The sequence below is a fragment of the Nomascus leucogenys genome, chromosome 17, assembly GCF_006542625.1.
Source record: "Nomascus leucogenys isolate Asia chromosome 17, Asia_NLE_v1, whole genome shotgun sequence".
NCBI classification, from domain to species: Eukaryota; Metazoa; Chordata; class Mammalia; order Primates; family Hylobatidae; genus Nomascus; species Nomascus leucogenys.
Genome location: NC_044397.1, coordinates 47,030,633 through 47,102,721, shown reverse-complemented (window position 1 = coordinate 47,102,721; position 72,089 = coordinate 47,030,633). Strand labels below are relative to the sequence as shown.

The 72,089-nt window shown below is 45.3% G+C and overlaps 1 long non-coding RNA gene, 3 other non-coding genes and 2 pseudogenes across 4 annotated transcripts; 1 reads left to right on the top strand and 5 right to left on the bottom strand.

Annotated features, from left to right (window-relative positions):
• The first annotated feature begins 33,461 nt into the window (after nucleotides 1-33,461).
• LOC105737733 lies at nucleotides 33,462-34,026 on the top strand (annotated as a pseudogene).
• Nucleotides 34,027-40,070: 6,044 nt separating this feature from the next.
• On the bottom strand, nucleotides 40,071-44,373 carry LOC115830927. Its single transcript, XR_004026478.1, has 4 exons — nucleotides 44,256-44,373; nucleotides 43,699-43,832; nucleotides 41,253-41,322; nucleotides 40,071-40,990 (listed from the first exon to the last, which is right to left on the bottom strand). It is a non-coding gene; the product is annotated as an uncharacterized LOC115830927 (long non-coding RNA).
• Nucleotides 44,068-44,202, bottom strand: LOC115831053. The gene has a single exon (XR_004026601.1). It is a non-coding gene; the product is annotated as a small nucleolar RNA SNORA15 (small nucleolar RNA).
• A 3,445-nt stretch (nucleotides 44,374-47,818) lies between the features above and the next one.
• LOC115830818 lies at nucleotides 47,819-56,040 on the bottom strand (annotated as a pseudogene).
• On the bottom strand, nucleotides 51,455-51,588 carry LOC115831058. The gene has a single exon (XR_004026606.1). It is a non-coding gene; the product is annotated as a small nucleolar RNA SNORA22 (small nucleolar RNA).
• Nucleotides 56,041-63,529: 7,489 nt separating the features above from the next.
• Nucleotides 63,530-63,636, bottom strand: LOC115831106. The gene has a single exon (XR_004026640.1). It is a non-coding gene; the product is annotated as a U6 spliceosomal RNA (small nuclear RNA).
• Nucleotides 63,637-72,089: the final 8,453 nt, after the last annotated feature.

The window sequence follows — 72,089 nt, the reverse complement described above, 5'->3', positions numbered from 1 at the left end:
ACTGTGTGCAGAAATTTGAAAGGCACTTCTCTCCCACCCCCATCTTCCCTTACATACTTTTGCACATCAATCCATTAAGAATCTGAAGTGTAATTTATCTTATTCACTATTATCCTGTTAAATTGCTCTACAGCTGCCATGGGAGTAATTGCAGTGATCAGTGATTCAGACTTCTTGAGCAAAGGGCCTTAAGTAGGTTTCATTATTAAAACTTCCAAAGGTTTTATTATTGAAATAAACCTGAGATAGAGCAGTATGCCTCCATAGGGCAGTCATACTAATGATTCTTAAGTTAGGAAGGGATGTCAGACTCATCATCAATGTTGTGCTTGTGAGTACGACTAACTGGGAATTTATCAATGAATAAAACCAACTGGCATTCTAAGAATGAAGAAGAATAATCTCATTTTAAGTAGCATATGCAGTGCTGTGCAACCCTTTAAAAGCCTGCCTTTGGCTGGGCGCGGTGGCTCATGTCTGTAATCCTAGCACTTTGGGAGCCTGAGGCAGGCAGATCACCTGAGGTCAGCAGATGGAGACCATCCTGACTAACACGGTGAAACTCCGTTTCTACTAAAAATACAAAAAATTAGCCAGGTGTGATGGCACATGACTGTAATCCCAGCTACTCGGGAGACCAAGGCAGGAGAATCACTTGAACCCAGGAGGCGGAGGTTGTAGTGAGCCAAGATCGCGCCATTGCACTCCAGCCTGGGCAACAAAAGCAAAACTACACCTAAAAAAACAAAAACAAAAAAACCTGCCTTTGGCCAGGCACAGTGGCTCAGGCCTGTAATCCCAGCATTTTGGGAGGCCGAGGTAGGTGGATCATATTTACCTCCTAAATATCTCTCAAAACCTCACTTCCCCTTCATATTCACAGGCACCTCCTATTACAGCATTTCATCACTCATTCAACAATATTTAATGAGTATGAAGCACAGCTAGGTGTTTTTAAACACAATAAAAACAGTGTGATCTTTGTTTTCTGGTGGCTCAACATCTAGTTATTTCTTTTTTCTTTTTTTTCCAAGACAGAGTCTTGTTCTGTCACCCAGGCTGGAGTACAGTGGTGCGATCTCGGCTCACTGCAACTTCCGCCTCCTGGATTCAAGCAATTCTTCTGCTTCAGCCTCCCAAGGAACTGGGAATACAGGTGTGCACCACGCCCAGCTAATTTGTCTATTTTTAGTAGAGAGATGGGATTTCATCATGTTGGCCAGGCTGGTCTCCATCTCCTGACCTCGTGATCCACCCACCTCAGCCTCCCAAAGTGCTAGGATTGCAGGTGTGAGCCACCGCTCCTGGCCAACATCTAGTTATTTCTTATCTGAACTATTCAGGTGTACTCTTGTCTCTTACCATTCATTCACAGAGTAGTACCCAGTCTGGGAATGGTAAGAGACAAAAGTATACCTGGGTACACCATGCCAATAGTACCCAGAGTGTCTCCTCCTCAAAACTTAGATTTTATTCAGGGTTCAGTAAACTTTTTCTATAAAAACCAGACAGTAAATATTTTAGGCTTCTGGGCCATATGTTCTCTGTTGAAACTACTCAACTCTGCTCTTGTAACATTAAAAGCAGCCATGGACAATATGTAAACCCATGGGTGAGACTGTGTTCCAATATGGTTTATTCATAAAAAAAGGCATCAGGCCAGATTTGACCCATGGGCCATAGAGTTTGCTGACCCCTGATGTAATTGCAGTGCTTCTTATTCCATTGGAATTATCCAGATTCCTTTCCATAGCCTAGAAGGTGCTCCATCCTCATCTGAGTATTACTTGCTCCTCCAGGATCCACTATGCTCCAGCCACCCTGACCGTCTTTATGGTGCTTAAACACTGTGCCAAGTCCGTTCACATCTCAGGTCCCTGCACTTGATGTTCTACCCATCACAACCACTGTTGCCCAGATCTTCTTTGAGCTGCCTCAGCTCAAATGTCACCTCCTCAGAGAGGTCTTCACTGCCCACCCCAGTAGGTCAGTGCCCATCCCAATGCCCAAACTTTCTAACTCCCGTAACTCTATTTATTTTCTTCAAATTACTTATCACTGTCTGAAAAAATATCACATTTGTTGCATGTATATAGTCTGCTTCTCCACCACCACACCACCACTAGAACGGAAGCTCCCCGAGAATAGAGACTGTCTTACTCATTCTCCCCTAAGTTCCCAGCACCTAGATCTGTGCCTGGCACTTGGCAGGGGCTCAAAAAATATCTGTTATCGGCTGGGCGCAGTGGCTCATGCCTGTAATCCCAGCACTTTGGGAAGCTGAGGTGGGCAGATCACCTGAGGTCAGGGGTTCGAGACCAACCTGGCCAATATGGTAAAACCCCATCTCTACTTAAAAAATACAAAAATTAGCCGGGCGTGGTGGTACACACCTGTATTCCCAGCTACTCTGGAGGCTGAGGAAGGAGAATCACTTGAATCCGGGAGGCAGAGGTTGCAGTGAGCCAAGATCATGCCATTGCACTCCAGCATGGGCAACAAGAGTAAAACTCCATCTAAAAAAAAAGAAAGGAAAGAAAGAAAGAAAAGAAAGAAAAGGAAAGGAAAGAAAAGAAAAGAAAAGAAAAGAGAAAAGAAAAGAATATGAACAGTTGGCGAGATCAAGACTTCTGACCCAAAGGGCCTGCAGCTGGTCTGACCATTCATCAAAAAATCTGAATTTAAATGGAGACACATTGGACTGTCACATGCAATAAAAGAACTGAAGCAGCAAATGGTCTTGATTTGGGTTTCCTTCCACCCTACACGGCTCCAGCAAATGGAGGAGTGAGCGTGCCTGCGGTGCTCCTGACACATCTAGGGTAGTTCCTATTCACAGTGGTCAACCTTTGGGATTTTCCACACCTCACAGGATCATCGTCCATCTAGGCTAACCTAGAATGTCCAGATAAAAGCTCCTGTTTAGAGACTGGAGAGAAAATTGTCAAACCTGAAAGCCCATGAACTGTCTCAGCCAGGGGAGAACACGCGTAGCAAAGACTACAGAATCTGATGTCAGAAGCCTAATTTCAGATTGACCTGTACAGCTTTACGATTGTGAGTAATTAACTTACTTTCGCTAGGCTCTGTTATTCTCACATCAATAATGAGAAAGTGAACCGAATAGTCTCCCAAATCCCTTCCAATTTTAACATCCTCTGACTTTATGATTAAAGAGTGATACTAATAAGGCTAAAACTGTGGCTTAACCCCAATAGGAGCCTGCTGGGATTATGCTAAGCAAAACTATTCCACACAGACAGAGCCATTCTGACCACGTCCCTCCCTACACCAGCTAACATACAGATATGCACCACTGGTATGAGAAGTCCCTCCTACAGAGGACATTGACTGATTCAATAATAGGCTGATTTAGTCAATCAACCAACAAATATTTACTGAGCACCTTCTAGGTATTTAGGGATACAACAGAACAAAACAGACAAAATCCCTTTCCTTATGGAGCTTACGTTTTAGTGAAGAAGAGTGGGGGAGTCAGACATCAAATAGGAAATGAGTTGAGGATATATTTTACGCAGAGCACTCTGGAGGCACTTTTGATAAGGTGATTTTTGAGCCTCAATCCAAAGCAGTGAGACAGTGAGCCACGCAGACACTAGGGGAAGAATGTTCCAGGCAGAGGGAACAGCAAGGCCCAGAGACAGGACAGGGTCAAGCATGCCTGGCATGTTAAAGGAAACACCATGAGCTCAGTGTTTATACAGAGGAGTGAGAGCAGGTGAATAGCAGGAAGCACAGTGAGACAGGTAGTAGGGGGCAAGATCATGCAGAAAACAGAAAGCCACTGGAGAGTTTGAACAGAGGGGTAAACATGTCTAAATTCCACTGAAAAAGGACTGTTCTAGCTGTTGTATTGAGAGTAGACAGGCTGGGTGCGGTGGCTCACCTGTAATCCCAACGCTTTGGGAGGCCGAGGCAGGCGGATCACTCGAGGCCAGGAGTTCCAGACCAGCCTGGCCAACATGGTGAAACCCTGTCTCTACTGAAAATACAAAAAAATTAGCTGGGCATGGTGGTTCGTGCCTGTAATCCCTGCTACTAGGGAGGCTGAGGCAGGAGAATCGCTTGAACCTGGGAGGCGGAGGTTACAGTGAGCAGAGATCACAGCATTGTACTCCAGCCTTGGCAAGAGAGCAAGACTCTGTCTCAAAAAAAAAGAAAAAAAAAAAAGAAAAGACAGAATAGACTGAAGGAGGCAAGGAGGCAAGCATGGAAACAAGAAAAGCAGTTAGGAGACTGAGATAAACCAGGTGAGAGATGATGGCAGATGGGTCCAGGGTGGCAGCAGTGAGGAATGAAGAGGGACAGACTCTGGGATATATTCTGAAGTTGAATCAACAGACACTGGAGGACAGGATGATCTTGGAAAATCTTGGGACTACTACAGAATTGAATGAAGCTAAATGGCACTAAATTCCAACATCCACTGTGAAATCCTGAGATCAGGGATTTGTTCATCTCTGTCACCTAGTGTCCCACCCAGTACTTGGCACATAATGAAGATATAAAAAGTCCTCAATTCTTGAATAAATCTGGAACTGAATATATTACAAAGCCAAAAAACCTGCAGTTTGATAGGTCATTAGGAGACCAAAAAGCATCTGGTACTAGACATATTTTACTAACGGAGTCTTGCTCTGTCGCCCAGGCTGGCAATGGCGTGATGTCAGCTCACTGCAACCTCTGCCTCCCAGGCTCAAGCAATTCTCATGCCTCAGCCTCCCCAGTAGCTGGGACTACACCCACCACCATGCCCAGCTAATTTTTTTGTTTTGTTTTGTTTTTTGTATTTTAGTAGAGATGGGGTTTCACCATGTTGCCGAGGGTGGTCTCAAACTCCTGAGCTCAGGCAATCCACCCACCTTGGCCTCCCAAAGTGCTAGGATTACAGGTGTGAGCCACTGCGCTCAGCCTAAATCTGTTTCTTTTTATAAAAAATTTCCCTTACTATGGCCGGACGTGGTGGCTCACGCCTGTAATCCCAACACTTTGGGAGGCCAAAGTGGGCATATCATGAGGTCAGGAGATCGAGACCATCCTAGCTAATATGGTGAAACCCCATCTCTACTAAAAATAAAAATAAAAAATAAAAATTTCCCTTTATAACTCATCTCACAGTAGTAACCAATGAAGCTGACAAACAACTTCACATACAGGTGAGATGTGAACAACTTGGTCATTTCCCTGAGAGGCCAGATGTAGTCACCAAACCTCAGCAACTCCCATCTAAAATACAGGGGTAAGTGTTACACAAGTAGGAAGCCCATGTTCTTATAAATAGTAAATCATGGGCTGGGCACGGTGGCTCACGCCTGTAATCCCAGCACTTTGGGAGGCTGAGGCGGGTGGATCATGAGGTCAAGAGTTCAAGACCAGCCTGGCCAACATGGTGAAACCCCGTCTCTACTAAAAATACAAAAATTAGCCAGGTATGGTGGTGGGTGCCTGTAATCCCAGCTACTCGGGAGGCTGAGGCAGACAAATGCTTGAACCCAGGAGGTGGAGGTGTCAGTAAGCCGAGATTGTGCCACTGCATTCCAGCCAGGGCAACAGAGGGCGACTCCATCTCAAAATAACTGATCAACAATACAATACAATACAATAAATACAATACGATACAATACAATACAAAATACAATACAATACAAAACACAATACAAAATACAATACAATACAATATACAATACAATACAAAACACAATACAAAATACAATACAATACAATATACAATACAATACAAAATACAATACAAAACAATACAATATACAATACAATACAAAATATAATACAATACAAAATACAATACAATACAAAATACAATACAATACAATACAAAATACAATACAACACAAAATACAATAGAATACAATACAAAATACAATACAATAAAATACAAAATACAATACAATACAATAAAAATACAATACAATATAAAATACAATACAAAATAGAATACAATACAAAACACAATACAATACACAATACAATACAATACAATACAATAGAAAATACAATACAATACAATACAATACAACACAACACAATACAAAATACAATACAATACAATACAATATAAAGATAAAGACATAAAGGATGTTACTTACACGAACAGGTGTTCAGGGCTTGTGTGGAGGAGTTGTGGATGAGGACGAAAGTTGACTTGGAGACAATGGAGTCCGACTAGAGTTACTGGATGAGGAAAGGAGAGGAAGAGAGAGAAAAGGAAAAGGGTAAGGGAAGTGGAAGATTCACCTCAGTTTGAAGGTCATCTCTGATTGCTGACAAAGGCAGTAGAAAATGTTGGAGAAAGTCTGAAAATATTGCTAAAGGTTGGTGGTTTCAGAAAATCTTGTAACATCTCCTTTACTTTAAAACTTAACATCTCAAGAGTTTTTAGTATGAGTTTTTTTTTCCCCATGGATTTCAGAGTAGTTGAACCCTTCAGCCACAGAAAATAACTCCGGTATGAACCACATTTGAATATTACCAATAAAGACATGGGACTCTCTTCCTCTGAGGTCGAGCGCGTCTATTCACTTGCTGCTCAGCCTCCTCTTCTGCCCACCCTCACCTCCTTTTCTGGCATCTGCTCCTCCCAGGGAGGACTTCACACCCTCCTCACAGAGCCAGCTGCCACCTCCCACTCTTCCGTGCCGGGCTCCACCACCTTCTCGCGTGTGACATCTACCTTTCACCAAGCTGAGGACACAGTGCACCTACGGTGTGTTTAAGGAGACAGTTCAGATGGCCACAAAATTCTTTTGTTATGTGGTCTGTGATTTGAATTGCCCTGTCCAAAGACTAATGCATGGTTCATGGTCAGGCCAAGTAAGGTTATGTTGGAATGAGAAACCACCAAGCACCTTTAATTCCTTCCAAGATCTTTTAGGAGTGGGACAAAGTCAAGTGCTGTTAGTGATGGCAAGAGAGGAGATTTTCTCTGCTGCACTCTGGTGATGATGGCAGGTCCAGCACTGCTCCAGCACCCAATCCTTGCAGTGTCTTCTATGGCGCTTGCACATTCTTTATATAATACAGGCTTTGCAGTCTCGGTTTCTGCAATCACTGTCACAACTGCCCCTAAGAAAAGCAGTGACTGCATTCCTCACAACCTTGAATTTGAGCTTTGTCTTGAGAAATGAAGGTTTCTACAGGTTTCTTCATGTTAACATTAATCCAAACTGAAGATTTACCTCCAGGAATATTTTTCTTTCTCTATTACTTCCCTTAGCAAAAAAATGTGTAACTTCCAATCTTCAATTCTTCACCAATGCTTTGATTCTTTGGCTAAATCAAAAGCATGCTGAGGGCCAGGCACAGTGGTTCACACCTGTAACCTCAGCACTTCGGGAGGCTGAGGCAGGCTGATCACAAGGTCAGGAGTTCAAGACCAGCTGGGCCAACATAGTGAAACCCCATCTCTTCTAAAAATACAAAAATTAGCCAGCATGGTGGCGTGCACCTGTAATCCCAGGTACTGGGAGGCTGAGGCAGGAGAACTGCTTGAACCCAGGAGGTGAAGGTTACAGTGAGCCAAAATCATGCCACTGCACTCCAGCCTGGGCAACAAAGCAAGACTCTGTCTCAAAAAAAAAATTAAAAAAAAGAAAGAAAGAAAAAACATGCTTAACCTATGAGTGAAACGCTGAGTTTTGTCTTCTCCACTGCAGGACTCCTGGACAGGGATTATTTTCTTACCCTACTACAGAATTTCTCAACCACTTTCCATGCCATAATCCACACAAAATCTATTTGGCACACTGACTGACCTTCACTAATTGCCCCAAGGTACTGTGAGAGCTGAAGGAGCAGTATTTTAGGACACACCCATTAACCCAACTTGAGAACATTTATTCACCGTAGTATTAATGAGAATGATTAACTGCACAAATTTGTAAACACCTAATACACACACATAATTAATACTTGATTCCCAACACTTATTTCCTGACAATACAAAACTTCATACTAAATGGGTAGCTATTGGTTCTTGGCAACTTAAGTTCCTAAGGTGGCAGATAATCTACAAATTGTGGTCACTTACTCTGACAATGCACAATGGGAAACAAAAAGATGGGAAAGAAAGAAAGCTCTAATAAAGAGCTCTAATAAAGAAAATAGGCTGGGCACGGTGGCTCACACCTGTAATCCTAACAGTTTGGGAGGCCAAGGTGGGCAGATCACCTGAGGTCAGGGGTCCGAGACTAGCCTGGCCAACATGGCGAAAACCCGCCTCTACTAAAAAAACAAAAATTAGTTAGGCATGGTGGCACATGCCTGTAATCCCAGGTATTTGGGAGGCTGAGGCAAGAGAATTGCTTGAACCCAGGAGGCAGAGGTTGCGGTGAGCCAAGATCGCCCCATTGTACTCCAGCCTGGGAAACAAGAGCAAAACTTTGGCTCAAAAAAAAAGAAAAGAAAATTATTGAACAACATTGAACAATGGGGACTTCTTAGATCTTTCCTATTAGGCTGTGATATTTGTGTGCAGGCCAGAATTACAGTATTTGCCATTTTAGGAACAGGGCTCATATGAATAAACATTAAGGTCCAAATGCGGACAGTAACTGCTATCCCTGAACAGTTGTGCGGCTACTTGAACCTGAAATATGCTGTGAGTATGAAAGACACACCAATTCGCAACAAAAAGAATATATGCAAATGAAGTAAAGAATGTGAAATACTTCATTGTGTATTTATTTATAATGATTTCAGGTTGAACTCCAAAATGTAAAATTATGTATGTGGCTTGCATTTGCAGCACACATTGTATTTCTCTTGGATACCACTGGTCAAAGTTCAAAGCTTAATGCTGGGTGCGGTGACTCACATCTGTAATCCCAGCACTTTGGGAGGCTCAGGCAGAAGGATCACCTGAGCCTAGGAGTTTGAGACCAGCCTGGCCAAAATGGTGAAACCTTGTCTCTACACAAAATACAAAACTTAGCCAGGCATGGTGGCACACGCCTGTAATCCCAGCTACTCAGGAGGCTGAGGAAGGAGAATTGCTTGAGCCTGATTGCAGTGAGCCGAGATCGTACCACTGCACTCCAGCTTGGGTGACACAGTGAGACTCTATCAAAAAAAGGAAGAAAGAAAAAAAGCTTCAGTTATCCCTACACTGCATATGTGCATATCGATAAATCAAGGACTGCCTGTATTGAGCTTCTGCAAAAGTTTTGGGAAGATGAAGGAAGGAGCAGTTCTATCACTTTAAAAGATTAATTTTTAAAAGCTTCAAGATTAATCTGTGCTTTTAAAAAGGATTTCACAACTATTTTACCTGTTGTATTTGTTCTTGGCTGAGTAACTACAGTTGTATTGTGAGTAAGAAGTTCTGGACCGTAAATACATAGTTGATACTAATATTATAATAAAGCATTTAGAAGAAATTTACAGGCCTTTCTCACACAGCTGTGTACTGCTAATTATTATTATTATTATTTGAGACAGAGTCTTGTCCTGTTGTCCAGGCTGGAGTACAGTGGTGTGATCTCGACTCACTGCAACTTCCGCCTCCCACGTTCAAGCAATTATCCTGCCTCAGCCTCCTGAGTAGCTGGAACCACAAGTGCGCGCCACCACACCTGGCTAATTTTTGTATTTTTAGTAGACACGGGGTTTTGCAATGTTGGCAAGGCTGGTCTCGAACTCCTGACCTCAGGTGATCCACCCACCTCAGCCTCCCAAAGTGCTGGGATTACAAGTGTAAGCCACTGTGCCTGGCCAATTTTTAAACATAATCCATTCTGCCTTCATTTTATAGTGAAAATAATCATTTTGGTGACTTGAATTTTGAAAATAGCAATTTTCAGACATTCAGGTGAGACCACCTGGATGTCTCCAAAGTCATCTTTTTTATAAGATAAATATGCAAAAGTCACTTTTTCCCCAAACCAGCTCAATTCTGTTTCTGAATCTTAGATGAACTGTCCCACAGCAGAGCCAGAAGCAGCTTGCTGTATCATCTTAAACCTTTCCTCTCCATATATAACTCAGTCCCAACTAATATACACAGATGCACAACCTCAATCAGTAAGCAAGACTCTACTCACTTCAACATTCCTTTCATGAGTAGAGAGGCCTTTTGTTCCTACCCCCAACACTCAAACTACCCATGTATTACTCTTCAAAATTAAGCCAGAATAACCTTTCTAAAGGACAGATCCAAATTACTTTAAGAAGGAACTGCTATGAGACCATTTAGTGACTGCCACTGCTTTTGTAGGATCTAAGGCCTTCCTCCATTTGGCCACCCAAGTCTATCTATGCAATCCCACCATGCCCACATGGCACTCCTCACTCCACACAGAATGGGTAAGGTATGTGAATATGTGAGCATATTTGACATCTCCCTGCCGTTACTCATATTTGGAACATGTTCCCTCCCTTCTGGATGCACAAATGACTGATCTGGGTATGCCATGCTTGCCTTCTCCCCTAAAAATGCTCAATAACTCTTCATTGCATTTTTCATAATATTAAGCCTCCCAAGGACAGGGTTCTTGCTAGACCCAATTTTGCATATCTGATACTTATACTAAATACATGTTTGTTCAATAAGTGAATCTAAATGTTAATTGTAAATATAAGGAAGTCATGATGATAGGGGAACAAAAGGCCCTTCCTCATCGAATTAATCTCTCCTTAGGGAAGACACTGAATTTGTTTCCGCAGATTATCATCTTACCTTTTAATAAGAAATTTAATTCGATTGCCCACTTGAATGATGTTTTCCAGCCTTGGGAATCCATACCATGAGGGACTTCTGAAAGGAATGTTTTCTTTTAGTCCTTCCACATACAGATCATTCGCATGGCCTTCAAATTTTTGGTACAGTACAGCCTTGGCTTCAGTGCTCCCCCAGGCTTCAGCTGAACACAACCAAAACAATTCAGAAGATTATGTTTGTGTTGAAATCAGATTTTAGTACAATCCAAAGCAAGGTGCAGGTCAATTTTTTTAAATTGGAAAAACTCTAGAAACATATTTACTAACTATTGAAGCAGGCTTAAAGCAAAGGCAAGTATAAATGACCCATTATTAGACAGATCAATGAGACAGAAAATTAACAAGGATATTAAAGACTTGAAGTCAGTTCTGGACCAAGCGGACTTAATAGACATCTACAGAATTCTCCACCCCAAATCCACAGAATATACATTCTTCTCAGCACCACATCACACTTATTCTAAAATTGACCACATAATTAGAAGTAAAAACACTCCTCAGCAAATGCAAAAGAATGGAAATAATAACAAACAGGCTCACACTGCATAGTGCAATTAAATTAGAACTCAAAATTAAGAAACTCACTCAAAACTGCACAACTACATGGAAACTGAACAACCTGCTCCTGAATGAGAACTGGGTAAATAACGAAATTAAGGCAGAAATAAAGATGTCCTTTGAAATCAGTGAGAACAAAGACACAACATATCAGAATCTCTGGGACACATTTAAAGCAGTGTTTAGAGGGAAATTTATAGCACTAAATGACTAATGCACTAAATGCCCACAAGAGAAAGCAGGAATAATCTAAAATATAATATTTATGCAGCTAACAAACAAGAAAAAATGCTCATCACTGGTCATTAGAGAAATGCAAATCAAAAACACAATGAGATACCATCTCATGTCAGTTAAAATGGCAAACAATAAAAAGTCAGGAAACAACAGATGCTGGAGAGGATGTGGAGAAATAAGAATGCTTTTATACTTTAGGTGGGAGTGTAAATTAGTTAAACCATTGAGGAAGACAGTGTAATGATTCCTCAAGGATCTAGAACCAGAAATAACATTTGACCCAGCAATCCCATTACTGGGTATATACCCAAAGGATTATAAATCATTCTACTATAAAGACACATGCACATGTATGTTTATTGCAGCATTATTCACAATAGCAAAAACTTGGAACCAACCTAAATGCCCATCAATGATAGACTGGATAAAGAAAATGTGGCACACATACACTATGGAATACTATGCAGACATAAAAAAGGATGAGTTCATGTCCTTTGCAGGAACATGGATGAAGCTGGAAACCATCATTCTCAGCAAACTAACACAAGAACAGAAAACCAAAAACTGCATGTTCTCACTCATAAGTGGGAGCCGAACAATGAGAACAATGGACACGGAGGGGAACATCACACACCAGGGCCTGTCGGGGGGTGCGGGGTTAGGAGAGGGACAGCATTAGGAGAAATACCTAATGTAGATGATAGGTTGATGGGTGCAGCAAACCACCATGGCACGTGTAACAAACCTGCACGTTCTGCACATGTACCCCAGAACTTAAAGTATAATAAAAAATAATAACAAAATCCTGCCCCCAATCCAAGGCCACAGATAATTTAATTAAAGCCTATACAATAGGACACACAGAAAAGTCACTCTGTTTCCTTGACTCCACAACTTGTATGTGTGGCTTATAATGCATTTACTTTATTATCAGTCTCGATAAACTCTGGGGGAGAAAGCCGGAGGTAACACACCTAATCCTTTCATGAAATGTCTAACATGGCCTTGAGTGTGTGGGATCTTTTCTCAAGCCCCCATGCCTGAGTGCCATTTGCTGATGGCCCTTCCCCATGACTGAGGAAGCTGGGTAACTAGTTGAACACTAAGTACAAGACAGCATGAGAATCATGCTTGCAGCTGCAGTTAGCTGGAGAGCTGGTAGAAGGCACTGCTCCATGATTGTATATGCTGAGTTCTGCCATCTTAATGATATCTGTATATGTTTTCTATCTTTGAAGATACTTGTATTTTTACATATCAGAATCCCAAGGCTGAGAAATAAAAGTTTTAAAAATTAAAAAATAATAATAATAAAAATAAATGACCCATCATTACCAACCAGATTTTGGCAGATTTAAGTGTCCTGATCCTAAGACAATCTTAATTAACTCTAAGATCTTAAAAGATTAAACTTTGTTTTTCAATATTCTTAGGAAGAAGAGAAAGAAAATTATAGACAATAAAGAACACAACCTGAATACTATATTTTTGTTTTTGTTTTTGTTTTGTTTTGTTTTTTTCCGAGATGGAGTCTTGCTCTGTCACCCAGGCTGGAGTGCAGTGGCATGATCTCGGTTCATTGCAAGCTCCGCCTCCTGGGTCCAAGTGATTCTCCTGCCTCAGCCTCCTGAGTAGCTAAGATTACAGGTGTCCGCCACCACGCCTGGCTAATTTCTGTACTTTTCAGTAGAGACGGGGTTTTACCATGTTGGCCAGGCTGGTCTCAAACTCCTGACCTCAAGCGATCTGCTCACCTCGACCTCCCAAAGTGCTGGGATTACAGGTGTGAGCCACCACAGCTGGCCTGCAAATACTATTTGGAAGCAGCCTTTTGCCACTATCTGCTTGTGAAATTAATAACCCTCCTCCATTGGCTGCTGCAAACAGGCGCACTTCAGGCTAAATTTTCATCCACACTGCAACCACGAGATCAGTGTTCTTTACCCCTTCAACCTCATGAGTATGCTATTTTAAAAGAAATAACTTTCCACAAATAATTCATGAAATGGGAAATAAAAATAGTAAGCAGAGGCCAGTTTAGATTAAAAGAGGCATAACAACCAAGTTAGCACATGAAGATTGTTTGGACCCAGATTTAAAGCAAAATTTTTCAGATAATGAGGAAATGAGATACTGTTCAGGTAAGAGTAAGGAAACTTGCCCAGGCACAGTGGCTCACGTCTGTAATCGCAGCACTTGGGGAGGACGAGGTGGGCAGATTACCTGAGGTCAGGAGTTCGAGACCAGCCTGGCCAACAAGGTGAAACGCTGTCTCTACTAAAAATACAAAAATTAGCTGGGCACGGTGGCATGCACCTGTAATCCCAGCTACCCAGGAGGCTGAGGCAGGAGAATTGCTGGAGCCCGGGGGGCAGAGGCTGCTGTGAGCTGAGATTGCGCCATTACACTCCAGCCTAGGGTGACACAGCAAGACTTTGTCTCAAAAAAAAAAAAAAAAAAAAAAGAGTGAAGAAACTCAACTAAGGGTTACAGATGAGTTGACACCAAAAAATCATCGTAATTTTATCAGATGTGATGAGATGGTAGCTGTGTAAGAAAACGTTAATGCTGTTCGGGGATGCACACTGAACAGATAAAATGATGTGACGACTGATTTGCTTTACAATATTCCTGCAAAGGGAGGTAAAGGAATAGAAGAACAAAATGTAGGACAATCTTAATGATCACAGAAATTGAGGAATGGGTATTTTAGTGTTCATTGTACTATTTTCTCTACTTTTGAATAGGTATAAAAACTGTAATTTAAAAATGTAAAAAAAAGGGCCAGGAGTGATGGCTCATGCCTGTAATCCCAACACTTCGGGAGGCTGAGGCAGGTGGATCACTTGGGTCAGGAGTTAAAGACCAGCCTGGCCAACATGGTGAAAGCCTGTCTCTACCAAAAAAAAAAAAAAAATCAGCCAGTTGTTGTGGCAGGCACCTATAGTCCCAGCTACTCAGAAGGCTGAGGCAAGAGAATTGCTTGAACCTGGGAGGCAGAGGCTGCAGTGAGCCAAGATCGTAACACTGCACTCCAGCCTGGGCGACAGAGTGAGAATCCACCAAAAAAAAAAAAAAAAAAGTAAAAATGAATGGACTAATCCCTGCTCTGAAGCCACATCCAAACAAAACTCTAAGAAGAAAGATTCAAGCAATTTATATCGTGCTATTTATATACAGATCTCCCTTGCACCTCTGTATGTAACATTTAAATATTTTACAACCTGATGGTTGGGAGTGGCTCAAAGCTGGGCATGGTGGCATGTGCCTGTAGCCCCAGCTACTTAGGAGACTGAGGCAGGAGGATAACTTGAGCCCAGGAGTTCTAGTCCATCCCAGACAACATAAGACCCTGTTTCTTCGTTTCTTTTCTTTTCTTTTTCTTTTTTTCTTTGTTTTTTTTTTTTGAGATGGAGTTTCACTCTTGTTGTCCAGGCTGGAGTGCAATGGTGCAGTCGCGGCTCACTGCAACCTCCGCCTCCTGGGTACAAGTGATTCTCCTGCCTCAGCCTCCCAAGTAGCTGGGATTACAGGCGCACGCCACCACGCCCAGCTAATTGAGTATTTTTAGTAGAGATGGGGTTTCTCCATTTTGGTCAGGCTGGTCTCGAACCCCCCACTTCAGCTGATCCACCTGCCTCAGCCTCCCAAAATGCTGGGATTACAGGTGTGAGCCACCACACCCAGTGGACCCTGTTTCTTTAAAAAGAAAAGTCAGGGAGCTGTCAGGGAGCTCACTGATTAATTATTTTGGTGATATCAACAATTGCTATCAAAACACAACTATAAAATCCAAAATTATAGGCCGGGCATGGTGGCTCATGCCTGTAATCCCAGCACTTTGGGAGGCCGAGGCAGGCGGATCACAAGGTCAGGAGATCGAGACCATCTTGGCTCACACGGTGAAACCCTGCCACTACTAAAAATACAAAAAAAAAATTAGCCGAGCATGGTGGTGGGCACCTGTAGTCCCAGCTACTTGGGAGGCTGAGGCAGGAGAATGGCATGAAACTGGGAGGCAGAACTTGCAGTGAGCCGAGATCACACCACTGCACTCCAGCCTGGGCGACAGAGCGAGACTCCATCTCAAAAACAAAACAAACAAACAAACAAAATCCAAAATTGTATCTATTGCCAGATCTTTCTCATTACTTCCAGACTTATTTATCCAACTGTCTCCTTCACCTCCACACCTCAACTTAAATGTCAACTTGAAATTAATTAATAATTTAATTATTTATTAATAATTAATGTCTTTGTTCTTAGATTGCCTTTCCTCTAACATCTCAAGATTTGTCTTAAATTCTTACTTCATGATATTAGCACCAAAACTGAAGGGCTCTAGTATAGGAACTCTCTGAGATCAGAAACACATGTATTTTTGAGAAACCACACAAAATGAAATAATTATCATAGCTGTAAAAAGAAATATGCCCATAAACAAATAACAGTAAAGGATTAGAGGCTTTCAGTCACACTAGAGAGTGATGTTAAATAAAATTATTCTGTTAATTCAACAAGGAAATATATAAACCTAATTCTAACAAAGTTTTTATAAAATAAAAAAGAACCAATTGGAGTTGAGAGTGAAAAGTGGAAGTTTAGAAAGAGGCAAGGCCAACCACAGAACGTGCTAATCACATATCATCAAGGCTGCCCCAATCACACCCCCTGCCTCCCCATTCCCCTTATTCCACTTAATTCTTTCCCAGACCTTATACCTTCTTACAGAGCAAATATCTCCTACTTACTACACGTTTCCCCACCAGATTGAATGCTCCAGAATGCACGGGGCAGGGCACTGTCTTCTGCACTGCCCAGTTCCTGGCACCTGACTCACAGGTGCCAAATGACTGCAGGATTATGAGGTTGGAAGTAGTAAATATTTCCTGAATACTTGCAGTGGTTCCCAGCAATGACAAATCTAAGATTTCTTCTCTCCCTTTCAGGAACCTTAAAGAAAGCAGCAATACTGTCAGAGGTGTTTGAACGAGAGCAACTCGATCTTAAATAGAAGCTGGGTAAAATGAGGCTGAGACCTACTGAGCTGCATTCCTAGATGGTTAAGGCATTCTAAGTCACAGGGTGAGAGAGGAGATCAGCACAAGATACAGGTCATAAAGACCTTGTTGATAAAATGGGTTGCAGTAAAGAATCCAGCCAAAACCCACCGAAACCAAGATGGTGACGAGAGTGACCTCTGGTCATCCTCAATGCTACACTCTCACCAACGCCATGACAGTTTACAAATACCATGGCAACATCAGGAAGTTACCCTATATGGTCTAAAAAGGGGAACCATAAAAATAACCCACTCCTGGCCAGGTGCGGTGGCTCACACCTGTAATCTCAGCATTCTGGGATGTCAAGGTAGGTGGATCACCTGAGGTCAAGAGTTTGAGACCAGCCTGGCGACGTGGTAAAACCCCGTCTCTGCTAAAAATACAAAAACAAATTAGTTGGGTGTGGTGGTACGCACCTGTGATCCCAGCTACTAGGGAGGCTGAGGCAGGAGAATTGCTTGAACCCAGGAGGCAGAGGTTGCAGTGAGCCAAGATCACACCACTGCACTCTGGCCTGGACTCCATCTCAAAAAAAAAAAAAAAATAGAGAGGCTGGGCGTGGTGGCTCACAACTGTAATCCCAGCATGTTGGGAGGCTGAGGTGGGTGGATCACCTGAGGTCAGGAATTCGAGACCAGCCTGGCCCACAAGGTGAAACTACATCTCTACTAAAAATACAAAAATTAGCTGGGCATGGTGGCAGGTGACTACTTGGGAGACTGAGGCAGGAGAATCACTTCAATCTGGGAGGCGGAGGTTTCAGTGACCCGAGACTGCGCCACTGCACTCTAGCCTGGGTAACATGAGTGAAACTCTGTCTCAAAAACAAAACAGTAAGAAAAAACTGGAGCTGAGTCCTGCTCATTATATTTACTTTCCTAAAATAAAACAACATTATAAAAAACATTACTCAGGAATATACTTTAGTTGAAAGGGGAAAAAAGAGACCAAATTTTTTTGCAGAAAAGCTGATCCACCATCTTTCTTCATTTAGTGATTCTGGCATACCATTCTTCCTTTACTGTCGAAATCACAGGAATACAAGTTTTCTCAATTTAATGGGTTTAATAGCTTGGGTTATTAAATATTATTATTATAAAATAGGCAGTATTATTTTTTCTTTTCCTGTGACTAAAATTATTTCTAAGATCCAGAATGTATTTATTACTGAAACAATGTTGACACACACTGCACAAAAAAGGAAGAACCAGACATTCATTAAAGCTGGGAAAAAGCAGAACTCAGTGTGCTCAAGAACCGCTAGCAGGCCGGGTGCAGTGGCTCACACCTGTAATCCCAGCACTTTGGGAGGCTGAAGTGGGCAGATCACCTGAGGTTGGGAGTTCAAGAACAGCCTGGCCAACATGGTGACACCCCAGCTCTACTACAAATACAAAAATTAGGCAGGTGTGGTGGCAGGTGCCTGTAATCCCAGCTACTTGGGAGCCTGAGGCAGGGAGAATTGCTTGAACCTGGGAGGTGGAGGGTGCAATGAGTTGAGATCACATCACTGCACTCCAGCGTGGGCGACAAAGCAAAACTCCATCTCAAAAAAAAAACGGCTAGCAGGTGCCATTTGCTATGGGGAGACTAGGGATATAATCTCGCTGCAATCCTTCCATTTTAGTAAATCTAAACAGTGTGATTCCATTCTGTTTTGTCCCCACTCTACTCCAGAGCCAAAACAAATAAGAAAATCAGTTATATTTCTATTTCTTTCAAAACACATCTAACAATTAAGAGATGATATGCGTGGCTCCATAATCTAAAAGGAAGCCTCTTATGTGCTGGGTTTCATGGACATTTGATGAATGTTTGCTCAGCTGTCTGGTGCAAGCTTCAATAATAACCTGTCAATGCATTATGCCAGATAAATTTTGCATCTCAAAAGTAGGAAAAATATTGTTCTTTTAGTTCTGTCTACCCATAAATGCCACATTTACATGTATTTATAATGGGTTAACAAAAATAAAATGAGTTTACTGCCCTAGAGAGTATTAGAATTTTGAAAACATGAATTCTCCTGTCCTGGCATGTAATTAAATGTTGGAGGAATATTATTTCATGTGGAAGATACCATTAAAAAATCAATGTTAAGCATTAAATAATTATTTCACATAACCTTCTAATCTGACTTAAGACTGAAGACCTATCTCCTGAAGCTGGTTTATCAAGTTGTAAATCTTCACATGTTGAATTCAAAAGTTCATGTCTGCAAGGTGAGAATAAATACCTAATATTCACTAGGCAATATTCAGCAAAGTAATATCCACTAGTACATATTTAACATTTAATCACCAAGGTGGCTTTGGAAAGAAAAGACAGGCTGGGCACGGTGGCTCACGACTGTAATCCCAACACTTTGAAAGGCTGAGGAGGCAGATCACGAGGTCAGGAGTTCAAGACCAGCCTGGCCAACACGGGAAACCCATCTCTACTAAAAATACAAAAATTAGCCAGGCATTGTGGCAGGTGCTTGTAATCCCAGCTACTCAAGAGGCTTAGCTAGGAGAATCACTTGAACTTGGGAGGCAGGGGTTACAGTGAGCCGAGATCACACCATTGCACTCCAGCATGGGTGACAAGAGTGAAACTCCAGCTGAAGAAAAAAGAAAAAGAAAAAAAGAAATATCCCATTAAGGCAATGTAGATACAGCCAGAATTTCTACAGAAATCTGAACCACATTATAAAGCCAAAACAAATACCAGCTAATATCATTTAAAACATATAGTACTAAATGGAATAGGTAATATTTTCTTTTTTTTTTTTTTTGAGACAGAGTATAAGAGTGCAATGGCACAATCTCGGCTCACTGCAACCTCTGCCTCCTGGGTTCAAGCAGTTCTCCTGTTTCAGCCTCCCGATGGGACTACAGGCGCCCACCACCATGCCTGACTAGTTTCTTTTATTTTTAGTAGAGATGGGGTTTCACCATATTGGTCAGGCTGGTCTTGAACTCCTGACCTCAGGTGATCCACCCACCTCAGCTTCCCAAAGTGCTGGGATTACAGGTGTGAGCTACCGCACCTGGCTGGAAAAGGTAATATTTTCCACACATAAACATTAGTGTAACTTTATTGGACTTAAAACAATATTTTTTTTTAGTAAGAGAATTAGAAGATTCTCCTGAACTGCATCATTTCAACTAGCATTTATTTACTCACGATTCAAATAATACAACAGATATAAAAAGTTAAGAGGTGGCCAGGTGCGGTGACTCATGCCTGTAACCCCAACACTTTGGGAGGCCAAGGCGGGTGGAGCACCTGAGGTCAGGAGTTTGAGACCAGCCTGGCCAACATGGCAAAACCCTGTCTCTACTAAAAATACAAAAATTAGCTGGGCATGGTGGCTCTCACCTGTAGTTCCAGCTACTAGGGAGGCGGAGACGGGAGGATGGCTTGAACCTGAGAGGTGAAGGTTGCAGTGAGCCATGATCACGCTGCTGCACTCCAGCCTGGGTGACAGAGCAAGACTCTGTCTCAAAGGAAAAAAAGAAAAAGTCAAGAGCATAGGGAGTATTAAAATCAGACATGGGGTGGAGCCAAGATGGCCGAATAGGAACAGCTCCGGACTACAGCTCCTAGCCTGAGCGACACAGAAGACGAGTGATTTCTGCATTTCTGTTTGAGGTACCGGTTTCATCTCACTAGGGAGTGCCAAACAGAGGGTGCAGGACAGTCGGTGAAGCGCACTGTGCACGAGCCCAAGCATTGCGAGGCACTGCCTCACTCGGGAAGTGCAACGGGTCAGGGAGTTCCCCTTCCTAGTCAAAGAAAGGGGTGACAGACCACACCTGGAAAATCGGGTCAGTCCCACCCTAATACTGCGCTTTTCCAATGGGCATGGAAAATGGCACACCAGGAGATTGTGTCCCGCACCTGGCTTGGAGGGTCCTATGCCCACGGAGTCTCGCTGATTGCTAGCACAGCAGTCTGAGATCAAACTGCAAGGCGGCAGCGAGGCTGGGGGAGGGGCGCCCGCCATTGCCCAGGCTTGCTTAGGTAAACAAAGCAGCCAGGAAGCTCGAACTGGGTGGAGCCCACCACAGCTCAAGGAGGCCTGCCTGCCTCTGTAGGCTCCACCTCTGGGGGCAGGGCACAGACAAACAAAAATACAGCAGGAACCTCTGCAGACTTAAATGTCCCGGTCTGACTGACAGCTTTGAGGAGAGTAGTGGTTCTCCCAGCAAGCAGCTGGAGATCTGAGAACGGACAGACTGCCTCCTAAAGTGGGTCCCTCACCCCTGAGCAGCCTAACTGGGAGGCACCCCCCAGTAGGGACAGACTGACACCTCACTCAGCCGGGTACTCCTCTGAGACAAAACTTCCAGAGGAACTATAAGACAGCTGAATTTGTGGTCTCATGAAAATCTGCTGTTCTGCAGCCACCGCTGCTGACACCCAGCCAAACAGGATCTGGAGTGGACCTCTAGTAAACTCCAACAGACCCGCAGCTGAGGGTCCTGTCTGGTAGAAGGAAAACTAACAAACAGAAAGGACATCCACACCAAAAACCCATCTGTACGTCACCATCATCAAAGACCAAAAGTAGATAAAACCACAAAGATGGGGAAAAAACAGAGCACAAAAACTGGAAACTCTAAAAAGCAGAGCACCTCTCCTCCTCCAAAGGAACACAGTTCCTCACCAGCAACGGAACAAAGCTGGACGGAGGAGGACTTTGACGAGTTGAGAGAAGAAGGCTTCAGACAATCAAACTACTCTGAGCTACGGGAGGAAATTCAAAACAATAGCAAAGAAGTAAAAATCTTTGAAAAAAAATTAGACGAATGGATAACTAGAATAACCAATGGAGAGAAGGGCTTAAAGGAGCTGATGGAGCTGAAAGCCAAGTATCAAGAACTACGCGAAGATTGCAGAAGCCTCGGTAGCTGATGCGATCAACTGGAAGAAAGGGTATTGCTGATGGAAGATGAAATGAATGAAATGACGTGAGAAGGGAAGTTTAGAGAAAAAAGAATAAAAAGAAACGAACAAAGCCTCCAAGAAATTTGGGACTATGTGAAAAGACCAAACCTACGTCTGATTGGTGTACCTGAAAATGATGGGGAGAATGTAACAAAGTTGGAAAACACTCTGCAAGATATTATCCAGGAGAACTTCCCCAATCTAGCAAGGCAGGCCAACATTCAGATTCAGGAAATACAGAGAACGCCAGAAAGATACTCCTTGAGAAGAGCAACTCCAAGACACATAATTGTCAGATTCACCAAAGTTGAAATGAAGGAAAAAATGTTAAGGGCAGCCAGAGAGAAAGGTTGGGCTACCCACAAAGGGAAGCCCATCAGACTAACAGCTGATCTGTCCGCAGAAACTCTACAAGCCAGAAGAGAGTGGGGGCCGATATTCAACATTCTTAAAGAAAAGAATTTTCAACCCAGAATTTCCTATCCAGCCAAACTAAGCTTCATAAGTGAAGGAGAAATAAAATCCTTTACAGACAAGCAAATGCCGAGTGATTTTGTCACCACCAGGCCTGCCCTAAAAGAGCTCCTGAAGGAAGCACTAAACATGGAAAGGAACAACCGGTACCAGCCACTGCAAAAACATGCCAAATTGTAAAGACCATCGAGGCTAGGAAGAAACTGCATCAACTAACGAGCAAAATAACGAACTAACATCATAATGACAGGATCAGATTCACACATAACAATATTAACGTTAAATGTAAATTGGCTAAATGCTCCAATTAAGACACAGACTGGCAAACTGGATAAGGAGTCAGGACCCATCAGTGTGCTGTATTCAGGAAACCCATCTCACATGCAGAGACACACATAGGCTCAAAATAAAGGGATGGAGGAAGATCTATCAAGCAAATGGAAAACAAAAAAAGGCAGGGGTTGCAATCCTAGTCTCTGATAAAATAGACTTTAAACCAACAAAGATCAAAAGAGACAAAGAAGGCCATTACATAATGGTAAACGGATCAATTCAACAAGAAGAGCTAACTATCCTAAATATATATGCACCCAACACAGGAGCACCCAGATTCATAAAGCAAGTCCTCAGTGACCTACAAAGGGACTTAAACTCCCACACAATAATAATGGGAGATTTTAACACCCCACTGTCAACATTAGACAGATCAACGAGACAGAAAGTTAACAAGGATATCCAGGAATTGAACTCAGCTCTGCACAAAGTGGACCTAATAGACATCTACAGAACTCTCCACCCCAAATCAACAGAATATACATTTTTTTCACCACCACACCACACCTATTCCATTTTGGACCTATGACCACATAGTTGGAAGTAAAGCTCTCCTCAGCAAATGTAAAAGAACAGAAATTATAACAAACTGTCTCTCAGACCACAGTGCAATCAAACTAGAACTCAGGATTAAGAAACTCACTCAAAACTGCTCAACTACATGGAAACTGAACAACCTGCTCCTGAATGACTATTGGGTACATAATGAAATGAAGGCAGAAATAAAGATGTTCTTTGAAACCAACGAGAACAAAGACACAACATACCAGAATCTCTGGGACACATTCAAAGCAGTGTGTAGAGGGAAATTTATAGCACTAAATGCCCACAAGAGAAAGCAGGAAAGATCCAAAATTGACACCCTAACATCACAATTAAAAGAACTAGAAAAGCAAGAGCAAACACATTCAAAAGCTAGCAGAAGGCTAGAAATAACTAAAATCAGAGCAGAACTGAAGGAAATAGAGACACAAAAAACCCTTCAAAAAATTAATGAATCCAGGAGCTGGTTTTTTGATAAGATCAACAAAATTGATAGACCGCTAGCAAGACTAATAAAGAAGAAAACAGAGAAGAATCAAATAGATGCAATTAAATATGAAAAAGGGGATATCACCACCGATCCCACAGAAATACAATCTACCATCAGAGAATACTACAAACACCTCTATGCAAATAAACTAGAAAATCTAGAAGAAATGGATAAATTCCTCGACAAATACACCCTCCCAAGACTAAACTAGGAAGAAGTTGAATCTCTGAATAGACCAATAACAGGTCTGAAATTGTGGCAATAATCAATAGCTTACCAACTAAAAAGAGTCCAGGACCTGATGGATTCACAGCCGAATTCTACCAGAGGTACAAGGAGGAACTTGTACCATTCCTTCTGAAACTATTCTAATCGATAGAAAAAGACGGAATCCTCCCTAACACATTTCGTAAAGCCAGCATCGTCCTGATACCAAAGCCTGGCAGAGACATAACCAAAAAAGAGAATTTCAGACCAATATCTTTGATGAACATTGATGCAAAAATCCTCAATAAAATACTGGCAAAGTGAATCCAGCAGCACATCAAAAAGCTTATACACCATGATCAAGTGGGCTTCATCCCTGGGATGCAAGACTGGTTCCACATACGCAAATCAATAAATGTAATCCAGCATATAAACAGAACCAAAGGCAAAAACCACATGATTATCTCAATAGATGCAGAAAAGGCCTTTGACAAAATTCAACAACGCTTCATGCTAAAAACTCTCAATAAATTAGGTATTGATGGGACATATCTCAAAATAATAAGAGCTATCTGTGACAAACCCACAGCCAATATCATACTGAATGGGCAAAACTGGAAGCATTCCCTTTGAAAACTGGCACAAGACAGGGATGCCCTCTCTCACTACTCCTATTCAACATAGTGCTGGAAGTTCTGGCCAGAGCAATCAGGCAGGAGAAGGAAATAAAGGGTATTCCATTAGGAAAAGAGGAAGTCAAATTGTCCCTGTTTGCAGATGACATGATTGTATATCTAGAAAACCCCACTGTCTCAGCCCAAAATCTCCTTAAGCTGATTAGCAACTTCAGCAAAGTCTCAGGATACAAAATCAATGTACAAAAATCACAAGCATTCTTGTACACCAATCACAGACAAACAGAGAGCCAAATCATGAGTGAACTCTCATTCACAATTGCTTCAAAGAGAATAAAATACCTAGGAATCCAACTTACAAGGGATGTGAAGGACCTCTTCAAGGAGAACTACAAACCACTGCTCAATGAAATAAAAGAGGATACAAACAAATGGAAGAACATTCCATGCTCATGGGTTGGAAGAATCAATATCGTGAAAATGGCCATACTGCCCAAGGTAATTTAGAGATTGAATGCCATCCCCATCAAGCTACCAATGACTTTCTTCACAGAATTGGAAAAAACTACGTTAAAGTTCATATGGAGCCAAAAAAGAGCCCACATTGCCAAGTCAATCCTAAGCCAAAAGAACAAAGCTGGAGGTATCACGCTACCTGACTTCAAACTATACTACAAGGCTACAGTAACCAAAACAGCATGGTACTGGTACCACAACAGAGACGTAGATCAATGGAACAGAACAGAGCCCTCAGAAACGATGCCGCATGTCTACAACTATCTGATCTTTGACAAACCTAACAAAAACAAGAAATGGGGAAAGGATTCTCTATTTAATAAATGGTGCTGGGAAAAATGGCTAGCCATATGTAGAAAGCTGAAACTGGATCCCTTCTTTACACCTTATACAAAAATTAATTCAAGATGGATTAAAGACTTAAATGCTAGACCTAAAACTATTAAAATCCTACAAGAAAACCTAGGCAATACCATTCAGGACATAGGCGTGGGCAAGGACTTCATGTCTAAAACACCAAAAGCAATGGCAACAAAGGGGAACATCACACTCTGGGGACTGTTGTGGGGTGGGGGGAGGAGGGAGGGATAGCATTAGGAGATAATACCTAATGCTAAATGACGAGTTAATGGGTGCAGCAAAACAACATGGCACATGGATACATATGTAACAAACCTGCACATTGTGCACATGTACCCTAAAACCTAAAGTATAATAATAAAAAAAAGAAAAATAAAAAAATAAATAAAAAATAAAATAAAATCAGACATAACCAGTGGTCTCTCATCTGAACAGCTCCATTTTTTTGCTATCATTATGTGTTAAAGTCTATTTGCTAATCATTAATATTTGTACTAAAGTTTCAAGTGTATCATATAACACATTAGTGCTGACTTAGGTTTAATGTCCTTTGCTGTACACTATACTTGAATATCATACTTATATATCACAACAAAAGTATCTTTCTCTAAGGCAATTACCATGAATATTGCTTTAAAGTTATAAAACGTGGGCCAGGCGCGGTGGCTTGCGCCTGTAATCCCAGCACTTTGGGAGGCTGAGGCAGGTAGATCACGAGGTCAAGAGATCAAGACCATCCTGGCGAACATGGTGAAACCCTGTCTCTACTAAAAGTACAAAAATTACCTGCACATGGTGGTGCACACCTGTAGTCCCAGCTACTCTGGAGGTTGAGGCAGGAGAATCGCTTGAACCTGGGAGGCAGAGGTTGCGGTGAGCCGAGATTGCGCCACTGCGCTCCAGCCAGAACAACAAAAGCAAAACTCTGTCTCAAAAACAAAAAAATATATATATATATATAAAATGTGAAGATTATTTTTATAATTTCACAACTGAATATTACTGTCTTTAAAAAATAAATCACCATCACAACAAAAGCCCCACAACATAATCTGTTTCACTTTATAAAAAGCACTGACATTAATAAAATTGTCATAGTCAATTTGTAAAACTGTAATAGCAAATTATTTTTACTCAGAATAGTACTAAATTAACAATATAATAAAAAATAGGCTGAGTGTGGTGGCTTACGCCTGTAATCCCAGCACTTTGGGAGGCTGAGGCGAATGGATCACTTGAGGTCAGGAGTTCGAGACCAGCCTGGCCAATATGGTGAAACCCTGTCTCTACAAAAATATAAAAATTAGCTGGGCGTGTTGACACATCCCTGTAATCCCAGCTACTTGGGAGGATGAGGCAGCAGAATTGCCTGTAATCCCAACTATTTGAGAGGCTGAGGCAGGAGAATCGCTTGAACCCGGGAGGTGGAGGTTTTAGTGAGCTGAGATTGCACCATTACACTGCAGTCTGGGCAACAGTGTGAGACTCTATCTCAAAAAAAAAAAAAAGATAAAGTAGAGACAATAGGGGCATCTTGGTGAATATCGAATTTAACAAAGCAGATTAAGAGAAACAATTAGTTTCAAAAAATAATATTCAATTAAATCTCTAAGATCCAGGGCTTTGCAATAAATATGTAAATAAATCCCCAATATCCATGCTGAAAGTTTAAAAGAAATGCTAAAGAAATAAAACTTTTCCTTAGTTTTGCAGTAATCTAGAAACAAAGAATGTTTCTAATATTTAGACAGAAACTACAAAGCACCTTAAAAGGAGAGACGTGTAAGGATGGCATGACTCACCAGCAGCCCTGGGCTTGTCCACAGTACCCCCACGATGAACAATAACCCCATTGTGTAAATGCTTATGAACAAAGTATTACAGGACTTTTCCAATTTAAACATACTGTATTTTCTGTCAGACAATTCTTCAACTTGTTTACACAGATTAGCGATATGATTATTCCATTTCTCTGAAAACTGAGCAAAAGCTGATTCTCAATAATATGTCCCTATGTCAGAGCAGCACTAATATATAATGACTTATTTCCTATATTTTACATACTAACAGTCCATATCATTTTACTGCTTTCGAAAACATTTTTCCCTTTTTTGGTGGTTCTTAGAATTAGTTTAATGGGAGACTATAAGAGAAGTTTTAAAGTTTAATACCTCTTTTTAGCCTTTTAATTTCTGAAAAGCAGGAGGGCAGAAGATCAATCAAATTAAACACGACAACAGGGAGGCCACAATGAGGAGGTCTCCAGAGGTCTTTTGGCAAACTTCCTAAAACATGTCTCAGCTGTGTGGGAATAAGGCTTTACAGTGGCTGGGTGCAGTCCTGCAGGCCTGTTATCCTAGCACTTTGGGAGCAGAGGTGGGCGGATCACTTTGAGCTCCGGGCAACAAAGCAAAATCCCCCCTCCCCTCCCCAACCCCCTGCCTCCGCCCCCGTCTCTACCAAAAATACAAAACTTAGCCAGACATGGTGGCAGGTGCCTGTAGTCCCAGCTACTCAGGAGGCTGAGGCAGGAGAATCACTTGAACCCAGGAGGCGGACGTTGCAGTGAGCCGAGGCTGCGCCACTGCCAGCCTGGGTGACAGAGCAAGACTCCATCTCAAAAAAAGAAAAAAAAAAAAAAGATTAAGTAAGAGGGACCCTAGACCTTAAAAATACAAGTTTAAGAGGAACCCTGACTTAGCATGGTGGCTCATGCCTGGGACTTTGGGAGGCCGAGGCGGGCGGATCACGAAGTCAAGAGATCTAGACCATCCTGGCCAACATGGTGAAACCCCATCTCTACTAAAAATACAAAAAATTAGCTAAGAGTGGTAGGCGCACACCTGTAGTCCCACCTACTCAGGAGGCTGAGGCAGGAGAATTGCATGAACCTGGCAGGCGAAGGTTGCAGTGAGCTGAGGTTGTGCCACTGCACTCCAGCCTGGGCAACACAGAAAGACTCTATTGAGGCAAAGTTCCTCATTCTCAGGTCCGAGGGGTTCAATAACTGGGCACTTAGGGAGGTGTGAGCCCCCTGAAACAATGCAAGGTTTTGTGTGGAGAGCAGGCACATGCGTTTCTGGGAAAACAGCCCACAGCTCTCATTCTCAGCAGGCTCCACACTCAAAAAAGGTTAGACTCTTGCTACAGAGCTGTGGGAGCAGCTAGGTGAGGGGCCTGCCAAGGGCACTCTGGGGACTACCTGGGCAGTCTTGAGTCCACCTGGGCAGTCCTGAGCCCACTGTCCCCTAGGCAGGCTGCGCTGCTTGGTATTTGCAGAGCTGAGGGGGTGGGGCATGCGGTGACTGTGAAATCGCCCTGAGATGGCCCACAGTCCTCAGCTGGGAAGTGAGGGGTGTGTATCCTGCAGCATCCTCCATCCCTAGGGCCATGGGGCCAGGAGAACTGGCCCTTGCAGCAAGTGAAAAGCCTATCGTTGACTCCCTCCCTGGCCATGTAGACAATGAACTAAAGGCACTCATATCAAGTAAATGCCTTGGTCTCTGTGACCGAGGTGACCAGTAGGCATTCCCAGGTAGAGGGAAGGTCCTGACACCAAGATATGCACCTGGTCGCCTGAGGAAAGAGAAAGGACTATCCAAGGGGATGGGGCTGAGCTGGGTGTGGAGTGGTCCTTGTGGGTCATGGTGAGTGGGAGGGGGAGCAGCATGAGCCAGGACTCGGGGCAGGAGGACAACCAGGAGACGGCCTGGAAAAAGTGCTGGACCCACGAGGATTCAAGGCTGGCCAGAGAGGGAGGTGGGATAGGCTGGGAAGTCCCGAAGTCTGAAGATTGGCCCTGGCAGGCAGAAACCAGCTAAGGTGGGCAGTTACCTGTACCCTGGGGGCCAGATGCATCCTTAGCCCAGAGCAGGTGTCAAGATTTCTGGCTCTGGGTGTGACCTAAGTCTGGGGAAAAGCCCCAACCCCCACCAGGACCACCTGCCCCCCAAACTATTTCAGATGCTGAGCCCAAGCCAGGAGCAGGAAGCTGGACTGATGCCTAGGGTAATCCCGACAAAGTCCCTGACTCCCCCCAGCTATGGGGCTGAAGGGGAATTACAGCCCAAACCCCAGATGCTGGCTCTCAAACTAACACTGAGCCCTCAGTGCCCAAAGGGAGACTCAATCAGCACACTTTCCAGATGGGGAAACGGGCTCAGAGAAGTGCAAGAGCCTTGCCCAGTGCCCCAGACCAGGGCTCTAGGCCCAGTGTTCTTTTGTCACTGTGTCCAGAGGGTAGCAGCTGCTCTGATATAGCCACCTGAGCCTGGCAACTTTTTCCAACTTTGGAAGCCCAGGAGCATGGCCCGTGTCCACAGATGCACCTGGCATGAGGCGCACCCAGAGGGACAGAGGCAGATGAGTTTCGCCTCCTCCACTGGATTGTGAAGGCCTCCAAGGAGACAAGGATCTGCTTGAGAAGGCAGCAGATAGTGAGCAACCTGGGGTGGTTTAACTCTGGAGGGATCCGCAGTGCCTGGATGGAACCTGGCTCAGACAGAGCTCAGTTCTGCAGGTCACCGAGGCATGGAAAGGTCACAGCTACCAAGTGTAGGAGTCTGGATTCAAAGCCAACAGCGTGACTCCAAAGTCCCTGCCCTAGCCCCTGGACCACCCACCTCTCGGAGTCACTCTTGCAAGCTCATCAGATGCTCAGGAGAGCAGCACAACCGGCCAGGGCCAGGGAAACTTGGGGAGCCTCATTCCAACCTAATCCTGGCACCCTTGCCCCTCACCATCCTTCTTCCTGCGTTAACCTCACCCCCTACACAGAGCCTGGGCCACTTAACTTGGCATCAAACAGATGCCTCAATAAATCAGAGTCTGATCTTCTTGGAAAAAAAAAAAAAAGACTTAACAGATATAGCGTTGCAAGTTAGAATGCTAAAGAACATAAACATACAACAACTTAATGTACATATAAATTCAATATGTAGCCAATCATTGTGACTATGACATAATAGAATATTAACATACTATTTTCAAAATGTGTACAAGCTTAATGATCTATTTATATTCAAAATATGAATCATCAACATAATTTGCCATTAATATCTCATTTAGTCCCTTCACAGGACACATGATCCACTGGGAGTTAACACATTAGCAGCTGGCAGGCAGTGACACACAGCAAAAACGAAAACCAAGAGGTGAAATAGTTCTGAAATAAAGAAAGTTTTAAAGCTAAGAGAAACCATTGAATTACTAAGTCATTAACACTAATTTTGAGCCAACTAATTAATATGAGATGAAACAATGTCCTATGCTTTGGTGAATTCAAACCGTGTTTAAACAATGTCTACAATGTGACTTTCAAAAAGCTCCTGGCTTTACAAAGGTGAGAGTATAACATAGTAATACATGCTAAAGCATTTCCCCCTGTAGATGAGCATGTTGTAACTTTCATCAGCCACCTTGAGAGTCCAGAAGATGAAGGAAAAGGTTGTGGATTTCACTGAGAACTTACCAGAGTTGAACTCCCTCACTTTCCGTTGCCCATCATTGGCAGGTTCCGGAACTGGTGGCTGTGGTGGTTCGTTGGTCTTTGGTCTCTTAGAAGGTGGAGAATCATCATCATGTTGAAAAAGAAAATGGTCATTACTGAAGGAACCATCTTAGGTTACAGCCACCTCCTGGTCAATTCCCAACATTCAAAAGGTGAGCAGCTTTAAAGCTATTTTGAATATGAATAATTATTCCTGTATTACGATCTTCAGCATACCTTTTTCTAGTTACATTTGAAATTTTATTTTTTTGGGATGTGCTCAAGTGAATACTGCTTTATCCTCTGTCTTGCTTCATTACTTTTTAGTTTGCTTCATTTGAATCATCATTATAAATCTCCACTTGCCCTCAAATAACTCTGAAATTGCTGCCAATAACTATATTCTGTTTTAAGGCTTTTCAGAAAAAACTTTCAACAAAGACAGTCACCTAAAATTATACAAATATAGAAGAAAGGGGATATAATAAAGCTTAGATTGGAAAAAATATTTAAGCTTATACAAAATTCAAACATACATAAACAAGGGAAGCTGGATAATTGTATGTTCAAATACTTTTAACAAGTGCAAAACGTATATGCTTAAAGAAATAGGGCTGGCCGGGCATGTTGGCTTATGCCTGTAATTCCAACACTTTGGGAGGCCAAGGCAGGCCGATCACTTGAGGTCAGGAATTCAAGACCATCCTGGCCAACATGGTGAAACCCCATCTCTACTAAAAATACAAAAATTAGGCCGGGCGCGGGGGCTCACACCTGTCACTTTGGGAAGCTGAGGTGAGCAGATCACCTGAGGTCGGGAGTTCAAGACCAGCCTGACCAACACGGAGAAACCCTGTCTCTACTAAAAATACAAAATTAGCCAGGCATGGTGGCGCATGCCTGTAATCCCAGCTACTTGGGAGGCTGAGGCAGGAGAATCACTTGAACCCGGGAGGTGGAGGTTGCAGTAAGCCGAGATGGCGACATTGCACTCTAGCCTGGGCAACAAGAGCGAACTCCGTCTCAAAAATAAAAACAAAAAGATATTAGCCAGATGTGATGGCACCTGTAATCCCAGTTATTCACGAAGCTGAGGCAGGAGAATCGCTTGAACCCAGGAGGCGGTAGTTACAGTGAGCAGAGATCACACCACTGCACTCCAGCCCGGGTAACAGAGCAAGACCCTGTCTGAAAAAAAAATAGGGCTACATTATTTATGAAACAGATACTGTTGACTCAGTCATCAGAAAGCAAAGGTCGCCAACATCAGACAAATTCACTGGAGGACCTATGTATGTGCTTTGAAAGACAAAACTGCTTTGGTAAAGAATATTGTATTTCAGAAAAACATAATCATATTAACAACTAATAACACCGTAAAATGCTGATGTGTTGAATGCTACTTTAGAAAAACATGTTCAAGTCTAGGAAAAAAATTTCCGATAGAAAACTACGTACCAATTACCTAGCTAGCTAGCTATGTAGAGACATGGCTTCATTCTATTGCTCAGGATGGAGAGCTGTGGGATGATCATAGCTCACTGCAGGCTTCAGCTCCTGGCCTCAAGTTATCCTCCTGCCTCAGCCTCTTAAGTAGCGGGGCCACAGGTGGACACAGGTACACTTGGCTTTTTTTGTTTGTTTTGTGTAAACAGGGTTTCACTACATGGCCCAGGCTGGTCTCAAGCTCTGGAGTCTTGCTGTGTCACCCAGACTGGGGTGCAGTGATGCTTCTCGGCTCACTGCAACCTCTGCCTCCTGTGTTCAAGAGCTTCTCCTGTCTTAGCCTCCTGAGTAGCTGGGACTACAGGCATGCACCACCACGCCTGGCTAATTTTGTATTTTTAGTAGAGATGGGGTTTCTCCATGTTGGTCAGGCTAGTCTTGAACTCCCAACCTCAGGTGATCGGCCCGCCTCAGCTTCCCAAAGGGCTGAGATTACAGGTGTAAGTCACCGCGCCTGGCCTAATTTTTGTATTTTTGTATTTTTTGTAGAGACTGGGTTTCATCATATTGGCAAGGATGGTCTCAAACTCCTGACCTCAGGTGATCCACCCGCCTTGGCCTCCCAAAGTGTTGGGATTACAGGCGTGAGCCACCGCACTTTCTTATGTTATTAAATAGCCTAGCCCAGGAGGGTGCGGTGGCTCATGCCTGTAATCCCAGCAACTCTAAAGGCCAAGGTGAGAAGATCACTTGAACCCAGGAGTTCAAGACCGGCCCGGGCAACATAGCAAGACACCCCATCTCTACGAAAGATACAAAAATTAGGCCAAGCGTGCACCGTGCCTGGCTAATCTTTGTGTCTTTCGTAGAGACGGGGTTGCATCATGTTGCCCAGGCGTGTCTCGAACTCCTGAACCCAAGCCATCCTCCTGCCTCGGCCTCCCAAAGTGCTGGGATAGCAGGGTCCAGGCAGCCTCATGTTTTCTTTAAGCAGTCCCTCCCGGTTGTACACTTGGATAGTTTTCTTATTTTTTTATACAGGGTTTACCTCAGTCTCGCAGGCAGGAGTGCTGTGGTGAGATCATAGCTCATTGGAGCCTTGAATCTTAGGGTTCAAGTAGCTGGGAGACTGAGGTTGGACTACAGAGATGGGGTTGCGCCATATTGCTAGGCTGCTCTTGGCCTGAAGGGATCCTCCCACCTCGGCCGCGCCCGGACATAGTTTTCCATTTTTGACCGACATAAATACTGTGCTGGGTGGGAGTTTGTTAACTATCCCTTTCCAGCCAGCAACACACAGGAACTGGCGGGGAGGTCGCGGTTATCAGGCTCCACTCTGAGAAGACTGCCCAGCTCCAGGCTCTGTACAGCCCCTGTGACGTGGCAGAAGACCCGCCCCTGTGACGTCACCGAAGGCGCCCCCCAAGATGTCGCAAAGGCCCGCCCCTCACGCAGAGCCAATCGGAACTCGAGGTGCTGGGTCTTCCAGGAGCGCGCCTGCGCGGGAGGGTGACCACAGGCGGCCCGGCGAGACGTCCTGTCCGCAGTCTTCAGCCCAGCCGCCGCCACCCATAAGCTATGAGGAGGAGCTTTACGACCACCTAGACTACTACTACCTGCGTGACTTCCTGGCCTGCGGGGTCCGCGCAGCAAAGGCCTGACGCTGCTCGAGCAGGCGCTGCGCACCTACCGGCTGGCGCCTGGTAGGCATGAGCGCAGGGTCGCCCAGAAGCTCCTCAGTGGCCAGCGCAAGTGCCAGCCAGCGCCAGCTGCAGCCCTGGCCGCGCACTCGCCTCAGCTGAGCCTGGGTGTGTGCACCCCCCAGTACTTCCCCCAGCCATGTTCCGGGGACCTCGGGAGCGTCCCCCACCGCCCGGTGCCATTCGTGCTGGGCTGGGTCGGCCCCCTTTGAGGCTGCCCCGCATTAGGGTTCTGCACCGCACCCCCGCCAGCTTGACCTCTGACTGCCGTTGCAATAGCATTAAAGCCTTTGGAACTTTGTAAGTGGGTAGAAGGGGCTAGGAAACGAAGAAAACATCTTTTTAAAAATTTATGTAAGAGATTGGCCGGGCGCGGTGGCTCACACCTGTAATCCCAGCACTTTGGGAGGCCGAGGTGGGTGGATCACCAGGTCAGGAATTGAAGACCAGCCTGGCCAGCATGGTGAAACCCCGTCTCTACTAAACATACAAAAATTAGCTGGGCTTGGTGGCGGGCGCCTGTAATCCCAGCTACTCGGGAGGCTGAGGCAGAGAATTGCTTGAACCCGGGAGGTGGAGGTTGCAGTGAGCCGAGATCGCGCCATTGCACTCCAGCCTGGGCAACAAGAGCAAAACTCCGTCTCTAAATAAATAAATAAGATTTTCAAGGCGAGGCATGGTGGGTCACACCTAAATAAGTAAATAAATAAATAAAATGGATTTTCGGCTGGGCACGGTGGCTCACGCCTGTAATCCTAGCACTTTGGGAGGCCGAGGCGGGCGGATCACGAGGTCAGGAGATTGAGACCATCCTGGCTAACACAGTGAAACCCCGTCTCTACTAAAAATACAAAAAAAAAAAAAAATTAGCCGGGCTTGGTGGCGCGCGCCTGTAGTCCCAGCTACTGAGAAGGTTGAGGCAGGAGAATGGCGTGAACCCGGGAGGCAGAGTTTGCAGTGAACTGAGACTGTACCACTGCACTCCAGCCTGGGTGACAGCGAGACTCCGTCTCAAAAAATAAATAAATTAATTAAATTAAATGGATTTTCAAGGCCAGGCATAGTAGGTCACACCTATAATCCCAGCACTTTGGGAGGCCAAGGCAGGAGGATTGCTTGAGCCCACGAGTTCGAGACCAGCCTGGGCAACAGGGCAAAACCCTGTCTCTATCAAAAGCACAAAATAAGCTGGGCATTGTAGTGCGCACCTGTAGTCCGAGCTACTCAGGAGGCTGAGATGGGAGGATGGTTTGAGCCCGGGAGGCAGAGGCTGTATTGAGCTGAGATCATACCACTGAACTTCAGCCTGGGTGACGAGCCAGACCCTGTCTCAAATAATAACAATAATAATAAAAATAAATTCATATAGTTTGGTATGGTTTAGTAAGTTTCAGCAGGCAGATTGTCAGGGTAAGATGGATTGTTATATATACATTTATATATGTAATATGTATATTTATATACTTATTTATTTTAGCAGAGATAGGGTCTCCCTGTGTTGCCAGGCTGGTCTTAGACTCCTGAGCTCAAGCAGTCCTGCTGCCTTGGCTTCCTAAAGTGCTCACGTTGCAGGTGTGAGCCACCACACCTGGCCTATAAGGGGAATTTAAGGGACTCTCTACTATGATGTCCCTTCTCCCAATCCCTTTCCGCATGTAGAATAGGGTTCTGTTGGGTGACTGGCATTTGCTTATATTTCTCAGTGCTATGCCCAGTGTAATGGAAAATGCACAGACTGACTCAAGAGCCCAGGGATTTCAGTTCCAGGCCAAGCTCATCCACTGCCTGACAGACCCAGTCAAACTTGTTTGGATTTCAGATTCTTCATCTTAATAACATAGATAACACTTATCCCATAGTACACTGCAAAGATGACATGTGACAGTGAACAAGTTAGTTTCCCTTTAAATATTAAGAATTAGGCCAGGCGCAGTGGCTCACACCTGTAACCCTAACACTTTGGGAGGCCGAGGTGAGTGGATCACAAGATCAGGAGTTTGAGACCAGCCTGGCCAATATGGTGAAACCCCGTCTCCACTAAAAATACAAAAATTAGGTAGGTGTGGTGGTGGGCGCCTGTAATCCCAGCTATTTGGGAGGCTGAGGCAAGAGAGTCGCTTGAACCCGGGAGGCAGAGGTTGCAGTGAGCGAAATTGCACCACTGCACTCCAGTGCCTGGGTGACAGAGTGAGACTCAGTCTAAAAAAAAAGAAAGAAAAAAAGAATGAGATTAGAGAGGGCCTTCATTCCTCCTGGAAGAACACCTGATGTACCTGAAATCTTTGTTGGTGACAGGAAATATGTCGATAGCATAGGGTTTCACTGTCGCCTCCCACACAGGGCCTTCACCATCTCTGCCGTCTGGAGAACTTGTTTCCATCAGGAATCTCTCACCTGGCAGTTGGACCATGCTAGTAGCCTGTCCATTTCCTGCAGATAAAAAAGAGAGTTATCGCTAATACATGCATATATATAAAACAAGTGGTAATATTTGGATCATATGCAATACTCATGATGGTATAACAAAACAAAAAATGTGGAGGTTTAAAAATCTGGCTTTAAATTCCTTTTGCGTTTTGTTTGCCTTCACATTCTTGTTCTGCCACTTAGTTTGATGGGAAACCTTAGGCAAATTTCTTAATCTGAGATTCAATTTCTTTTCTTTTCTTTTTTTTTTTTTTTTTTGTGACAGGATCTCACTGTGTCACCCAGGCTGGAGTGCAGTCATGCAGTCTTGGCTCACTGCAGCCTCTGCCCCCATGGGCTCAAGCAATCCTCCCACCTCAGCCTCTTGAGTAGCTGGGACCACAAGTGTGCACCAGCACGCCTGGCTAATTTTTGTATTTTTTGTAGAGATGGGGTTTTGTTATGTTGCTCAGGCTGGTCTCAAACTCCTGAGATCAAGTGATCCTTCCACCTCAGCCTCCCAAAGTGCTGGGATTACAGGTGTGAGCCAACATGCCCGGCTGAGATTCAATTTCTTCATCTGAAAAATGGGGATACCTATGGACAACTGTAGCTTGTTGATAAAAGAAAAAAAAATAGGTATGAAAAATGGGGATAGTATCTCACTATCTCTTAGGTAGTAGCTGTATCAATTAAAGTAACACGGAACCGGGTGCAATGGCTCAGAGACAGGGTGCAGATGCTAAGGCAGAAGGATTGCTTGAGCCTAGGAGTTCAAGGTTGCAGTGAGCTATGATCGTGTCACTGCACTCCAGCCTGGGTGACAGAGTGAGACCCTGTCTCAAAAAATAAAAAATAAAAAGATAGTAATAAAACAGCATGGGTGAAATGTTGAGCACATGATAGATTTGCACTTACCTCTTTCTTCCTCTACACAAACCCTTGCCCCACCTAGGCAAATTGAGACACTCTACCCTAAAATACATCTAGCATTTTCTACCCATTCTTCTGCTCATGCTGTTTCTCTGCCTCTTCCTCTCCAATTACTGAACTCTTATCATTTCTTAGTGATTCTCATCATTACATGCTCCAGAAGGGAAGTATATAATACATATCTATTTTTGACAGTGTATCCCTGGCTCCTGCCATAAATGTGCAATGGTTATCGCCAAATAGTTAAATGAGCACCTTTAGACTTGTTTGAATGCCTCAGAAAAATCATAGAATTAAAAAGGACCGGCCAGGTGTGGTGGCTCACGTCTGGAATCCCAGCACTTTGGGAGGCAGAGGCGGGCAGATCACCTGAGGTCAAGAGTTAAAGACCAGCCTGGCCAACATGGTGAAACCCTGTCTCTATTAAAAATACAAAAATTAGGCTGGGTGTGGTGGCTCACGCCTGTGATCCCAGCACTTTGGGAGGCCGAGGTGGGCGGATCACAAGGTCAGGAGATCGAGACTATCCTGGCTAAAAAGCTGAAACCCCATCTCTACTAAAACTACAGGAAAATTAGCCAGGCGTGGTGGCGGGCACCCATAGTCCCAGCTACTCGGGAGGCTGAGGCAGGAGAATGGCATCAACCCAGGAGGCGAAGCTTGCAGTGAGCCAAGATTGTGCCACTGCACTCCAGCCTGGGTGACAGTGAGACTCCATCTCAAAAAAAGAAAAAAATTAGCCAGGCATGATGGTGCACACCAGTAATCCCAGCTACTTGGGAGGCTGAGGCAGGAGAATCACTTGAATCTGGGAGGCAGAGGTTGTAGTGAGCCAAGATCGTGCCACTGCACTCCAGCTTGGGCGACAGAGTGAGACTCTGTCTCAAAATAAATAAAAAAGGGTCTTTGCTTCAAACTCCTTATTCCACAGGAGGAAAGCAAGACCCCCCAAAAAAGTATGACTTAAAGAGCTGGTTAGCAGGTGACAGGACTAGATTCGGGTCTCTTTACGGTGCTGTTTCCAATAGGCCACACTTCTTCAGCTTCATGCACCACTTCAGTGTCTTTCCAAGAAAGGATGTCTAAGCACTGTAACTTCTTTCAAGGCAGAGTCCTGGTCTTTTGATGTTCCTCAAGATCCTATCTTTGGTTCTCTTATTCTGACACATTCACACTGATTTCATCCATTTTCTTTTTCTTTTTTGAGGCAGATCCTTGCCCTGTTGCCCAGGCTGGAGTGCAGTGGTGCGACCTCGGCTCACTGCAACCTCTGCCTCCCGGGTTCAAGCGATTCTCCTGCCTCAGCCTCCTGAGTAGCTAAGACTACAGGTGTGTGCCCCCATGCCCAGCTAATTTTTTGTATTTTTAGTAGAGACGGGGTTTCATCATATTGGCCAGGCTGGTCTTGAACTCCTGACCTTGTGATCCGCCTGCCTTGGCCTCTCAAAGTGCTGGGATGACAGGCGTGAGCCACCGTGCCCGGCCTATTTTCAGTTTCTTCAACAAATATATCGCCAAGGGGAAAAAATGGATCATCCTGGTGTGGTGTCTCAGGCCTGTAATCCCAGCACTTTGGGAAGCTGAGGCAGGGATTGCTTGAGGCCACAGTGAGCTATGATGGCACCACTGCACTCCAGCCTGGGCAACATGGTGAGACCTTGCCCCCCAGCCCCACCAAAAAAAAAAAAACAAACAAATAAAAGGAGTAAGTAGGGAAATAGATTGAATCGGAATTAAGAAATAACATACAATTGCAATGTATGAGCTTTATTTTGTCCCTAATTCAGCCAGCAAACGTTAAAAACCCTTTATGAGATAATAGATGAATTTGAACAGACTGGATATATTATTAAGCAGCACTGTCAGTTTTTTAGATGAGAAAGGGTAATTATTTTTTCGTGACTTCTTTTGACTATTCCAGCTGAAGGTGTAGAATAAAATGGGATATGTCTGGACCCACTTCAAAATGGTTCCAGGAGACGGGGAGAGTGCGATTCCGCAGGAGCAGGACTGGCCACAAACTGGCAGCTCTTTAAGCTGGCCCACGAGTACGTGGGGGCAGGGGTCGTTCCTCGTTACATTCTCCTCTTTCCCTTTTTTTTTTTTTTTTTGAGATGAAGTCTCGCTCTATCGCCCAGGCTGGAGTGCAATGGCACAATCTCGGCTCACTGCAGCCTCCGCCCCCGGCTTCAAGCGATTCTCCTGCCTCAGCCTCCTGAGTAGCCGGGATTACAGGACTACGCCACCACGCCCGGCTAATTTTTTGTATTTTTGTGGAAACGGGGTTTCACCGTGTTGGCCAGGCTGGTCTCCAACTCCTAACCTCAAGTGATCCACCCGCTTCGGCCTCCCAAAATGCTGGGATTACAGGTGTGAGCCACCGCGCCGGGCCTCTCTTTCCCTTTTATAAGTTTGAAAGATTCCAGACCAAGAAGTTGAAAGCACAAGGCGGTGAGGCACCATGCGCACGGAGAGCGACCTCCCCAGCCAGTGGCTGCAGGTGCATCCCGGAAGCGGGCAGAGGGGCCTCAGGCTCTCTCCCGCCAGGGCAGAGGGCCCCATCCCCTTTCCCAGCGCCCCTGGGGTGGCCGGCGGTTCAATGACCTAGCTTGAGCCACGCATCAACCAGGAGCGACAGCAGGGACAGCAGCGGTGAACAACCCATGCTGGCATCAGGACTGACACGCCACGCCACGCACAACCACGGCCCCGCTGCTCCTCCGCCCTCACGCACCACGGTGGCAGTCGCCTCCTCCACACATGGCGCATGCTGCTCCACCACCGCCCCTCACCCAACAGTTCCAACAGTTCGGCGGGGGAAACTGAGGGACGCGAAGGGTAGGACTGGCCATACCACTTGCAGGGCCGCCCAGAGAAGTAAGGAAAAGCACGTTGAGGGTCCCTAGAGGCCCCTTCACTACTTTTTGAACAGTTGGACAGTTTTCATTCCCTTTAAGATTGCTTCTGTGTGTCAAACCATTCCAAGACCACAAAGGTGGTTTCAACTTAACATTTATTTGCACACTCCAGGTCACTGCTGAGCCCCCAAAACACACAGCCTAGTAACACCAACTTCACCTTCAAGGACCGCAGAGATAGACCAACTATATAAATCTTGTGGAAACATAGTAATTTGGGTGAGAAAACTATGACGCTAGAGGCTTTGGGATGAATATTTTGCATAAGCAAAAGTTCAGAAGCTTGAAAATATAGTCAGCCTACAAATCTCAAATTTCTCCTGATAACCGTAGCCCTTAGCCACCATGCCTTCCAGCTCTCTCAACTCCCTTGCCTCTAGTTTATTCCTCTTCCCATTTCCTACAACTTTGTAGGGGGAGCATTTTAGCAAAGCTATTTCTAAAGCGTGAAAAGTCCAACTGATCAATAAATTTACTCAGAAATTTAACGGGATGCTTCCAAAATTTTAAATTACTTAAGCGTTATTTATATTAGCATAAAAATTTTAAAACCAAATGCTTAACAATAGGGTACTGTTGAATAATTTAACACATGTCCACATAAAATTAAACCATTAAAATCTGCTTTTTCAAGGAGTATTTAATAAGGTAGGTAATACATGCTTATCTAACATGGAATTCTATGTCACTGCAAAACATCCTGTTTACTGGGTGAAAGACCGGCTTTATGTGTAGTGCAATTTTAAAAAAATACTGTAATTATAATTTCAGAACTTCCAAATTTCAATAGATGCCAGTGTTCTCTCCTTTTTTCATATGGGAAAATTCCCTTGAAACTCATTTGAAGCTTGGACAAAAATTCCACAGCTGTATTCTTCAGGATCACTTTGCACAGTCTTCAAGACTCAGATACAGAGGAAGCTTCAATTCAACCTTTCAGAGAAGACATTCCAGCTTGCATGATCTCATCAACCAAGAGAATGTTGGTGGCAATCAGTGCTGAAAGGGGGACAAAAATTAGATGGCTCAGATGATTAGGAGCCCTAATTCGACTCAACTTCCCACTTCCAACTAAGCTGCACACATTAACATCCAGTTAAATTTCCTCCTTCCCCTCTACACATCAGAGGGCTAGTTCGGTTTCCATACTTTCAGCTGATTACATTATTCATGGGGGAAAATGAGCAACTAAACAGAAAACACCAAATGAAAAGAGTATGATGATTCTCTAACAGTTTAGTTTTCATTTTCCCAAACTTACCAGGAGTGAAGAAGCTGTTTCTTACACAATGGTTATCCCATAATGCCTGCCTCTGCTACCATGGGCTCACCTAAAAGGCAACCAAAGTAAGTTCAGTCAATAAGAACCAACAATATTGTGTGTGGCTTTATCACTGATGACTCATTTCCGCCGGTATTAACTACGAGAATTCAAAGCTTCCCTGTTAGCCCAATTTTCTACTCTAAACCATGACCCCTGTCCACAATATTTGAGGAGTGTCTGACTTCTACTTAGAAGACCTGAACACCCCTCTCTTCTTCTGGATACATTTCTGTTTACCCATACTAAAGTACACACTGCAACTATAATCTGGCTAAAATGGACTGATCATTTCCCTCATTCCAGAAACCTTTTTTATTAAATAATAATGTTGACAACAATAGGTCTTACACATACTGCATGGATGTACCTGTTATCTGTCTCCTACTTTGTACTTAATTTGTGTTGTTTTGTTACAGGGGCCTAAGATCAGGGCTGTCACCATTTCATTAGATTTCTAGATCCCCTTTTCTGGCATTATTTGCTATCTTTAGCTGTTTTTCACCCATGAATATAATCACCCAATCTATTTTCTTATCATAGTACTTGATTAAAAACTGAGTAAGGTGGCTGGGTGCGGTGCCTGACACCTGTAATCTCAGCACTTTGGGAGGCTGAGGCGGGCGGATAACGAGGTCAGGAGATCGAGACCATCCTGGCTAACACGGTGAAACCCCATCTCAACTAAAAATACAAAAAATTAGCCAGGCGTGGTGGCGGATGCCTGTAGTCCCACCTACTCGGGAGGCTGAGGCAGGAGAATGGTGTGAACCTGGGAGGCGGCGCTTGCAGTGAGCTGAGATCTTGCCACTGCACTCCAGCCTGGGCAACAGAGCAAGACTCTGTCTAAAAAAAAAAAAAAAAAAAAAGAAAGAACAGAGTAAGGCAAATGCAATATGAAAATCCTTCAACATTAATCTGAACCATCTACCACCACTCAACATCTCCAACAAAACTATACCAAAATTACTCAGTCTACTCTACTCCCTTAATTATTATACCTAGTCATTCCATTTTTATTAATATCCTATTTTATCCCATTTTAGAATCCAGAGTTCCCTAATAGTACTGGTGTCAAATCGCAAAGCAAAAAGATTTTTTTTTTGGTCCCCGTTTTGAATCTTTCCTGGCTTCAACTCACATGTACTACATCTAGTTTTCCCTCTACAAACAGTTGCATTCTCTTACCTGTGTTCAGGTCCACACCCACGAGCTGACCTGATTCTGAATGTTCTGCTTAAATTTTAACTAATGTTTCTTGAAGGTCAAAACCAGAATTCTGAGCAAGAACCTAAAGTAAACAGATTTAATTCTTGAGAAAACAGGAAGAATTGGTATTTAAAAAAAAAAAAAAAAAAAAGGCCAGGCACAGTGGCTCACAGCTGTAATCCCAGCACTCTGGGAGGCTGAGGCGGGTGGATCACGAGGTCAAGAGATCGAGACTATCCTGGCCAACATGGTGAAACGCTGTTTCTACTACAAATACAAAAAATTAACTGGGCATTGTGGCACATGCCTGTAGTCCCAGCTACTCAGGAGGCTGAGGCAGGAGAACCGCTTAAACCTGGGAGGGGGAGGTGGAGGTTGCCGTGAGCCGAGATCACACCATTGCACTCCAGCCTGGGCGACAGAGACTCCATCTCCAAAAAAAAAGAAAAAAAAAAAAAAAAAAAAAAGCAAAAGAAAATCTCGGCTGGATGCAGTGGCTCACGCCTGTAATCCCAGCACTCTGGGAGGCCAAGGCAGGTGGATCACCTGAGGCCAGGAGTACGAGACCAGTCTGGCCAACATGGTGAAACCCCATCTCTACTAAAAATACAAAAGAAACTTGGCCGGGTGTGGTGGCAGGCACCTGTAATCCCAGCTACTGGGGAGGCTGAGGTTGCAGTGGGCCAAGATCACACCATTGCACTCCAGCCTGGACAACAAGAGTAAAACTCTACAAATTCTTAAAAAGAAAATCTCATTGCATGAAGACAGAACATTTATGTTCCCTTCAGAGAATAACCAGACACAAGTTACTGATCAACTCTCTCATCTACCCCAAACCCAGCAGCAATACACCAGTCATAAACTATACTTTAAAATTAGTATATAATCAAAAACAATGATATCAGTTTAACTAAAACCAAAACAAAAAGCAAGTGTGTACTCAAGTATAACACCTAATACTGCAAATATTAAGCTACAGGTTCTCTCTTGCCATCTGAAACATCAGCTATTCAGGCCTCCCAGAGAAACCAAATACATTTGGATGTTCTAGAGTCAGGAATAAAACTGATCAAACCTGTTTATCCAAAATCCGTATTATGAATAAAACCTACATTATCAAAAAGATTTGATCAGCTGAATCTTTTGGAAGATTGACTGTTTAAGGCATACACACCTTGGGAATAACGAGCGACGCATCAACAAATGCCTGGACTCCAAGCTGTGCCTTGTCCTTTACACGGAGCTTATATTTAATCAGGGCTTCTGCCATTGCCACTTCCACGGCACCAGCACCCGGAACAATACAGCCTGTTGGATGGGGGAAAAAGCAAAATGCTAAGAAAACTGTAGAACTAATTATGAATAACAAAATATACATATGAAAGCCATTAATTTCTTACAAATTCACCATGACCACATCAATTTAAGTACTGCTTTTGAAAGCCACAATACAAGTGACTAACATCAAATAGGAGAATGGTCCAACCAGAATGGCTTCACTGGCCACTGGCAGCTCTTTCAACAGATCAGTATTAGTTCATTTATTTGTATTCACCTTTAATAATGATATGCTATGAAAAACCTTAGCATACCATCAGTCATTCTAAAGGGAAGACTGCTTTTGCATGGTGTCTGGCTGTGTAAACTACTGATAAAAGAACACAGTATTCAGCCATGCTTTTCAGACCAGCAAAACAATTTAATAGAATTGAAATATGGTGAGGATCTTACCATCATCAATAGCATTTTTGACAGCCCTCAAGCCATCCCCTACTGCATCTTTGATCTAAGTGTGGGCTTATTTGGTCCTTTGATCAATAATGTGACAGAACGAGGGTTGTTACACTTCTCCCTTTGTGTAGAAGACACATGATTTTTAAAAACAGGATTTGTGCAAAGAGAGAAGAGGGACTCACAGAGAATGACAAGCAGCATATTAATAAGGAACTCCCTTCCTTCCTTCCTTCCTTCACAGAGAATGACAAGCAGCATATTAATAAGGAACTCCTTCCCTCCCTCCCTCCTTCCCTCCCTCCCTTCCTTCCTTCCTTCACAGAGAATGACAAGCAGCATATTAATAAGGAACTCCCTTCCTTCCTTCCTTCCTTCACAGAGAATGACAAGCAGCATATTAATAAGGAACTCCTTCCCTCCCTCCCTCCTTCCCTCCCTCCCTCCCTTCCTTCCTTCCTTCACAGAGAATGACAAGCAGCATATTAATAAGGAACTCCTTCCCTCCCTCCCTCCTTCTCTCCCTCCCTTCCTTCCTGCTCGCTGCTGCCCGGCACCGCGGACTGCCTGTGACTGCCGGCACGCGCCGCCTGCTTTTTCTCCTTTGCCTACAGGAGCGCTTTCGCCATGTTGGCAACGCTGGTCTCTAGCTCCTGACCCCGAATGCTCTGCCCGCCTCGGCCTCCCGAGGTGCTGGGACTGCAGACGGAGTCTCGCTCACCCGGGCTGGAGTGCGGTGGCGTGGTCTTGGCTCGCGGCAACCTCCGCCTCCCAGCCGCCTGCCTTGGCCTACCAGGGTGCTCGGATTGCAGCCCCTGCCCGGCCGCCGCCCCGTCTGGGAGGTGGGGAGCGTCTCTGCCCGGCCTCCCCATCTGGGAAGTGAGGAGCGCCTCTGCCCGGCCACCCATCGTCTGGGAGGTGAGGAGCGCCTCTGCCCGGCCACCCATTGTCTGGGAGGGGAGGAGCGCCTCTGCCCGGCCACCCATCGTCTGGGAAGTGAGGAGCGCCTCTGCCCGGCCGCCCTGTCTGGGAAGTGAGGAGCGCCTCTGCCCGGCCACCCATCGTCTGGGAAGTGAGGAGCGCCTCTGCCTGGCCGCCCCGTCTGGGAAGTGAGGAGCACCCCTGCCCGGCTGCCCCGTCTGGGAAGAAGTGAGGAGCGCCTCTGCCCGGCCGCCCTGTCCGGGAAGAAGTGAGAAGCGCCTCTGCCCGGCCGCCTCATCTGGGAAGAGAGGAGCGCCTCTGCCCGGCTGCCCCGTCTGGGAAGAAGTGAGGAGCGCCTCTGCCCGGCCGCCCCGTCCGGGAAGAAGTGAGGAGCGCCTCTGCCCGGCCGCCCCGTCCGGGAAGTGAGGAGCGCCTCTGCCCGGCCGCCCTGTCCGGGAAGTGAGGAGCGCCTCTGCCCGGCCGCCCCGTCCGGGAAGAAGTGAGGAGCGCCTCTGCCCGGCCGCCCCGTCCGGGAAGAAGTGAGGAGCGCCTCTGCCCGGCCGCCTCATCTGGGAAGAGGAGCGCCTCTGCCCGGCCGCCCCGTCCGGGAAGAAGTGAGGAGCACCTCTGCCCGGCCGCCCCGTCCGGGAAGAAGTGAGGAGCGCCTCTGCCCGGCCGCCCCGTCCGGGAAGAAGTGAGGAGCACCTCTGCCCGGCCGCCCCGTCCGGGAAGAAGTGAGGAGCGCCTCTGCCCGGCCGCCCCGTCTGGGAAGTGAGGAGCGCCTCTGCCCGGCCGCCCCTCGGAGTGAGGAGCGCCTCTGCCGGCCGCCCCGTCTGGGAAGAAGTGAGGAGCGCCTCTGCCCGGCCGCCCCGTCCGGGAAGAAGTGAGGAGCGCCTCTGCCCGGCTGCCCCGTCCAGAAGAAGTGGGGAGCACCTCTGCCCGGCCGCCTCATCTGGGAAGAGAGGAGCGCCTCTGCCTGGCCGCCCCGTCCGGGAAGAAGTGAGGAGTGCCTCTGCCCGGCTGCCCCGTCTGGGAAGTGAGGAGCGCCTCTGCCCGCCGCCCTGTCCGGGAAGTGAGGAGCGCCTCTGCCCGGCCGCCCGTCCGGGAAGAAGTGAGGAGCGCCTCTGCCCGCCGCCCCGTCCGGGAAGAAGTGAGGAGCGCCTCTGCCCGGCGCCCGTCCGGGAAGTGAGGAGCGCCTCTGCCCGGCCGCCTCATCGGGAAGAGAGGAGCGCCTCTGCCCGGCCGCCCCGTCCGGGAAGAAGTGAGGAGCACCTCTGCCTGGCCACTCCGTCCGGGAAGAAGTGAGGAGCGCCTCTGCCCGGCCGCCCCGTCCAGGAAGAAGTGAGGAGCGCCTCTGCCCAGCCGCCCCGTCCGGGAAGAAGTGAGGAGCGCCTCTGCCCGGCCGCCCCGTCTGGGAAGTGAGGAGCGCCTCTGCCCGGCCGCCCCATCTGGGAAGTGAGGAGCGCCTCTGCCCGGCCGCCCCATCTGGGAAGTGAGGAGCGCCTCTGCCCGGCCACCCCGTCTGGGAAGAAGTGAGGAGCGCCTCTGCCCGGCCGCCCCGTCTGGGAAGAAATGAGGAGCACCTCTGCCCGGCCGCCCCGTCTGGGAAGAAGTGAGGAGCACCTCTGCCCGGCCGCCCCATCTGGGAAGAAGTGTGGAGCGCCTCTGCCCGGCCACCCCATCTGGGATGTGGGGAGTGCCTCTGCCCGACCGCCCCGTCTGGGAGGTCTACCACAGAGGCCAGAAGCAATGTGGGGGCTGGACGTGGTGGCTCACACCTGTGGTCCCGGCACTCTGGGGGGCCGAGGCGGGTTGATCACTTCAGGCTAGGAGTTCGAGACCAGTCTGGCCAACATGGCGAAACATGAAAAATACAACAGACAAACCAACCAACCAACTCAGTGACAACAAAACAGGTCTACCCTGGAGTCATACTCTAATTTTTTCTATTTTCCTCCCTTTCTGATCCTTTATCCCACTTTCTTTTTCTTCCTCTTCCTTCTCCTTCTTCTCTGTCAAATAGAGGATTGAGTTATTATCACTGATCCATATAAAGTCCCTCTCTCATTTATTTTAATTCCCACCCCCCATTTCTATTCCCTGACTTCCCATGTGCAACCTTCCTAATATGTTTGATACGCATCTTTTTGTTTGTATGTATTTTTAGAAAATGTTTATTGTTTTGTGTACAAAAACATTAATTAAAAAAAAAATAAGGAACAAACTCGATCACATCAAACCAAATTATCTTTTTGAAAAATCACATATAAATGGCTTCCCATTACTACACATAAACCTTCAAAATGTATATAAACAAAAATCTGATCCTGAATTTCAACTAATTTTTCTGCTAAAGACTTCATGAACCAGGCACAGTGACTCATGCCTATAATCTCAGCACTTTGGGAGGCTGAGGGTGAAGGACAGCCTGAGCCCAAGAGTTTAAGACCAGCCTGGGCAACACAATACGACCCTGTTTCTATAAAAATTACAAAAAAAAATTAGCCAGGCATGGTAGCACATGTCTGTGGCCCCATTTGCTCAGGAGCCTGAAGCAGGAGGATCACTTGAGCCCAGGAAGACGAGGCTGCAGTGAGCTGTGATCACACCACTGCACTCCAGCCCGGGCAGGAGTGAGAACCCATCTCAAACAAACAAAACAAAAATAATTCATGAGCTAAAAAGTTCTATTACCCTCAAGAAGAAAATACACTTACCAATGTATACTCATATACAAGTCCTGCATGTCCCAAGCAATCAGGACTTAGGTCCTCAAAAGAATTCAGGGCCACCCCACCACAAGCAAGAGTCAGCCTGAAATAGCATTTTAAGGGAAATGAATAAGCAATGTTACCAGTGAAGTTCAAAGAGAAGACCGGTAATTTCTAGAAAGGAATTTTTCAGAATTACACACAAAATTACATTTTAAAACATACTTTAACCTAAGCCTTTTCATTTGCCATCAACCAGCTGAACACCAGTCTTTTAACCCTCCATTTAAACCACTCTCCCCAAGTCAGCAAATGAAATCTAAAGATGGACAAGAGCTGTTTATTGGCCAGGCATGGTGGCTCACGCCTGTAATCCCAACACTTTGGGAGGCTGAGGTGGGTGGATCACTTGAGGCCAGAAGTTTGAGACCAGCCTAGCCAACATGGCAAAACCCCATCTCTACCAAAAAAGAAAACGAAAACGAAACAATTCAACGGGCATGGTGGCAGACACCCGTAATCCTAGCTACTCGGGAGGCTGAGGCACGAGAATCCTAAGAACCCAGGAAGTGGAAGTTGCAATGAACCACGATCATGCCACTGTACAACACAGCAAGACTGTCTCAAAAAAATAATAAAGTATTTTTAAAAAAACTTTTATTGTGGTGACCTCTTTGGGAGAAAGTATACTGAATTCAGAGACAAAAAGTAAAATAATGTTTACAAGGGCATAGGGGGAATGAGAAACGGGGAGTAACTATTTCATGGGTATACAGTTTCAGTTTGTGATGATAAAAAAAATCCTAGAGATGGACAGTGCTGACGGGTGCAAAATAATGTGAATATAGTTAATGCCAATTAATTGTACAGTTGAAAAACCCAAACAAGTAATCCCAATTCATTTGCAAAATAAGTAAAAGTCAAATTACTCGGATAAATCTGCTACTCATACCTCTCCATATTCCTCCTTTTAGCTCTGTGAAGAGCGACTATGCCTTCTTTTGAAAGAGCATCTAAGGAAAAGGGGTCAATTCCCTATAATAAAAATAAAAATTAGTTTCAACATCTTTCACCTTAAAAGTAAAAAGGATGATACATACTATTTAGTTTATACACTGGATTTTCATTCTCACCTTTTGATTAATAAATCCTTTATCTGAATCACCACAGACTTTCCTTTTCAGTTCTATTATTTGTTTTAACTCTATCTTCAATGAATTTTCTTTCAGCTTTTATGAGTTTTTCTCTCTTCTGCACTCTTGTAAAAAAAAGCCAGAATTCACTTCTCTATTAAGAAGAATAAAAAAAGTTACAGAAAGCAGGGAAACATTTATTTTTTGAGAAAATAGCTTCTGAAACTGGATTAGTCCTAAGATTTAACAAACAGCTCACTGAGCTCCAATCCTGCCCCTTGCACATCTTCAGAGGCTGTTTCCTATAATTTCCCCAAACCAATTTGAGGATTATTGTCCTTACAGTGGGAAATGAAGTTTCACAAAAAAGTAATTCACCTAAAACACGAAGCTCCTCCATTTCACCGTTAAGGGGCTATAAACTTAAGTTTTTTCATATTCTAATGACACGTTACAAGTGAGGATGTATGCATCCTCCACCCTTTCCTTCCTGTCAAGATGCTATGCTCTGTGGTCCAAAACAAGCCCTCTGATTAAGCTGTTGAAACACACACAAAATTATGGTTATTGATTTCCCGATGGGTATATGTTAAACACTGAACTGAGAAGGCATTGATAATTTTCATGCAGTCAGCATTGTTTCTTGAATTACTTGAAGATCCTATGCTGTACAGAAAAGTCTGCAGAGATAATCTCCCTGGTAGGCTGTCAAACTATGATGACATCTTTTAAAAACATGTTTTCTGCCAAGTGCCTGTAATGCCAGCACTTGGGGAGGCAGAGGTGAGAGGACACCTTAATCCCAGGAATTCAAAACCAGGCTAGGCAACATAAGTAGACTCCATTCTCCACAAAAAGAAAGGAAAAATGAACATACACATGTTTTCTAACTAAGTCTTTGGAAAAAAAAATTTTTTTAATTCCTCTACTGCTTCTCATTATGCTTTGTACCTAGCAATTCAATAAACGCCAAATGACTGATGTTGTTCACTTTTCAGAATAATTCTACCCATAAATACAACATAACATTCACCTTATTTCAGGAGAAAATATTACTAAAAGTAAAAACAATCTTCACCTAGCAATTTATCCAACTTATATCTTCAGGTAAATATACAATATTCTATATCCAAATATATTAAAAATTTTGCCAACAATATATATTGTACAAAGCACCCCTAAATTTCAAAACACACTTAATTAGTATTTTTCTTTTTTTGAGATGGAGTTTTGCTCTTATCACCCAGGCTGGAGTACAATGGTGTGGTCTTGGCTCACTGCAACCTCCACCTCCCAGTTTCAAGCGATTCTCCTGCCTCAGCCTCCCAGGTAGCTGGGATTACATGTACCCGCCACCATGCCCGGCTAATTTTTGTAATTTTAGTAGAGACGGGGTTTCTCCATGTTGGCCAGGCTGGTCTCGAACTCCTGACCTCAGGTGATCTACCCACCTCGGCTTCCCAAAGTGCTGGGATTACATGCCTGAGCCACCATGCCCAACCATTAGTATTTCATAGTCTTCTACCACCTACCTTGTATCAGTTTCAGATTTATGTTTCTTGTCAATGATCACAAAGTCATGAAGAGATCAATAGGTTCATCTTTTCTTTTAATGGCCAAAATGGAGCCCACTACAGCCTGCAACAGGAGAAGGATAACCATTAAGTAAATTCAATTTGCAGCAGCAGAAACATGTTGCTTTTCAGAAGGCTAAAGTGAACAGTTTCTTCATTTTACAATTTCTACACTGATTTTTTTTTCTATAAGCAGATAGAATACATTATATATGAACAGCTGTTACATTTCTGAAATCTCAATCTGTAATTCCCAAACATTAACATTCCTTAACATTAACATACCTCCTGGTGTTTCATTAACTGGAAGCTTTCTAATAACAAAATCTCCACTTTATAAACCTTTTAATGAAAGCTCCAATTTTACTTTTAAAACCTGCTTAGGTATACTATTACTTAAATTTCCTCATTTTACTTTTTAGAGACACAGATTAGGTATCACTACCACAAAAATGAACCTACATAGCACCTTGTGATTGAACTTGGTAATTATATTTATGTTTCTACTATCAGAGATTTTCTATATAGGTGTACCATACCAGACACAGACAAAATTTAATACATACCTCTGTTAAGACATCTGCAAGTTCAGCATGAACTTTACTACAAAGAGATGCCCTGGCCACATCTTTAAGTGTTTCCTTGTCCATCTCTCTGCTTACTTTGACTTCTTCCAAAAAATGAAGGGCCTTTTCCTTCACAGCTTCAAATCCTTCAGTGATTATTCTGGGATGAAGGCCCTACAATAAACACACAATAACACTTGCATCTTCAATTAGGTGCAACTATAGTTCATGATAAAGTTCAGATAATTCTTGGAGAGATATTCTGATCATCATACCTTTGAACACGAGGTAATATAATGTGCTGGCTTTCTGAATACATTTAAAAGGATAAATATTCCTTTCAATGCAGAGGAGAAGAGCAGGCAATGCTCTAGCACAGGGTCAAAGCCAAGGGAACTATAAAGCACACTTGGGTGTTCACTGTGCAAACCACTCCGAATCATGTCAAAACCGACACTGTGTCCCAACAACTCACAGATGGTAGCATTATTCTATCTTTTCTATAGGTAATCTCAAACTAATTCACATCATTTACTAATAAAAATAAATAAAGACTGTCTGCTCTCTTTTACCAGAAAATTCTGACAATAGATTCGTACTCACTGAGGTTTGTTTTAAACCTTGGAACTAGTCAGGGCTAAAAAAGTGGAATTTATCCAAATGTAAGCTTTTGGTTGTCTTTTTCCTAACAAATAAATATGCCTAGTCCTAAACATCCCATTTTAAAATCTCAATTATTAATCTAAAGACAGATACAAATCACATAGGCAATTCAACTTGATTACAAAATTATTTTCAGGCCAAAAACGGTTCCATAACCTGTCCAAGGTCACAATTAATTTGTTTTAGACCAGGACAAAGACCCAGATTTAAGCCCCCTAATTCTACTGTATGGCCTCCGCTAGTATTAACACATCAATTTGTATAAATAAGTATCTGACACGTCCTATATACAATAAAATATTACAGAAACAAAAGTGTGCCGGGCGTGGTGGCTCACACCTTTAATCCCAGCACTTTGGGAGGCCAAGACGGATGGATCACCTGAGGTCAGGAGTTTGAGACCAGCCTGACCAACGTGGAGAAACCCCGTCTCTACGAAAAATACAAAATTAGCCGGGCGTGGTGGCACATGCCTGTAATCCCAGCTACTCAGGAGGCTGAGGCTGGGAATTGCTTGAACCCAAGAGACGGACGTTGCAGTGAGCCAAGATGTCATTGCACTCTAGCCTGGGCAACAAGAGTGAAACCCCATCTCAAAAAAACAAAACAAAAAAAAGTTGTGCATACTTCAGAAATGTAGAGATCTGCCTGTTTCAGCAGCTCTCCAATGATTAGGACATTGGAAGTCGTACCATCACCAATTATATCATCCTGGGCTGTTGCTACCTTTGCTATTAAGGAAGCTGTTGGGTGTTGAATTTGCTGAAAGTAGAAAAAGAATGAATCACTTAAAACATATGAAGCAGTCTAAATATACCACAAACAGAATGCATGAAGGGCCTCTTGAAGTGCTATCTACCTGAAAAAGCTACCCAAGTGTTTGGCTACAAATTACTAAGATTAAAAAGTCACAATTAGCTATCATGCACATGCAATTATAATGATCGAAACATTTTCATGTGTAATTTATTTCCCAGGTTATCTCTACTTTACAGATGAGGGAGCTTGAGGCTCACTAAAAGGTTACTCAAGATGACAGCTGACAGCTAACAGTTAACAGTAACAGATAATTTTACATCCTTGCCTCTTTAGGCAAGTGTAGGGCTCTAGTGAGAATAAGCCAGGTATCTCCTAAAATGAAAGCTCAGCAGCCTCCACTGTTACTCTGCAATGGCCAAATAATTTAAAAGGAAAGGTCAGGTGCGTTAGCTCATGCCTGTAATCCCAGCACTTTGGGAGGCCACAGCAGATGGATCCCTTGAACTCAGGAATTCGAAACCAGCCTGGGCTACATGGCAAAATCCTGTCTTAAAAAAAAAAAAAAAGCGGAAAAAAATTGTATTTTAGAGGTAAAATGACATGTCTGCAGCTTACCTTCAAATGATTCAGAGGAAAAATAGAAAACAAATGGAGCAACATGTAAACAATTGGTGAATCTAGGTAAAGGGCACATACAATATAATTATTATTTTCGTAGGTTTGTAATTTTTTCAAAGAAAATTGAAAAACAGATTTCTGGAGATTGGAGAGAGGTTCCAGTGGGAGGGGACTTCTGAGGTGGTGGCAACAATTTATTCCTTACCTACAATGGTGGTTGTGTGTGTCCACTTTATAATTATTTCCTAAACTGTAAATGTTCTATGTGCTTCTCACTTATGCTGTATTTCTCACACACTAAAACCCAAATAAAATTTTTTTTTTTTTTTTTGGTGACAGTCTCACTCTGTTGCCTAGGCGGGAGAGTGCAGTAGCACAATCTTGGCTCACTGAAACCTCAGCCTCCCAGGTTCAAGCGATTTATTCTCCTGCCTCAGCCTCTGGAGTAGCTGGGACTACAGGCGTACAGAACCATGCCTGGCTAATTTTTGTATTTTCAGTAGAGACAGAGTTTCACCATGTTGGCCAGGGCTGATCGTGAACTCCTGGCCTCAAGTGATCCACCTACCTCGGCCTTCCAAAGTGCTGAGATTACAAGAATGAGCCACACCCCCTGCCCCCAAACAATTCTGACGTCAAGTTTAACTATGGCTCCACTTTTCTGCTAACGCGGGCCACTACTGAACCCACTAAAAACACCTCCTAGATTAGCAAGTCTTTACTAAAGATATTTCATCTGGATGTTGATAGCATGGTATACTACTAGCAAAACCCTAATTATTCTGAACTCAAATCAGCAGGAAATCATTTCCTTTTCTTGGATTTGAACTGCTAAGTTTTGGGAATTTAGGGATGAGTAAAACGCATACTCCCTTCAGTAATTTCATATTCTCCATCCCTAAGACTTTAAAAATGTTAAAGCAAAGAGATTTCTCTCCCCTCCAGTTGGAGATGGAGATGAGACATAACAGAGAAATTGCTGTTTTAAAAAGAGGAAAACTGGCTGGATGCGGTGGCTCATGCCTGGTAATCCCAGCACTTTGGGAGGCTGACTCAGGCGGATCACCTGAAGTCATGAGTTCAAGACTGGCCTGGCCAACACGGTGAAATACCATCTCTACAAAAAACACAAAAATTAGCTGGGCATGGTGGAGCAAGCCTGTAATCCCAGCTACTTGGGAGGCTGAGACAGGAGAATCACTTGAATCCAGGAGGCAGAGGTTGCAGTGAACCACTGGACTCCAGGCTGGGCAACGGAGTGAGACTCTGTCTTTAAAAAAAAAAAAAAAAAAAAAAAAAACCATAAAGAGAAAAACCATCCTCATGCATTTTGCCCATGTGATTATGTCAACCACCCTTAATTTTTCAAATTTTATTATAATTAATGTACAATTACAGTCCTTTAGCCCAGACTGTGAATGGCAAAAAAGCAGGGATTCAAAGACAGGGCTGTCAGACTCCAGGCACAGTCAGTAGTATTACTGTCACTATTACATGTCACTTCTGAATGTTCTCCTACCTTGAGAATGGACATTGCAAATCTTTCTACAAAGCAAAATTTCTACAGAAAATCAAGACATTTCTGACCTAGCAGAGCACCTCTCACCATTTTGTGAAGCAGCACACTGTGCAGGACCATGCCCGGCTAATTTTTTTATTTTTAGTAGAGATTGAGTTTCACCATGTTGGCCAGGGCTGATCGTCAACTCCTGTGTCTTTAGTAAGCTTGATGTCTCCAGCGCCAGAAACAAGACTGTTTAAGGGACAGAAATGAATCAGATTGTGACAACAACGAAATTAAATTAAAACGAAAACTAAATTAAAAAGTCCCATTAGAAAACGGGCTTTTCTAGCCGGGTGCGGTGGCGCACGCCTGTAATCCCAGCACTTTAGGAGGCCGAGGCGGGTGGATCACGAGGTCAGGATATCGAGACCATCCTGGCTAACATGGTGAAACCCCGTCTCTACTAAAAATACAAAATAAATAAATAAATAAAGCAAGCTGGGCGTGGTGGCGGGCGCCTGTAGTCCCAGCTACTCAGGAGACTGAGGCAGGAGAAAGACATGAACCCCGGAGGCGGAACTTGCAGCGAGCCGAGATCGCGCCACTGCACTCCAGCCTGCGTGACAGAGCGAGACCCCGTCTCAAAAAAAAAAAAAAAAAAAGCAAAACAAAAAAGGACTTTTCCCAGATCTTAGGGAGCCGGGGATATGGAGCTAGTTATCAACGACAACTAAATTAAAAAGTCCCATTAGAAAACGGGCTTTTCCCCGATCTTAGGGAGCCGAGAATATGGAGCTAGTTATCTCCCGCAGGCTGGAGGACAGGTGTAGTGCCCATCCCGTCCCCGCAGAGATTGTGCAGAGCCCTCAGGGTGTCTGGAAGCCCAAGAAGGCGGGGAACGCCGCACACTAGAGCCTCTTTTTTCTCCATGGAGACGGCACGACGCAGGAAGAAATGGCCGCGACGGTGGGGCTTAGCAGGGAACAGGACCGGCCCGGGAGGACGCGAGGAAGGGTGGCTGCGGAGCCCTGAGGCAGCGGGCTCCCGTCCGCGGTCCTGGGCCCGCCAGGTGCGCAGCGGCGCGCAGTGCCAGCCCAGCCCTCCCGCCAGCCCCGCCTTACATCTTTATGGTCCCTTTGGGCCCCAGGTTGGTCCTCAGCAAGTCCTGCAGACCCCGCGCCGCGCTGATGTTGAACGCCAGCGCCGCCTGCGCTCGGGCCACCTTGGCCTTGGGGTTCACGGTCTTCGCCGCCGCCATAACTGCTCCAGAGGAGAAAGAGAAAGCGATGCAGCGCGCGGAAAGCCCAGAGCCGGCGCGCCGTCGCCCGGAGGCTCTATCCGGATATTCCGGAAAAGTCGGCGCGCCCGGCCCGTCCCTAGCGTGCCCTCGCCGCCGCCATTGGGCCACGGGCTGTTCGGCGCCCGCTTATTGGTCCGCGGCTGCACGGTGCCTGCGGTCCCACCCCTCGCGCCGTGGCCGCGGCCGCGACGTTATCGCGCACGGGAGTTGCCTGTTTCTGGCAGCAAGTGCTTTTGGGTTCCGGCGTTGCAGCGCGGTGGGGCTCAACTTTGCGGACCCGGGAGCTCAGGATGCAGGCAGGGCTTATGCTCCGAGCGGGACAGGGCGTAGGGTGGGCCTCCTACCGCCCCTACTCGGCGGTTTGCTCCTCAGTCTCCTTCCCTTGCTGCTTTCATGCCTTTCATTAGAGCTTTCTGGACCCTGTGCTTGACGGTGCTGTAGGTGCCGTGGGGACACACAAGCTAGTCTGATAAGCACTCTCCGCCGGGATCATGCGGTGCTGTAAGGACTAGCGAAGATGAAGATAGAATGCAAGGTAGAAAGTGCTGGATGCCTTTAGAAAGCTGCAGGACTGGTGCGATGGGAGTTGAGTCATAAGAACCTGTCCGTCAGTGTGACTCAGGATGCTGCTGAGGCCCTGGGCTTCCATGGTAGATTTGAAAACTCACCCTTGTAGAGTCATGGTGTCCAGTCTTTGAGAGGACTCCCTTTTAAGGTAAATTTCCAAAGAGCTCCACAATTGTTTACAGTATGCAGTGCCCGCCAAATACCAGGGATTCAGTAACACGTGATATTTTACTTTATTTTTTCTTTTTGTAGACACACGGCCTCACCATGTTGCCCAGGGTGGTCTCAAATTCCTGAGCTCAAGTGATCCTCCCGTCTCTGCCTCCCAAAGTGCTGGGATTACAGGCATGAGCCACCGTGCCCGGCCGGTATTTTATTTTTAATAGATAACGGAAATTGTTCTGAATTCAAAAGGCACCAAAGGGCATGTGGTAGAAATTAAATCTTCCTCCCGCCACTAGTTAAACATTAGAGACAAGCACAGTTACCCCTGGATACTCGATGAATTTTCGGAATGCTTTCTGAATTTATAAACTTATATATGAATATAATCATTTCCCCACACAAATGGCAATTCCTAATACACACTGTAGGGTGTGTGATACTTTAAATGTCTTGGAGAGTGTGCCATATCAAGACTAATGGGAAGTCCTCGTTAACAGCTGCGTAATGTTCTTTGTAAGAATTACACAACTAGCAGCCGGGGTGCAGTGGCTCACGACTGTAATCCCGAAACTTTGGGAGGCCGAGGCGGGCGGATCACTTGTACCTGGGAGTTCAAGACCAGCCTGGGCAATGTAGTGAGACCCCATCTATATAAAAAGTACAAAAATTAGCTGGGCGTGGTGGTGCACGCCCATGGTCCCAGCTACTCGAGAGGCTGAGGTAGGAGGATAGCTGGAATCTAGGAGGCGGAGGTTGCAGTCAGCTATGTCAGCTATGATATTGCCACTGCACTGCAGCCTGTCTCAAAAAGAATGATACAACTAACCGGTCACCTACTGAGCCAACATGCCCGGCCAGGGATTTTATTTCTAAGCATTTTAAAATCAATTCAGGAAGCAAATGCTATATAGCAAGTGTCGTAAATACCAAATGTGTCCATTTCACGTAGCGCTTAGCCTTTATCATGTCATTCTAACATAAGAAAAACTACACCAAAAATATAGTGTGGCCAGCACTTTGGGAGGCCAAGGTGGTCGGATCACCTGAGGCCAGGAGTTTGAGACCTGCCTTGGCCACGTGGTGTAACCTGTCTCTACAAAAAATACAAAAAAATTAGCCGGACATGGTGGTGGGTGCCTATCATTGCAGCTACTCAGGAGGCTGAGGCACGAGAATCACTTGAACCTAGGAGGTGCAGGTTCCAGTGAGCTGAGATTGTGCCACTGCACTCCAGCCTGGGTGACACAGCGAGACTCTGTCTCAAAAAAAAAAAAAATATATATATATATAGTGCTGAAGTTTGTTTTTTTTTTTTTTGAGACGGAGTCTCGCTCTGTCACCCAGGCACCCAGGCTGGAGTGCAGTGGCATGATCTCGGCTCACTGCAAGCTCCGCCTCCCACGCCATTCTCCTGCCTCAGCCTCTCCGGGTAGCTGGGACTACAGGCGCCCGCAACCACGCCCGGCTAATTTTTTGTATTTTTAGTAGAGGCGCGGTTTCACCGTGGTCTCGATCTCCTGACCTCGTGATCCACCCTCCTCAGCCTCCCAAAGTGCTGGGATTACAAGCGTGAGCCACTGCGCCTGGCCGTGCTGAAGTTTTTACTGCTTAGTTTCCTGAGATCTAAAAATAGAGATTGTCAAAAAAAAAAAATGATAGTCTTTGTGAATGATGAATGAAAAAGGATTAAAAGGAACCTTTTTGGCTGGGCAGGAAGGTGACTCATGCCTGTAATCCCAGCACTTTGGGAGACAGAGACAGGCGGATCACCTAAGGTCAGCAGTTTGAGAGCAGCCTGGCCAACATGGCGAAACCCCGTCTCTACTAAAAATACAAAAATTAGCTGGGTGTGGTGGTGGGTGCCTATAATCGCAGCTACTCTGGAGGCTGAGGCAGGAGAATTGCTTGAACCCAAGAGGAGGGAGGTTGCAGTGAGCTGAGATCGCACCACTGCACGTACAGGTACCCACCACCATGCCCAGCTAACTTCTGTATTTTTGGTAGAGATGGGGTTTCGCCATGTTGGACAGGCTGGTCTCGAACTCCTGACCTCATGTGATCCACCCGCCTTGGCCTCCCAAAGTGCTGGGATTACAGGCATGAGCCACTGCGCCCAGCTGCCTTTGAATTGTTAGCTTAGATAATTTATCGTTAGCTTAGATAATTTATAAGCAATGTTGGGGTTGGCTAAGCAGTGAACATTGGGCTAGTTTAATGAGGAATACATACAAGGAAAATGAAGAGTTTTCTCAGGGAGCTCCCAATCTCATTTTCAAGAAATGACAAAATCAGCCAGGAGCGGTGGCTCACGCCTGTGATCCCAGCACTTTGGGAGGCTGAGTCGGGAAGATTGCTTAAGCACAGAGGTTCAAGACCAGCTGAGTAAAATGGCAAAACTCCAGGCAACCCACTCGGGTCCCTTTCCATGCTGTGGAAGCTTTGTTCTTTTGCTCTTCATAATAAATCTTGCTGCTGCTCCCAAAAAAAAAAAAAAAAAAAAAAAAAAAAAAAAAAAAAAAAAGGCAAAACTCCGTCTCTACAAAAATTAGCCAGGGATTGTGGTGTGCACCTGTCATCCCAGCTACTCAGGAGGCTGAGGAAGGAGGATCACTTAAGCCCAGAAGTTCAAGGCTGCAGTGAGCCATGACTGTGCCACTGCACCCCAGCCTGGGTGACAGGGTGAGACCCTGTCTCAAAAAACAAAAAAGGAACGACAAAATTGGTTGGGTGCAGTGGCATATACCTGTAATCTCAGCACTTTGGAAGGCTGAGGCAGGAGGAGTTTGAGAGCAGCCTGGCAACATAGCAAGACCCTACAAAAAATTTAAAAAGTAGCCCGATGAGGTGGGGCACACCTGGATTCTCAGCTACTCGGGAGGCTGAGGCACGAGAATCACTTGGACCCAGGAGGCAGAGCTTGCAGTGAGCCGAGATTGTGCGACTGTACTCCAGCCTGGGGGACAGAGCCAGACTGTTTAAAAAAAAAAAGTGAAGGGAAAAGGTAAGTAACAGAATTTTATACCTTCAAATGAGTATATGCAGTATTGTGTCTATATTCTGGCAGAAAAAAAGGAAATACCATTTTGAAAAATTGTTCACAAAAAGAGGGTATTGGTTAGTATGACTAATGAAATAATAATAACTATAAATAATTTTTATTTGTTTATTGTTTTTTCTTGAGACAGGGTCTTGCTCTGTCACCCAGGCTGGAGGGAAGTGGTGCAACCACAGCTCACTGCAACCTCAAACTCCCAGGCTCAAGTGATCCTTCTGCCTCAGCCTCCTCAGTAGCTAAGACTGCAGGCATGAGTCACTACCCCCAGATAATTTTTAATTTTTTTTTATAGAGATGGGGTCTCACTATATTGCCCATGCTGGTCTCAAACTCTGGTCTCAAGCCATCCTCCCTCCTCAGCCTCCCAAAGTGCTGGGATTAGAGGAGTGAGCTACTGCATATGGCCTATAAACAATTTTAAATATGAAAAAGTAGAGTGTTTCAATCGATCAGTCAATCAAAAAAAAAAAAAAGGCAGCGTGTAGCTTGGGGGCAGTGGCTCACGCCTATAATCCCAGCACTTTGGGAGGCCGAGGTGGGCAGATCACCTAAACTCAGGAGTTCAGACCAGTCTGGGCAACATAGTGAAACCCCATCTCTACAAAAAAACTACAAGAATTAGCTGGGCATAGTGACATAGGCCTGTAGTTTTAGCTACCTGGGAGGCTGAGGTGGGTGGATGGCTTGAACCCAGGAGGTAGAGGCTGCAGTGAGCTGAGATCACAACACTGCACTCCAGCCTGGGTGACAGAGCCAGACCCCTTCTCAAAAACAAAAACAAAACAAAAAAAAACAAAAAACGTAGAGCACTGCCAACAGTTCTCCCTCATCCCAGAACAGAAACTCCCCCACCATTTCCTGTGCACACACTGCGGCTCTTGGCCTCCCTGGCAGGGCGGTGCCTGGTCTGGACCAGATCCCAGGTCCAAGGGGATTTCCTCTACACCGCAGACTTCTCTTTGATCTTCCCTTCTTCGAAATTACAGGGCCTGGATGTGATTTCCATCCAGTATTTATTTATTTATTTTTGAGATGGGGTCTCACTCTGTCGCCCAGGCTGGAGTGCAGTGGTGCGATCTCGACTCACTGCAACCTCCACCTCCTGGGTTCAAGCGATTCTCATGCCTCAGCCTCCCAAGTAGCTGGGACCAAAGGCATACACCACCATGCCCAGCTAATTTTTATATATTTTTTTGTAGAGATGGGGTCTCTTCATGTTTCCCAGGCTGGTCTCCAACTCCTGGCCTCAAACAATCCTCCTGCCTCAGCCTCCAAAAGTGCTAGAATTACAGTCATGAGCCACCATGCCTGGCCTAATTTTTTTTTTTTAAATAAAGACGAGGTCTCACTATGTTGTCCAGGCTAGTCTCAGACTCCTGGACTCCAGCAATCCTCCCGTCCTGGCCTCCCAAACTGCTGGGATTACAGGGGTGAGCCACTGCGCCTGGCCTAACCACACAAATTTTGACTGCATAACTCAAGTTGGATTTCCTGGGCAAGAACATCTTACACAAGTCCTTGTAGTTTGCTCCTGGAAAAATATGTCTGTGCTGTCCCTGCAGAGAGAGGATAAGAAAGTGTGCATTTGACCTTCCAGCCTTCATCTATTAATATCCTTTTCCCTGTTGTTCTTGTACTGTATCCTCTGCTGTAATAAATCTTTACCTAGAGTAGAACTTTATCTGGAGTCACATGGGTCCTTCCAGGGAATCACCAAACTAGTTGTATGCAACCATGAAGAAAAGAAATTGTTTTATTAAAACTATGAATTCAAGACCAGGCGTGGTGGCTCATGCCTGTAATCCTAACACTTTGAGAGGTTAAGGCGGGTGGATCACCTGAGGTCTGGAGTTCGAGACCAGCCTGGCCAACATGGTGAAATGCTGTCTCTACTAAAAGTACAAAAAATTAGCCAGGCGTGGTGGTGGGTGCCTGCAGTCCCAGCTACTCGGGAGGCTGAGGCAGAAAAATCGCTTGAACCCAGTAGGTGAAGGTTGCAGTGAGCCGAGATTGCAGACTGCACTCCAGCCTGGGTGACAGACCATCTCAAAAAAAAAAAAAAAAAAAAAAGGAATTCAACCAGGCCTGGTGGCTCAAGCCTGTAATCTTAACACTTTGGGAGGCTGAGGCAGGTGGATTGCCTGAGTCCCAGGAGTTGGAGACCAGCCTGGGCAACTTGGCAAAACCCTGTCTCTACAAAAAATAAAAAAATAGCTGGGTGTGGTGGCAGGTGCCTGTAGTCCTAGCTACTCAGGAGGCTGAGGTGGGAGGATCACCTGAGCCCAGGAAGTCAAGGCTGCGGTGAGCCGTGATTGTGTCACTGCACTCCAGTGTGGGTGACAGAGTGAGATGCAGTCTCACAATAAAATAAAATAAGAAACCATGAATTCAATTTTTAAAATTGTTACAAGATTTAAAAAATTATGTTTCATATTGAATGTTTTTGGTAGTTTATAGATTTCAAGGAATTGGTCCATTTCATCCAACTTGTTGGATTTATATGGGTAGAGTTGCTTAGTATTCCCTTACTATTCTTTTATTAGTTTTTTGTGTTTTGTTTTGTTTTGTTTTTGAGATGGAGTCTCACTCTTTCACCCAGGCTAGAATGCAATGGTACAATCTTAGCTCACTGCAAACTCTGCCTTCCTGGTTGAAGTGATACTAGTGCCTTGGCCTCCCGAGTACCTGGGATTACAGGCACCTGCCACCATGCCCGGCTAATTTTTGTTTTGTTTTTTTGTTTTTGTTTTTTTTTGAGACAGAGTCTTGCTCTGTCACCCAGGCTAGAGTGCAGTGACCTGATCTCGGCTCACCGCAGCCTCCACCTCCTGGGTTCAAGTGATTCTCCTGCCTCAGCCTCCTGAGTAGCTGGGACTACAGGTGCCCACCACCAGGCCCGGATAATTTTTTGTATTTTTAGTAGAGATGGGGTTTCACCGTGTTAGCCAGGATGGTCTTAATCCCCTGACCTCGTGATCTGCCTGCCTTGGCCTCCCAAAGTGCTGAGATTACAGGCATGAGCTACTGTGCCCAACCTAATTTTTGTACTTTCAGTAGAGATGGGGTTTCACCGTGTTGCCCAGGCTGGTCTTGAACCCCTGACCTCAGGTGATCCACCCACCTCGGCCTCCTAAAGTGCCAGGGTTACCAGAATGAGCCACCACACTTGGTCTTGTTTTGTTGTTTTGTTATTTTGTTTTGAGGATTTGAGACGGAGTTTCGCTCTTGTCGCCTAGGCTGGAGTGCCCTGGCACGATCTCTGCTCACTACTACCTCCCCCGCCCAGGTTCAAGTGATTCTCCTGCCTCAGCCTCCTGTGTAGCTGGGATTACAAGCGTGAGCCACCGCGTCTGGCCATCTTTTTTTAAGACAAGAATCTCACTCTGTTGTCCAGGCTGGTGTGCAGTGACACGATCTCAGCTCACTGCAGCCTCTGCCTCCCGGACTCAAGTGATCCTCCCACCTCAGCCTCCCTAGTAGCTGGGACTAAAGGCATGTACCACCATGCCTGGCTAATTTTTGTATTTTTATTTATTTATTTATTGTTGCATAAGGGCTGTAGCAGTAGGCGGCAAGGCGCCACGCCTGAGCGGGGATGGCCAGATTGTTCTCCAATTGCCAACCCCTGTGGTGCAATGGGAGATGGACGTGGGAAGGCTATGGCATCACAGGCCTGTGACGTCATGGCAGGATCTGGGGAAGGGAAGCAAAGCGAGGTAATGGGCAGCAGACGGTGGCAAGAATATGGAATGCATCACGAATTTGCATGTCATCCTTGCGCAGGCTCCGTACTAATCTTCTCTGTATTGTTCCAATTTTAGTATATGTGCTGCCGAAGCAAGCACAATTTTTTTATTTATCGTAGAGACAGGGTCTTGTCATGTCACCCAGGCTGGTCGCAAACTCCTGAATTGAAGTCATTCGACCGCCTTGGCCTCCCAGAGTGCTGGGATTACAGGAATGAGCCACAGCACCTAGCCTCAAATGGAAATTTTAAAACAAAAATATAATAACAAAAATTTAAAACTCACTAGATGGACTCAGTAACAATATGAAGGTGAGGAAGAGTCCGTGTACAAAGGTGGATTGATAGAAAACTCAAACTGGCCGGTCGCGGTGGCTCACGCCTGCAATCCCAGCACTTTTGGAGGCTGAGGTGGGTGGATCATTTGAGGTCAGGGGTTCGAGACCAGCCTGGCCAACATGGCGAAACTTTGTGTCTACTAAAAATACAAAATTAGGTGGGTGTGGTGGCACATGCCTGGTAATCCCAGCTACTCAGGAGGCTGAGGCAGGAGAATTGCTTCAACCCGGGAGGTGGAGGTTGTGTTGAGCCGAGATCACGCCATTGCACTCCAGCCTGGGCAACAAGAGCAAAACTCCGTCTCAAAAAAAAAAAAAAAAGTACCAACATTGAGGCCAGGCGCAGTGGCTCATGTCTGTAATCCCAGCACTTTGGGAGGTGGAGGTGGTTGGATCACCTGAGGTCATGAGTTTGAGACCAGCCTGGCCAACATGGTGAAACCCTGTCTCTACTAAAAATACAAAAATTAGCCAGGCTTGGTGGTGAGTGCCTGTAATTCCAGCTACTTGGGAGGCTGAGACAGGAGAATCGCTTGAACCTGGGAGGTGGAGGTTGCAGTGAGCCGAGATCATGCCACTGCATTCCAGCTGAAATGACAGAGCAAGACTGTGTCTCAAAAAAAAAAAAAAAAAAATCAATGAAATTACTTGGCATGTTTCTGTTTTGGCTGGAGTGCAGTGGTGTGATCTTGGCTCACTGCAACCTCCGCCTTCCAGTTTCAAACGATTTTCCTGCCTCAGCTTCCTTAGTAGCTGGGATTACAGGCACGTGCCACCACATCCAGGTAATTTTTTTATTTTTAGTAGAGACGAGGTTTCACCATGTTGGCCAGGCTGGTCTTGAACTCCTGACCTCAGGAGATCTGCCTGCCTCGGCCTCCCAAAATGCTGGGATTATAGACGTGAGCCACTGCACCTGGCCATGTTTTTGTTTTTATGATGCATTTATTAGAATTAGAATTTGTTTGATGCTGCTTCAGGATATGAGTAATTATTGAAAGAAAATATGAGTTTTTAACAAAGCAGTTCCAGGAATACATTGTAGAGAAAAAAGATGACTGCTTAAAATATGGCTATTGTTAAAATGTTGTCTATATTAAGGAACCTTCGTGAGATCCCCGACATCATGGTGAACACAACCTTTGTGATTACATTACATGATTTTCCTTTTTTTTTTTTTTTTTTTTTTTGAGACAGAGTCTTGCTCTGTCGCCCAGGCTGGAGTGCAGTGGCGCAATCTCGGCTCATTGCAAGCTCCGCCTCCCGGGTTCACGCCATTCTCCTGCCTCAGCCTCCTGAGCAGCTGGGACTACAGGCGCCCGCCACCACGCCCAGCTAATTTTTTGTATTTTTAGTAGAGACGGGGTTTCACCATGTTAGCCAGGATGGTCTCGATCTCCTGACCTTGTGATCCGCCCGCCTCGGCCGCCCAAAGTGCTGGGATTACAGGCTTGAGCCACTGCGCCCGGCCCCAGTTTTATTCCTTATTGGATTTCAGAGAATCCTCGGTGATATAGAGGGAAACTTGCTGGAGGAATTCAGGGTTTATTGAAGTTCACATTAAAGTCCTGGTGCCGTGGCTTACATCTGTCTTCCCAGCACTTTGGGAGGTCGAGGCGGGCGGATCGCAAGGTCAGGAGTTCGATACCAGCCTGGTCAATATGGTGAAACCCCATCTCTACGAAAAATACAAAAATTAGCCGGGCGGCTAATTTTTGGTGGCGGGCACCTGTAGTCCCAGCTACACAGGTGGCTGATGCAGGAGAATCACTTGAACCCGGGAGGCGGAGGTTGCAGTTAGCCGAGATCACGCTGCTACACTCCAGCCTGGGCCACAGAGTGAGACTGCGTCTCAAAAAAAAAAAAAAAATCACATTAAAGCATTAATTCCATTAAAGTAGGGGTTTAAGCTTTTTTGCTTCTTTCACCTCAATTGAAGCTTTCATTCCTTACGTCTCTGTTGAAGGAACGAAGCAACAGGCAAAAATCAATGGTGCACTGGCTTTGCCCTTCAAAACATCATACAATATGTGGGGTGCAGAAGAACAGCATTGAGAGGTGCTGGGTTTGGTGCCAGAATCTGGCAGTTGCAAATTCTAATATCATCACAACACAGCTGTGGGTGGGCCCCATATATCTGATGGACTTCCAGGGGCCACATCTCTACAAATGCTGAAGATTATTTGGAGATGGGAAAATGGGGCTGGGGGTGCTTTTTCTCCAGGTACGAGTGAAATGAAAGAATGTGTATTTCTAAGATATATTAGGAGGATGCCAATTTCTCTGTTTCATATTTTAAAAAATGGAGATTTAAAGAGGACGGGCTAGAGCTCTTGGGTTCAGCTTCTCATTCCATAAGGGAAGAATCAGGCATATTTCTTGTGTTGAAGCAACACACACACACACACACACACATTTCTTGTGTTGGAGCAACACACACACACACACACACACACACACACACCTGAGGAAAGACCAGAAGAAAGCTTTCTCTAGTCCTCCATTGATTGCTTCTTTCCTACCAACCTCATTTCTTGGCCTTCAACCAGCATTCTAAGTCTTCCAAAATACATCCTTGTCTCTCCCTACAGTAACTCTATCATTGAGTTTTTTTTTTCCCCCGAGATGGAGTCTCACTCTGTTGCTGGAGTGCAGTGGCACAATCTTGGCTCACCACAACCTCTGCCTACTGGGTTCAAGCAATTCTCCTGCCTCGGCCTCCTGAGTAGCTAGGACTACAGGCACGTGCCACCATGCCAGGCTAATTTTTGTATTTTTAGTAGAGACAGGGTTTCAGTATGTTGGCCAGGCTGGTCTCGAACTCCTGACCTCATGATCTACCTGCCTTGGCCTCCCAAAGTGCTGGGATTACAGGCGTGAGCCATCGCGCCTGGCCCATTGAGTTCTTAATAGAAGTGGGTTAGGTATTGTAGATTTCTGGCTCCTAACTTTGCTTAGAGAAGCCAGAAAGAGCCGCAATCCCAGCACTTTGGGAGGCCGAGGTGGGTGGATCATAAGGTCAGGAGTTCAAGGCCAGCCTGACCAACATGGTGAAACCAAGTCTCTACTAAAAATACAAAAATTAGCTGGGCATGGTGGTGCGCACCTGCAATCCCAGCTACTTGGGAGGCTGAGGCAGGAGAATTGCTTGAACCCGGGAGGCAGAGGTTGCAGTGGGCCAAGACAGCACCACTGCACTCCAGCCTGGGTGACAGAGCGAGACTCCATCTCAAGGGAAAAAAACAAAGAGAAGCTGGAAAGAAAATGTAGGAAAAAAGAGAAGAGGTGAGGGAGATAAGGAATGAACGAAGTTGCAGAGGGGGTGGGTGGGGGAGCGGTGGCTGTGCACACAGAATGGCAGCTGAGGACACCTTATTCCTGAGAATCTAAAACAGCACTAAAGTTGATGGCTGGAGAGTAACCAAAAGGCCTAGTTTCCCACTAGGCCAGTTTAGTTCCGGCGGCCATCAACTTCTTCCAGTTAGTTCCCTCGCTCACGCTCCAAATCTCAGGCATTAAAGCCCCGCTGAATTGCTACAATTCATCATTGAGCCCTGTTTTAGAAGATGTCTAAGGCTGGGCAAGGTAGCCCATGCGTGTAATCCCAGCACTTTGGGAGGCCCAGGCCGGTGGATCACGAGGTCAGGAGATTGAGACCATCTTAGCTAACATGGTGAAACCCCGTCTCTACTAAAAAAAAAAAAAAAAAAAAAATTAGCTGGGTGTGGTGGTGCTTGCCTGTAATCCCAGCTACTCAGGAGGCTGAGGAAGGATAATCTCTTGAACTAGGGAGTTGGAGGTTGCAGTGAGCCAAGATTGCGCCACTGCACTCCAGCCTGGCAATAGAGTGAGACTCTGTCTCAAAAAAAAAGATGCCTGGAACTTTTTGTGAATATCTCTTTCCTTGTCCATGTCCCCTAGGCCTTGGGGTCGGCACTCAGAGCTGGGATTCCTCTATAGTCTATGACCAATCCTGATTCTTATTCCCTCCATATGAGCAATAATTCAATTTCTAATGTCTAAACTTAGGTTGATTTTCCATTGGGAGTTATAGCATTGGGGTTCTGAGAAGGGGTGAGGAATGCTTTAGGCTGCAGGTATCAGAAATCTGCCTATAAAATAAAGACATGTGACTTACAGATCAGTAAGACTGGAGGAAGTGGGAGTTCCAGGATAGGTATGGTGGCTCAATGCTGTCAGGGAGGACATAGGCTCTGCCATCCTCAGTATGTGGGCTTTTCCCCTCGGTCTTGTTGCCTCATGGTCTCAAGATGGTCCCAGCTTTTTTTTTTTTTTTTTTGGTTGAGACAGAGTCTCACTCTATCGCCCAGGCTGGAGTGCAGTGGCATGATCTCGGCTCACTGAAACCTCTGCCGCCCAGGTTCAAGTGATTCTCCTGCCACAGCCTCCCGAGTAGCTGGAATTACAGGCACCTGCCACTGTGCCCAGGTAATTTTTTTTTTTTTTTTTTTTTGTTTTGGAGATGGAGTCTTACTCTGTCGCCCAGGCTGGAGTACAGTGGTGCGATCCCAGCTCACTGCAACCTCCGACTCCCGGATTTAAGTGATTTTCTTGCCTCATCCTCCGGAGTAGCTGGGATTACAGGCGTGTGCCACCATGCCCAGATAATTTTGTATATTTAGTAGAGATGGGGTTTCACCATGTTAGCCAGGCTGATCTCGAACTCCTGACCTCAGGTGATCCACCAACCTCAGCCTCCCAAAGTGCTGGGATTACAGGTGTGAGCCACCGCGTGCGGTCCCCAATTTTTGTATTTTTAGAAGAGATGGGGTTTCACCATGTTGGCCAGGCTGGTCTTGAACTCCTGACCTCGTGATCCACCTGCCTCATCCTCTGAAAGTGCTGGAATTAAAGGTGTGAGCCGCATCTGGCAAATGGGACGGCGTGCTGCATGGGCTGGGAATCCCCATACATTTTACCAGCACAGCTAAGCCACCTGCCCGCTTCTAAGCCAACTGACAGCCAAGGGAACGAGTGGCAAACTGGCTGCAACGACACCCACAGCCACTTTGGATGTTTTAGCCCCAGTAGCTGCTGGGAAGAGAGAAGGCCTCAGAGATAGTGGAGCAGAAATAAACCAGAATATAAGACTCACGGAACTGAGGGCATCATCACAGATTCTTGAGTCTCAGCGGCCTCAAGGCTTCCATGGCTCAAGAATGTCCCCCAATTCCTACAGCAGAAGTTCCAGTGGCTGTGGGTAGAAAGCTTGAGTTCTCTCATGAACATGGCTTTAATAGGGATTGGAAGCACTTCTTGCCTACTGGTCTTAGGATCTTGGGAAAGTTTTTGTGGCTTTGACAGGCTGAAGAAGGGGCTGTGGAAGCAGGACTATTTCAAGATGGCCCTGTGACGGACAGAAAACTGGCTGGTTCTTCCAACAAATGGAATTTTTAAATTCCTCAATGGAAAAATTAGAACTTTTAGAAGCATGGGTGATGGGCAGAGCTGGATTTGAACCCTTGCTTTTCTACTTAGTAACTGCATGACCTTGGGCAAGTTATTTGGCCTTTTTAAGTCTTTTTTTTTTTTTCATTTGTAACAAGAGGATAGAAACACACCTCTTTCACAGGGTTGCGGGGAGGACTAAATGAGATACTGCATGGGAAACAATTGGCACCACTGGCCCTGGACACATGACGGTGACTGCGATTGTGAGTCACTTATGTACTTGGCAAGTGAGGGCCAAAGGCCCAGTGAGAGACACAGCTAGAGCTTCAGGGCGCTGGCTTGGCTGTTCTGGACAGGCATCTGTACCCTCCATGGTGGGGAGTGTGGGTGGGGTAGGGGTGTCTTTACAGCTCTCCATCTAGATCCAGTTTCTTGAGCAATTTCATAGAAGCCTCTCATTCTCTTTGAGACAGAGTCTAGCACTTGTCACCCAGGCTGGAGTGCAATGGCTTGATCATGGCTCACTGCAACCTCTGCCTCCTGGGTTCAAGCAATTCTCCTGCCCTAGCCTCCCGAGTAACTAGAATTACAGGCCTGTGCCACCACACCCAGCTAATTTTTGTATTTTTACTTGAGACGGGGGTTTCACCGTGTTGGCTAGACTGGTCTCGAACTCCTGACCTCAAGTGATCCGCCTGCCTTGACCTCCCAAAGTGCTGGGATTACAGATGTGAGCCACCGTGCCTGGCCCTCTCATTCACTTTAGAACAGTCTTTGCCACCCCCATGGGGGGGTGCCTAGTTTAGGGTGACCTTTCCCTCCAGCCCTTTGCTTCTCCAATAGCCTTCACCTGGTCTTTCTTCCTCCTCTTTTTCTTTTTTCTTTTCTTTTCTTTTTTTTTTCTCTCTCTCCTTTTCTTTTCTTACAGGGTCTTGCTGTGTCACCCAGGCTGGAGTGCGGTGATATCACAGCTCACTGCCACCTCGACCTCCTGGGCTCAAGCAATCCTCCTGCCTCAGCTTCCTGAGTAGCTGGGATTACAGGCATGCTCCACTACACCTGGCTAATTTTTTAAAAATATCATTTACAGAGACAGGGTCTCGCTATGTTGCCCAGGCTGGTCTGGAACTCCTGGACTCAAGTGATCCTCCTGCCTTTGCCTCCCAAAGTGCTGGGATTACAGGTATGAGCCACCATGCCCAGCCTGGTTGTTAATTTCAGTCTCCTGCACCTTCACCTGTTTTTGTAATTTCTTATCCAATTTGGCCTGGGGATCATCATCAGAGGAGGGATTTGAGAGGGTACTTTTTTTTTTTTTTTTTTTTTGAGACCAAGTCTCACTGTTGCTCAGGCTGGAGTGCAGTGGTATGATCTCGGCTCAATGCAACCTCTGCCTTCTGGGTTCAAGCAATTCTCCTGCCTCAGCCTCCCAAGTAGCTGGAATTACAGGCTCACACCATCACGCCTGGCTAATTTTTGTGTTTTCAGAGAGAGAGAGAGAAAGGAAAAGAGAGAGAGAGAAAAGAAAAGAAAAGAAAAGAAAAAAGAAAAAGAGGAGGAAGAAAGACCAGGTGAAGGCTATTGGAGAAGCAAAGGGCTGGAGGGAAAGGTCACCCTAAACTAGGCACCCCCAAGGGGGTGGCAAAGACTGTTCTAAAGAGAATGAGAGGGCAAGGTATGGTGGTTCACACCTGTAATCCCAGCACCTTGGGAGGTCGAGGCAGGCAGATCACTTGAGGTCAGGAGTTCAAGACCAGTCTGGCCAACATGGTGGCTTCACGGTTTCACCATGTTGCCAGACGCGGTTTCACCATGTTTCCCAGTCTGGTCTCAAACTCCTGGGCTCAAGCAATCTGCCCACCTTGGCCTCCCAAAGTGCTGGGATTACAGGTGTGAGCCACTGCGCCCGGCCAAGGATATTCTGGGGGCTCACTGTAAATGGCATTCCAGCTATACAATTCCAGGACTGGAGCAATGAAGCCAGCAACCGGCTGTCTCCCCTGGCCTTGAGAGAACTGGGTAAATAGAGGGGCCTCTGGTAAGCAGATGCAGAGGCAGCTGGCCAGGGAACTCCCTTTCCTTCTCTCCTGAATGCTCGATGGCCTGCTGACATGTTCACCAAGTCAAAGTTCAGCAGTGTGGAAGACTTGGCTTTCTAGGAAGTGCAGTTCTCACAGGCAGTGCCAACACTAAGAACTACTTCTTACTATCTCTACCAAGATACCAAGAACATATTGAACTTATTAGGTTTTTTTTGTTTTGTTTTGTTTTTTGAGATGGAGTCTTGCTCTGTTGCCCAGGCTGGAATGCAGTGGCGTGGTCTGGGCTCATTGCAACCTCCACCTCCTGGGTTCAAGTGATTCTCTTGCCTCAGCCTCCTAAGTAGCTGGGATTACAGGTGCCCACCACCATACCCAGCTAATTTTTGTATTTTTAGTAGAGACAGGGTTTCACCGTGTTGGCCAGGCTGGTCTCGAACTGTTGACCTCGTGATCCACCCTCCTTGGCTTCCCAAAGTGCTGGGATTACAGGCGTGAGCCACCGCGCCCAGCCGTTTTTTGTTTTATTTTATTTTTTTTTGAGACGGAGTCTTGCTCCGTCACCCAAGGCTGGAGTGCAGTGGCGTGATCTTGGCTCACCGCAACCTCCACCTCCCAGGTTCAAGCAATTCTCCTGCCTCAACCTCCCGAGTAGGTAGGATTACAGGCACGTACTGCCACATCCAGCTAAGTTTTGTATTTTGGGGTTTCACCCATGTTGGCCAGGATGGTGTCCAACTCCTGACCTCAGGTGATCCACCCGC